Source organism: Euphorbia lathyris, chromosome 7 (assembly GCF_963576675.1).
Source record: "Euphorbia lathyris chromosome 7, ddEupLath1.1, whole genome shotgun sequence".
NCBI classification, from domain to species: Eukaryota; Viridiplantae; Streptophyta; class Magnoliopsida; order Malpighiales; family Euphorbiaceae; genus Euphorbia; species Euphorbia lathyris.
In genome coordinates this window covers 16,892,267-16,964,355 of record NC_088916.1, presented here as the reverse complement: position 1 = coordinate 16,964,355, position 72,089 = coordinate 16,892,267, and the positions used below count along the sequence as shown (strand labels likewise).

Below are 72,089 nucleotides of genomic sequence, written 5' to 3'. Positions count from 1 at the left end.
ATCACGCCCGACCTATGGTTCCGGCGTAAGAACATCACGCCCGACTAGTGGTGCGGGCGTGATAGCCTCATGCCTGCACCATAGGTCGGACGTGATGTTCAAACGCCCGAACCATAGGTCGGACGTGATGTTCATACGCCCGACCTGTGGTTCGGGCATGATGTTCATACGCCCGAGGGTTTTTTTTTAAATTATAGTTACATTTAAATTAATTTAGTGTAATTTTTTTGTAGACGGAGCGCCCTACTATCGGGGGAAAATCCATCTCGTCATCTGCTTGTCGTCTAGATATGGACGACGAGGATGATACACCACGACATACGAGATTGCGTGGTATTGATATATCTGGTCATAGGCGGAGAGGGGCTGCGACGGAGCAGGTGCGGAGGGATCCGATTGTGGATTAGCCCGATATTCGTGGATCAGAGGGGGCGACGGATTTTGATGACAGAGAACCTGATAGCGATTCTGTGGAGGACTACTTGGAGGTGGTAGCCCAGGTATTGCGACAGTCTGCAGCTGGATGTGATCGCGAGGGTGAGGATGTCGATGAGGATGTCGATGAGCAGCCGACCCAGCGCAGAGGAGGTCGCTTTCGAGTACAGGTATTTTTATGTATAATTTTATAACTTTAATATAATTTTATAGTTTAGTATAAATAGTTTAGTATAATTTTAGTATAATTTTATAACTTTAGTATAACTTAAGTATAATTTATAACTTTAGTATAATTTTATAACTTTAGTATAATAATATAATTTTAGCATAATTTTATAAATTTAATATAATTTTATAACTTTAATATAATAATATAATTTTATAAATTTAGTATAACTTTAGTACAATTTTAGTATAATTTTATAACTTTAGTATAACTTAAGTATAATTAATTTATAACTTTAGCATAATTTTATAATTTTAGTATAATAATATAGTTTTAGTATAATTTTATAAATTTAGTATAATATTATTATTTTAGTATAATTTGTAAGTTTATTATTATTTAATATTAGTTTATATGTGTTTATTTTTTAATATTTTTTTTTTGCAAGTGGGTTAGCTGGTTGTGGCGTGTCACCCAACTAGCGGCTACCCACCGATCTGATGAGGATGCTCCACTCATTAAGAGGGAGATGGATGAGTTTATGGACGCGTAACGTCGGGCGAACTAAATTATTTTAGTAGAACTTTATACATTTTAACACTTTTGATATTATATGTACTCTTTTATGTTTATTAATTTATTTTAATGTTTACGTTGTTATATTTTATTTGTTAAAGGGTAATCCGAGTTAAAATGCCATAATTCAACATCGGACTAATTGTTTTTTTACGTAACAGGTATTTACGGGTTTAATTCAATAGCGGACTAATTTTTTTTGCCCTCCCGACAGCGGGCGTGTAGCTATCACGCCCCAACGTGAGGTCGGACGTGTGGCTATCACGCCTCACCGTGTGGTCGGGTGTGATAGCCCCACGTCTTACCGTGTGGTCGGGCGTGATAGCTACACGCCCGACCACAAGGTGAGGCGTGGGGCTATCACGCCCGACCACACGGTGAGGCGTAATAGCCACACGCTCGCGTATCGGGAGAGCAAAAAAAAATAGCATTTTCCTACCCTTAACCCATGAAAAGGCATTTTCGTCCTTTCACGAGACTAGGGGTGGAAATTTGAGACTAGGTATAACAACACCCATAATTATTATATCGTAATTAAAATAAATTATGAAATAGAAGCTCTCTTCTTAAATAGGAGTAGTAAGCGGATGCCTAAACCGGCTCCGCCTAGAGACGCATATGGATCTAAAAACCTATTACTTTTCAATTTATAGAATCGCTTATTAATCTTTTAAATTTATTTAAATTTATATAATTATTTCTCTCTGTCCAAAAATGTTAAGCAAGTTGAAATGTATATTTTTTTATAATATTTTAAATAAGTTTACAACGTGAATAAGTGATGTCACAAAAATGATTTAAGAAAATTTACTAAGCCATTGGATTTTTAGACAAGTTCAGCCGTCCTAATTTATTAACAACCGATCGGTCTAAATACAATCGTTAAAATAACACAGAAAAGAGATTCCGGCAAAAGTAGTTTCGTGGCCTTTACGAGTTGCGACAACACTCTTCCCCACTAGAACTAGAACCTTCCTTTCCCAAAATTTAGTGTGAACTCTCACTCTTATTCAGCTGAATTTTTGTTTTCTCTCCTTCTAATCTAAAATCAAGAACGAATGTTTAAGAAGGCAGTAGAAGCCAAATCGCACCAGAGGCTATCTGGTGCAGACAGGAAGAAGCTCAAACGAACTATCAGAGACAGGTTTCCCCGTGCTTCTGATGCCGATGTTGATAGTTTACTCCCTCCTAAGGTAGATTTCTCTATGCTATATCTATTGAGGTTTTTCGCATGTCATTTCGGATACGCAGTATTGATAGAGGATTCATTTTATGTTCAGTTATATTCAGGGCCTTGTTTCTTTTTCTGTTATTGCCAGAATCTTAATAACATTTTCAATTTTTGCTTTTATCAATTTCTGTAATTGTATGCTTGCACGTTTTGGCTGTTTTCCAAGGAAGTGGGATGGAGTGAGGCTCCAATCCAAGATGATATAAGATTTTTATGGTTAAATAGCCATCACGAGTCCCTTTTTTCCTTATAATCTGTTTTTGGATCTTTGGGGATAGGAGCATGTAAATTTTTGATTTTGCAAGTCGGCTGATTGCTTGCATTTTATGTGATGTTTGTGGCTTAGGCGGAGATTAGTGTTGCCAAGTATCAAAATCGCGTCCATGTATTTTCTGTGGAAGGGGGCTTTCCTATGTTCTTTGATGTTGATGGACGAGGAACCGAAATCTATCCCACAGGTTGAATTCTTTCATATGTGCTTCTCTACCTTTTTCTTTCCTTGTGTTCAATTATATGAAACGAAAATAGCTCGGGGCTGTTACTCTTTTGGCATTTCCATACCGTAATTATCTAGTACCTGAACCTGAATATGGTGTCATAATTCTCATTAGTTCTCCATTTTAGATGTTCTTAGATTGTGGCCATAATAAGAGATGAGCTCAAGCAGTTAACAAAGACTTTCTACCTAGACCTTAGTTGGGTTAATAATATGATATGCTGCTGGTTGGCTTCTCAATTAAATCATAGGCCTAATGAAATAATACGCAATTGATCTATTGCATGAATTTGTAAGCCATGATGCTTCACAAAAGCCCTCTATTTGCTTAAAAACAGTTAAGCTTCTTGCAATTGTGCAGGCAAAAAATCAGTTTCTCTATTAGTTACAGCCAGATTTCTTAAAGAAGCCAGTTATATTGCTTTTGACCAATTGACCCTAATCATTTTAGCTTACCGGTCTTCTTCTTCATTCTTGTAACATGGATGCAGTTCATTTTCTGACTTAGAATATCTGTCTATGATTATTGCCCTCCCTGCATTCTTTATTTCTTGGTAAATTAGGATCAAGATGCAATTTCTTTTCAGCTTCTTAACCTCTTAAGCAATGCTACTTCACACCCTCTCCCAGCATTAATAAAATCTAATTCATATATTCCAATATACTTTGGGTCTACTTTACTTGACATTGCCAGATAGAAGGTAGTCATTAATGTGGATTGTGCAACACCTTATCAAGCTTTATCTGTTTATATCATCAGCAGAATTATGATGTATGAGACTACTCATTAAAAAACAGTTATGGACTAATTTTAATGCAAAAATTCTATAACAAGGCCATGTGCATATAATTATTGATTAGTTTACTCTTTTTTTTTTTGCCATTGATAACTAACTGGCTGCAATCCTTTTATTTATTCATTTTGGCTCTTTTCCCCCTGCTATTTTAGTAGACCATGTTGCACAGGAACTCCTCTTCAGTAGGGTTTCCGCATTCCGTGTCTATTGCTAATTGAAACTTTCTCTTTAGCTAGTAGTACTTCTTAATTGATGAATTTCTATTCCACTATTTCTCATTATTCCAATTTTCTGCTCCCTGTTGTAATCATCTGTACAGTATAGATACCCATTTTTTGATATTATATGAAATATGTCCCTATATTTTTAATATTTACACGTTTCACCCACGGACCCTCGCTTAGCGGGGACGCGTAGTGCACCGGGCCGCCCTTTAATGTTTCCCGGTGTCTGTTTCCGTTTCTATGTAACATAGCTAGTAGATAACCCAGTCAAATGCATTCACAATCTTTATCATTAAATTTTTTCCTTTTCTAATGGAGAAGGCATGTTGCATGTAAGAAGTGGTGCATAAGGAACTGCAGTTCTGAGGTTGGTATTGGATTTGTTATTAGAATGTAATTTAATTACATTTCTGGGTTGATTGAACACAAATGTACTGTTTCTGCAACTAGGTACTTGTCTTGTTACATGTGAACATCATAAAAGTGATATTTGATGTTCTTTGCATCAGGATGGTTTTGTGTTACTTGGTTTTTTGAATTTAGAGCATTGAACTATCTAGAATTGAAGGTCTTTGTTGCTTATGATCTGGAGGTTAGAATATGGAACTCTCTTGGACTGTAGTTAACATCTGATGTAGGTTGGAGGGCAGTGTTCTTTTCTAAAAAGGCTTAAATAATGTATAGAAAAATGAATCATGGCAAAGGGACTTCCATACTTGTCTATGTGATATCTTGATGCTGTGTAGCCTTTTAGCTGGATCTATGAGATTGTTTTTGATGTATCTGTAACCTAACCTTTGATTTGATTGCATTTATTGCCAGATTTAGCAGCTTTTTTGCTGTAATATTCATGGAGTTTGCCTCTATCTATCTTTCTCATAGTTAAACTGATTGAAATTTGTGTTAGAACCTTGTGTTGTGAAATTATTCCTGCATGCTTCGATGTGGACATGGTGATACTTAAATTGCAGTTCAGTCTCTATATGTCTTTATATTGAGATATAGCTTCTATAGAAGAATTTGAGAAACCGTACCTAATTAATTTGTTAATGACAGTTTTGTTGCTGTATCTTAGCCTCATATGGGAGAAGTGTTTTATTTTGAGTTGAGTCAATATTAGTTTGTTGTACAATAGTTAACTAGAATATTTTGGAAAGCAGCTCTTGTGATGTGAATGATATCAACAAACAATATTGGTCGGATGTCATGGTGATGTTTAAGTGGCAGGTCTTGGTACAATAGCAAAAGAAATGATATCACGAAGCATATGAAATCTCAAGATCACAACTGTTGGTCATGCTGAAATGAATAGTGTAGAAACTTGCCATTTTGCTTGTTCACAAGTGGATTCTCTAATATTGAAGGGAAGAAGTTTGGAGTTTTCAGAAAATTAAATATCTGTCTTGGAGTTGGATCCGGCAGAGTTTTCAATTTATTTAAAATGGAGCTATTTTAAAAACTATTGCCCCTGGAACTTTTAAGATCGTTCAATTGAGAAGAAGTTTAAGAAAGTGCAATTAAATACCAACAAGTTATTTCTTATGCTATTTAAGAAGTGTAGAAGTTACTTTAATCCCCTCTGCTGGCAAAACCATATGCTTAACTTGTATCAGCTCTGCTTGAAAATTTTCATTATACTTTTAAACTTGTCTGTCCGTATTGGTAGAATCTCAACGGCTTGGTTTTACATTTTGTAAATTTGGAGACTCAAAGTTAATGCAATAAATTTGCCTTTTTTGCTGGGTATTGATTTATTTTATTCCATCACATTGTGCAGTTTTTGCTCTCTGGAAAGTCCCTGAAATGTTGCCTTCTTTTATGCTGAAGGGTGGTGAGGTATCTCGATATGTCATTGGAGGAGCAGATTTGATGTTTCCTGGTATTAGTGTACCCGCTGAAGGTCTAGCATCCTTTTCAGCAGGAGAACCATGGGCAGTAAAAGTTCCTGGCAATGCAGCGCCTATTGCTGTAAGCTTTTTAGGATACCTTTCTCTGTCTCTCAGTTCATTTATTCTGTCTGCCTTTCATTGTTGTACCCCTTGAATTGATGTTGGATTTATATTAGTTAGCATGTTCTTAATGTTTGCTTTATGCAGGTAGGGTCTACTACTATGAGCAGCAGCGAAGCAATAAAAGCTGGATTGCGTGGAAAGGCCTTAAGGATAACTCACTATTACCGGGACTTACTTTGGTATATGTAGCTGTAAACCATTTGATGGAAGTATTTCTTACAAGTTCCATTTTTGACATAATCTTCGAATCATTTGTAGGGAGTCCGTTGAGGGCCATTTTGTGCCAAATGCAGGTTTCTATGAAGATGCGGTCTTTGAGGATCCTGTTTTTGCATCATCTGTTCATGTTTCTGATTCAAGTGAAGTTGCAAGTGGTACTTCAAGTGATCAGCAGAACGAGGATAAGAACAACGAAGTTGGAGAATCTTCTGATGCAAATGTTGTATCAGTACCTCAACAATCATCAGTTACCGAGCTTGATTTTCAAAATATTGAACAAGTCACTGCTGATGTTGGTGATATGAAAATGGCAGATAATGTTGCTGCAGATGAATCAATTGACGAGCAGCATACATTGTCAGCTGAGGATGTTGACGCTTATTTGGATAGGTGCTTGTTGCAAGCCCTGCATACAACTGTGAAGGATAAAGATCTTCCAATGCCGGGCAGCACATTGTGGTAAGTTGCTTTCAAGGGCTTTCCACGTTTCTCAGTCTGTTATGCTCATGTACCTAAGCTGGTCATCTATATTCTTAACTACTGAATGATACTTCGTAAAATAATTGTTTCATATGGTTGGAATAGCATGCCTATTTGTATGCATATTATGCAGCATGTTTTTCACCATCTCTATTAATATTTGTTTAAGGTGAAGTGTGATACACTACTTTTAAAACTGTAATTTTTTCCCCTCACTTTTATGAGAATTATCATATTGCATTCCATGTGGAAATTATTGTTGAAATAAATTTTTCTGATTGTGCAGTCATCTGAATTTTTGATAATCATGAAGAGTCTATTCACATTCTCTTTGTAAAGAGAACTTTGGTTGGTCCATTGTCAATTGAAGGGTCATGAGAATGACATGGAACTTGGGTTTGTTATTGAGCATTATGAGCATATTATTAATGGGAACACATGTCATTTGAGATTAAATTAACAATAGTAAATCTTTGTGCTGAATCTGATTAGTTGATTGATAATTCTTTTTAGTTGTCAAGAATTTCTTAGTCCTTTTGCTTCTCACTCTGAAATGAGTTTGGTTTGCTTTGTGAAATCAGTGTTTGTGTAGCTGATCCTGGCTATATCTTCGTATGGGTTAAAACACAAAGTTGAAATTTGAATATGGTACACGATGAAAAGGAAAGATTTCAGAAGTCAGGATGTGCATGAAATATTTTTACTGGTTACTTGCAGACACACCCATGCTCGTATTATTGATGTCATACGAGCTAAAGCCTGCATTTGAATTAATTTATGTTTCAGCTTATTACTTGGGTCATTGTTTATCATATTTGTGACTTTGCTAGAAATAAACTGTTGCTTGTCTGTGGTGGTGCAGGTCAAATCATGTTTTACCTTGTAGGCCGTCAGGTATCACTCTAGATGTAAAAAAATCATCGCACAAGAAGCTCTCAAAGTGGCTGCAAGCTAAATCATCTTCAGGATTGGTGCGTTTTCACCTCTTACAGTACTACAACCTCTTAATTATGAGCTAGGAAATTTCCAACGGGATTCATAATTATAAAACAAAGGAACAGCATCTATTGGCGTCTTAGAATTTAAGTTAGCTTAAGGTCATTTAATCTCTTTCCTTGATAATTATACTGTCACAGAGAAGTACATTTCTAGTGTCTTTTTATATTTTTGGCAATTAATTTAGTATTAGAGAAGTAGATTTCTAGGACTTCTGAGAAAAAAAAAGCCCAAGGTTTGAAGTGGTGATAAACTTATAAACTTGCCAAAAGTATCGTCATGTTACTATAAAGGGATAAGGTGCAAAAATACCCTTAACATTTATAGCCAGGAGCAATTTTGCCTCTATCGTCTAAAATGGTGCAATTTTACCCCTAAAGTTGACAAATTGAGTCAATTTCAGAAATAATTCATCAAAATGTCTTCTCGGTCATGAATCTTGTCATCTACACTTCACATTTGTGTCATTATGATTAGACATTAAAAAAAAAACTAAAACAATAAACTGTCTTTTGTATGAGCTGTACAAAAAAATCAAATATTTCGCCGTATTTATAAATATTAACCTCCAATTCTATTATTAAATCACAAAAAATATGAAATCTCTTTTTAGAACCAATTGATATGCAATTGGTGCAGAATAAGTAACAAAATGTATGTGCTTTATAATAATGTTTGAAATTGACGGAACTTGCCAATGTTAGGGGTAAAATTGCTCTTAGCTGCCAACATTAGGGATAAAATCGCACCATTTTAGACCTTAAGGTAAAATTGCTCCAAACGGTAAAGGTTAAGGGTATTTTTTGCACCGTATCCCTATTATAAAAGGTTGTACATGTACAGCATGTGTGGGCTTTAGTTCTTCTTGTTGCTCTTATTTCGTATCTCTCATAAATTAAGGCTTGTTTTATCAGGTTTTTATTCTGTTTTTTAAGTCCTCAAACTTTTATCTTTATCCTTTTTCTTTGTCAAGCACATAAACAGAATTTGATCTGTCCAAAACTTTTACTTCTGCATTTACCACGTTTAAAAAGCAAGATTTCAACTTGGTCCTTTTGAGGACAAAAAGATAAATTGAGGATATATTTTACTACTCTCTTAAGCCCAAACGTATGAGACATTAACACAGAGTTCCAAGATATGCCGAAGAAAAGGAAAACAAAAACAAGAAATGGAAAATTTAAAAACCTAATTTAAAAATAGGTTAATCAAAACCGGTGGACTATAACATTCTGTTATAAAAGTTTTCATTTGATTATTAATTTTTTTTGTTCCAAATTCCATCATATTAGGGTAAGATGTAATTGTTTGGCTAAGTTTTGATTTAGTTTTATGATTTTCTGTTTTATTCAGCAACTCAGTACAATTAAGCTTAGACTTATCAAAATTATTAACATAATTCTACTTTACTTTACGTATTCAAAAGGATCAAATTGAAATTGTCTTCTTTTTCCAACTTTTTGAGTGACAAATCTGAAAGTAAAATGTTTTTAGGTATCCGAGGGTTAAATGAAACAAACAGATAAAATCCAAAAACGTAGTGAAAGAAAATTAGAAGTACTGAGGACTTGATAAACAGATACATCAATTGATAAGTAATTTACTATGATTCCTTTTCTTTTTCTTGTTTGAATTCTTTCCTCAAAAGTAATTGCTTCATCTGGACAGATTTCTGTGAAGGAAGACAAATATAAGAAGGAAACTGTAATATTTTCCGTTAACCGCAGCCACCCAGATTACTCATCCTTCAAGCCAGAAAAGAGGCAGGAACCAAAACTTCCTCCGTCTGCTAGTGAAGCTACTGGCGGAAGTCATTCAAAAAAAATGCTTGAAGTGGCAGAGATCTATAAACCGAGTGTACATGTGAATCCCATTTTTTCTTCTGTAGGTGCTGATAAAGGGGAACTTTATAGTGCTTCAGAAGCATCTGATATTGTCTTCAAATATATTGAGAAAGAGAATCTGGTCAAGCCAACAAACAAATCCTTAGTAGTTCTAGATGCAACATTATGTGATGCTTTGTTCAAAGGAACAGTTAAGAAAGGATCAACATATCCGACTGAAATTCACAAGAAGGATCTAGGATCAACATTTGTAAGCCGAATGCAAGCCCATTGCATTGTCACAAGGGGAAGTGAGTCAGTTGTCCGTAAAGGATCATTAAAAACGATTCAAATTTTAACAGAAAGGCGTCAAGGTAACAAGAAGGTTACAAAAGTCTCAGGCGTGGAACAATTTTTAATTGATGCTGAAGCTCTGGCGTCCGAGCTGCAGAAAAAGTTTGCTTGCAGTACATCAGTGCAGGAGTTGCCTGGTATTTTTATATGTTCTAATCTTAACATTTCATTTACTGATGCTTGTCCTTGGTGAGAATTATTTTTTGCTTTTACTTCTGTACTTTTGGTCTTGATGTCATGGAGTGCAGCATCATTTTTGATGTACTACAGGCAAGTATTCTGAGAAAGAAGTAAACTAAGTAGCTTTCAGAAGGAAAAGTTGTTTGTCAATGTGCTTATTTGATACTGAATGGGATGGCGCTTTGCATTTTACTTGGTTTCGTGTACCATTAGGCGACTGAAATTTATATTTAGTTTTCTTGGTTGAAATAAATGAAGCAATGTGCACAGATACCTATGCACATACTATTGGTTTCCTACGTGAACATTTCTTTGAGTCCCTTAGCTGCTGGCATCAGATCTACCTCTGATTTGTAGTTGTAGTTGTTTTCCTTTTTCCAACATTGGAGCCTTTCCTCCACTTTCATTTTTCTTAATGCAGTATGGAGTAATTCCGTGTCTTTTTGTATGTAAAAGAGATGTTGCTATTTCCTTCTCATCTTGAGGAGCCACCAGCTGTTAAGTTTGGTAGAACATGGTATATTTGTGCATTCATAGTGGCAGTTGGAGAAAGATACCTATGAATTGTTAGTTTCACCTATACATGGAAAGTTTTACATTTTGGGATATATGTCATGGATTCTTCCAGGGAAAGGAAATGTGTGTTTTGGGTGAAAGTAGAATTTTTAGTTTTTCAAGAATCTTGATTCTTTTGTTCAAATTATTACACGATATATTATTGATATTGGTTATTTGGCTCCATCCTAGCGTTTTGCTAATGGTCTTCACAAATGAACTGTTTCAGCTAATTCACAAAGGGGCTCAAGAGCCTTTTCCAGTTTTCATAAGTGCTATGATGAGAACTTAAATTGTCCATGGTACCAGGAGCTAACCTAGGCGCTTGCCTGAGTGAAGTGAGGCGATCCTTAAGAAAATAAGTTACAAACATATAGAAACGTAGCTTTGATGTTTCATAATGAAACATAGGATCTTATAAATTATAATTATCAAGTATGATTCTTCTTAAGTTAATATTCTTCCTATGTTGATCATTTTTTTTTTCTAATAAAGCTAGTTGCTTTTTTTTTTTTTTTTTTCCTTGTGTTTTCTTATTCTCTATGACAAAGAGGCAGTATTAAAGCTTGCAAGGTATCTGCCTTGCAGCTTTTTTATGTTATTTTTCAAAGAGCAAAATGAGTATTTCACGGTTTCATATGACGGTTCATGTTAGCTGATCCCGAATCATTTCGGGACTAATGCTTTGTTGTTGAAGGACAAACACGTTTGAGTCCCCCAATAGCTTTCCTGTGCTCAAAATAATCTTCTGCGATCTGCATCCTGCCGTCCTTTTAAATAGCTGTTTTTTTTTCTCCTCTTGGTAGTTGATGAAAATAAAATCTGGAGTCATATTCTGATATCCTTTAGGTGCCAATATGCGCAATTCTTACTTTAGAGAGATGTACAAATTTAAGAAGAGAAGGCTTTTATGATTTTCCATGTGTTATAAAACTCTTTAAGGGACTCTATGTGGGATGCTGATTATGGGGTCTGGCTCCTCAATCATCCATATTACATCAAAGTATGAGGCGTGGATTCTCACCTGGTTTAATATGGAAGATTGTGGCCCACTTTTAGTTTCTCGATTCTTGTGTTAATAATAGGTATTCTAGTTCTCTCTGCTATGCTTTTAACTGTTTAGTTGGTGCTTTCCCCTGAAATTTTATTCTAATAATGAGTTTTTTGTTTATGGAAAAGGATCAAATGTCTTTGATGTTTAAGTTTGCATACTTGTCTATTTGAACTAATGAAGATGCAACACAGTGTTTGCTTACACAATATTTGATTATATACTGTCTTGAGATGATATATCATGTTTCTCTCCTCATGTGCTAAAAGTGCAGCATTACCTGCATATACTCATCCCCTGATATGTCTTCTCATATTGCATTTTCTCAGGCAAGAAAGGAAATGAAGTTCTTATTCAAGGTGGTGTGATTGATGATGTGGCACGCCATCTGGTTGAACAGTATGGGGTTCCAAAAAGATATATTGAAATTCTTGATAAAACCAAGAGATGAGGAGTGTTCTTAATGGTCAGTTTCCTCTTAGTAGGTTATCTGTTTGATGTTTAATTTGTGTTTTTGTAATATATTAATTTTTTCTTTCCCGAGTATGGTTTGCTAATCTTTATTATTTTTCTTTGGGAAAATGTTATGTCTTTCTTTGTTTTCCTAACATCATTAATTGGGTGCAGTACAACAACAACAACAACAACAACAAAGCCTTAGTCCCGAAATGATTCGGGGTCGGCTAACATGAACCATCATATAAAACCGTGAAAGTCAAGTCGTGTCAGCGACACAGATTCGCTCCCTCCAATCCGTCCTATCCACTACCATATTTTCCTCAATTCCCAGTAAACTCATATCACTCTCGATCACCCTCCTCCAAGTTTGCTTAGGTCTTCCCCTACCCCTCACCACTACATCCCTTTGCCACTCTTCGGTTCTCCTAACCGGCGCATCAAGCGCTCTACGTCTCACATGGCCAAACCACCTTAGTCGGTTTTCTCTCATTTTATTCTCAATAGATGTGACCCCTACTTTTGTCCTAATTATTTCATTACGCACCCGGTCCTTTCTCGTATGACCACACATCCATCTCAACATACGCATCTCCGCCACCGACATCTTATGGATGTGGCAGTGTTTCACTGCCCAACACTCCGTACCATATAACAATGCTGGTCTAATTGCCGTCCGGTAGAATTTTCCCTTCAATCTATTAGGCATGCCGGGATCACAAAGGAAACCCGTAGCACTCTTCCACTTCGACCAACCAGCTTTAATCCTATGAGCAACATCTCCATCTACTTCTCCATCCGTTTGGATAATAGACCCTAAATACCGGAAGCAATCCGAGGCCTGAACAACTCTCCCATCTAGGGTGATTGTCCCTGCCTCCCTACTCCTACGGCCGCTAAACTTACACTCCAAATATTCTGTCTTACTTCGACTCAACTTAAAGCCTCTAGATTCTAGAGTTTGTCTCCATAGTTCCAACTTCCTCTCCACTCCTTCTTTCGTCTCATCAACCAACACGATATCATCTGCAAACAGCATGCACCATGGTATACCATCTTGAAGTGAACTTGTTAGTTCATCCATAACGATGGCAAAAAGAAATGGGCTTAGTGCGGAACCTTGATGCACTCCAATCGTAATAGGAAACTCTTCAGTCTTCCCAACACTAGTACGTACACTCGTGCATACTCCCTCATACATGTCCTTTATGATGTCAATATATTTCCGCGAAATGCCTTTCCTTATCAAGGCCCACCAAAGTACTTCCCTTGGTACCTTATCATATGCTTTCTCCAAGTCAATGAAAACCATATGCAAGTCTTTCTTCTTATTTCGATAGTGCTCCATTAATTGTCTCATTAGATGGATGGCTTCCATAGTTGATCTTCCCGGCATAAAGCCAAACTGGTTTTCCGAGATCTTCACCGTCCTCCTTAGCCTTTGTTCGATCACTCGCTCCCAAAGTTTCATAGTGTGACTCATTAATTTGATTCCCCGATAGTTGGCACAATCTTGGACATCGCCTTTGTTCTTATACAAAGGGATTAAGGTACTTTTCCTCCATTCTGATGGCATCTTATTGTTTCTCCAAATTTTGTTGAAGAACGTCGTCAACCATTCGATTCCTCTTTCTCCCAAACATCTCCAAATCTCAATAGGGATGCCATCAGGTCCTACTGCTTTCTTCAACTTCATCTTACTTAATGCCATTTTGACTTCACCCTTTTGAATTCTCCGCAGGCATTCGTCATTTATCATATCGTGATGGATACTTATATCTCCAACATCTTGTTGGCGATCTCCATTAAATAAGTCATCAAAATAGGACCTCCATCGTTCCTTGATATCCTTATCTCCAACTAGGACTTTCTGGTCCACATCCTTCACACATTTAACTTTTCCGAGATCTCGTGTCTTCCTATCTCTCATCCGAGCAATTCTATATATGTCTCTTTCCCCTTCTTTCGTATCCAATCTTGTATACAGATCCCGATTCACCTTTGCTCTAGCATCTCGTATGACCTTCTTTACTTCCCTTTTAGCCTCTTTGTATTTTTCGTAGTTCTCGTCACTCCTACATTGCCCCAATAGTTTATAGGATTCTCTCTTACTCTTTACTGCTTGTCGTACTTCCTCTGTCCACCAAGATGTGTCCTTACCCAGTGGCATGCTACCTTTAGATTCCCCTAGAACTTCCTTCGCTACTTCCCTTATACTCTGCTCCATCTTATTCCATATCGAATCTATATCTGAATCCATATTGCAAGTCCAAATATCTTTTTTGGTCATCTCATCCACAAATTTTTGTTGATTCTCCCCTTGCAATTTCCACCACTTAATCTTAGTCTCTACTTGAGGTGTTTGTTTTCTTATACATTTCCTACTTCGAAAATCTATCACCACTACTCTATGTTGGGTTGTCGTACTCTCACCAGGGATCACCTTACAATCAATATAACTCTTTCTCCAAGCACTCCTTACTAAGAAGAAGTCAATTTGGCTCGCATTACCGCCACTCCGATAAGTCACTAAGTGGGATGTTCTCTTCATAAACCATGTGTTCATGATACTCAAGTCATAGGCTGATGCGAATTCCAAAATATCATTTCCTGCTTCATTCTTATCTCCAAAACCATACCCTCCATGAACACTCTCAAACCCATCTCGCCTAGAACCCACGTGTCCATTGAGATCACCCCCTAGTACCATTTTTTCATCCCTAGGAACCTGTTGCACCACTTCCTCTAAGTCATCCCAAAAAGCTTGTCTTATAGACACATCTAATCCTATTTGTGGCGCATATGCACTAATGACATTCACAACCTCATCCCCTATCACTAGCTTAACACTCATAATTCTATCGCTCTTCCTAGACACCGCTACTACATCATCAATATACTCCCTATCAATAAGAATACCTACTCCATTTCTAACCTTATCCTTTCCTGAGTACCAAAGCTTATAACCCCAAGGAGCTATCTCTCTAGCCTTGGCTCCAACCCACTTGGTTTCTTGTAGGCATAATATATTTATTCTCCTCCTCTTCATAACATCTACAATTTCAGCTAATCTTCCTGTCAAAGAACCTATGTTCCATGTCCCAAAGCGTAACCTACTACCCTTACCCCTACCCCTACCATTACCGTGGACTAGCTTATTTACCCGCAACCCTTGCATATTTGACACCACCCCCGGGTCCTGGGGTGGCGCGCCGCTTCGAGGCGACGACCTAGCAACCCTTGCACATTTATCACTACACCCGGGTCTAGGAAGTGCAGCGCGTCGCTGAGTAGGGAACGCCCCAACGATATTTATATTATGGTTCATGTCATAAGATGTGGCTAAGTTTTACGCTGGCCGCCACAAACCTACCGCAACCCTCCTCCTTTGTCCGGGCTTGGGACCGGCTGTAAAGGCCACCAAGTGACCCTCACAGGCGGAGTTTAATTGGGTGCAGTACAAATTTATCAATTTTTTTTTTCTTTTTTTGGGTATGCTGTTTTTTTGTTATTTGTGGAAGGAAACCAGAGCTGATAGTTGATTTCCTGATTCATTCCTCAAATCTCGAAAATAATTTCCAATTTTCTGGGCAAGCAGATTATTGGAATCCAGCCAGTGTTTCCTTCCATATGTACACAGTACATTTGTTGGCAAATAGCTATTTCCCAAGAACCTATGGTAGTTTCCAATCTGTGTCATGTGCTTATCTATGCTAGAGAACTAAAGAATTGAATTCCTTGAGGCATGCAAGTTTTTTCTTGTTATATCATGTGCTTACACATTACAAAGTCTTGAAGTTGGATTTTAATAATGTCTTGCCTGTTATTGTTCGAATACGGTGTGCTAGTTCTGGTGTTCATAGTTTTAGGAGACAGATGGGGGCTGTTTAGCAATATGATATGCTTCAGAGAATTGATAATAGTAGCACATAGATAAGGTGTTCCTTTTCTGTGCATTCTGCCGAACTTCAGGGTATGCGCCTTAGTGACAAGATATTTTGCTAGTGTGGTAGGGTGAAGCATTGGCATTCGCATTGGAGTTACCAATACATAGTTAAGAAATACAAATGTTTCACAAAATCCATGGACTGGTTCCAGTTTTAGAGCCTACTTATTTTGTGCATTTTCCTGTTTGAAGATTGAGTAATTGAATTTCATTGTTATTGTTATTAGAGTTGTGATGATATGTGATTGGTAAAAGCATGGTTAGGTTATAATTGGGATCTTTAGCAGATCTTGGTAATGAGCTGGTGGTTGTGCTTTGAGTTAGCAGTTACTGATGGAGTATATAATTGTCTCTGTGAATAGGTGTGGAATCATGGACGGACTGAATTTAGAAAGCATGTTGAACTCTACGAAGGTATAACCTCCTCAGCTAAATTATTGAATTAATACTTCACATGTACCAGGAAATAGTGTAATGCTTTTATTGTTAAACCAAAGACAAAACCATATATATGTTTAGGTGCAAGGGAGAACCAATTATCCTTGAGCCGTCTTTTAAACTTGTAGTTTTAGATTTAATTTTTTTTTTTTTTAAATTTTGTTTGGAACTGTTAGTTTTCCAAGGTTTCTTTCTTTAGTTCTGGGCTTTGCCACCAATATTAGACCATTGCATACAGGACAATGCCACATTGTGAAGACGTGGCATGTTGGGCTGTAAATGAGCCGAGCCATTCATGAGCGGTTCGGTGTTCGGCTCGATAACGACAATGTTCCGCTTGATTTGTAAATGAGCCGAGCTTGAGCATGACGAAACTCGGTTTGAAAGCTCGCGAGCATACTCGATTATAGGTTCATGAATAAGTTTGATTACAATGTTCGTGAACGCATGTGTAAGCAAGCTTGTTTCGATTATTATCTCTACTATATATAATTTTTTTTGATAGAAGTTAGGACAATACAGTAGCAATGATCCTGGAATCCCAATTAGGTTGACACTCCAAGAGCACGCACTGAAAATCCGATATTATTTATAAGATAATGTGACACAGGGGGAAATCTATACTATATATAATAACAGAAGCAGAGAGAAATGAATAAGAAGAGTGTTAAATATATTTTTGATGTGTTGTCAAAATAGCAGCAACAACAACAACAACAAAGCCTTAGTCCCGAAATGATTCGGGGTCGGCTAACATGAACCATCATATAAAACCGTGAAATCAAGTCGTGTCAGCAACACAAATTCGCTCCCTCCACTCCGTCCTATCCACTACCATATTTTCCTCAATTCCAGTAAACTCATATTACTCTCGATCACCCTCCTCCAAGTTTGCTTAGGTCTTCCCCTACCTCTCACCACTACATCCCTTTGCCACTCTTCGGTTCTCCTAACAGGCGCATCAAGCGCTCTACGTCTCACATGGTCAAACCACCTTAGTCGGTTTTCTCTCATTTTATTCTCAATAGATGTGACCCTTACTTTTGTTCTAATTATTTCATTACTCACCCGATCATTTCTTGTATGATCACACATCCATCTCAACATACGCATCTCCGCCACCGACATCTTATGGATGTGGCAGTGTTTTACTGCCCAACACTCCGTACCATATAACAATGCTGGTCTAATTGCCGTCCGGTAGAATTTCCCCTTCAATCTATTAGGCATGCCAGGGTCACAAAGGAAACCCGTAGCACTCTTCCACTTCGACCAACCAGCTTTAATCCTATGAGCAACATCTCCATCTACTTCTCCATCCGTTTGGATAATAGATCCTAAATTGAAAAGCTGCATATATATATATATATATATATATATATATATATATATATATATATAATTTAATAAATTGAATTTATTCCTTGTATATTAGTGTTGGGTCAAAATTGAAAAGTCGTTTATTCATTCTATATATCTATATTATTTATAACAAGAGAAGTAGAGAGAAATGAACAAAAAAGAGTTTTAAAGGTATTTTTAATGAGTTGTCAAAATAGTAATAAAGTAAAAGTAAAATTGAAAAGTTATTTATATATATATATTTATAATTTATTATAAATTGAATTCATGTTTTTTTTTTTTTTTTGTATATCAGTGTGAGATTAAAGTTGAAAAGTCTTATATTTATATTTTATATATAATAACTGAAGCAATGAGAAATAACAAAGAAGAGTTATAAAGATATTTCTAATGATGTGTCAAAATAGTAATAAAAGAAAATTGAAAAGCTATATATATATATATTATATATATTTATTTATTTATAATAAATTTATTTCATTTATTGTATTAGTATTGGATTAAAATTGAAAATATTATCAATGATAAATTCAAATGGTACTATTTAGCATGCGAAAATTTGAAAGAAAGTAAAGCCGAAGGATGCTACATTTTGGTGTGAGCAATGTGAATAAAAATCAAGAACTATAATTTTAAGGTATAAATTAATAATAAAATAATAATGATTTGTCTTTCAATATTAAATAAAATTATAAGGATATAATTTCTTTTTTCACAACTGCAGATTTAAGCTCGAAATAGTAGTTTAAAACTTGAGTGATTCTATCACGTTTGTACTGTTCGACAAAAAAAGTTATATAAAAATGTTAACTATTTTTTTCTAAACTTAACTTAAAATTATTTTAAAACAAAATATTAATATTATTATATGATATATTAAAAAAAATTTATAATATTAAATTTTTTTAAATTTTTTTATCGACTTGCTCAACGCGCGGGCACAATACTAGTGTTTTTTTTTTGAAATAATACTAGTGTTAATAATAATATTCTAGAAAAGGAGAAATGTAAAAAGAATTGTGTTAAAGAAATTTCAATATAATTAATGAGTTGTTCGCGAATGAAGTTCATAAACTGAATTAACGACATGAAGAAGCTCGTTAGAAAGTTCATGAATAGCTCCTGAGCAGCTTACGACAGAATGCTGGGTTTGAGCTTGTCAATTTTCTGCCGAGCTTGAGCAGGTCAAAGCTCGGCTCGATTACAAATTAAGCTTCTGATCTTTTTTTAATTGCATTTAAGATCATGCTTGTCAAATTAGTTAGTTATGAACATTTAATTCAGTGAATAGAGCTTTACTCATTTTATTTGTCTGAAATGTTTTTTTTTACAGTTTATAGTTTCTCCATAACCACATCATACATACAAAAATGCTTTTGAATACTTAAAAATGCGAATTTCGAACGAAGATGAAATGAATAACGTTGTGTTATCCGAGCTTGATATTAAAAGCTGATTTTTTTGGGACTTAATAGATTGAAATAAAAGATCAGGGGCTTATAAACATGAGTTTGGTGGGGTATGATGGAGTAATTGCCCAACTCATGTAAGGCTTATCTTATGATGGATGAATTGAGTTATGATGAGATGATTTAGTTTTTTAGATGGATTAGATGAGTTATCTTTCGTAGTTCTAGAGAGCATGTTGATCTTTTCCAATTAATGAGGTAATTCCTAACTTAGTAACTTCTTTGGAAAATGAGGAATTAATTTCTAAACGCTCCTTTGAAGCTATTAAAGACACAGTCTTTTCCATGGATCCTGACAGTACCCTTGGTCTTGATGGTTTTGGGGGAACTTTTTATCGTTCCTTTTGGGATATTGTGGGGAAGGATGTTTGCAATATGGTTCAAGCTTTCTTTGATCATGGTTGCATTCTTCCTGGTTTAAACTCTAGCATTATGGCTCTAATTCCTAAAGTTGCTGAAGCTGACAGAATTGAGAATTTTCGTCCAATTGTGATGAGTAATTTTGGTTTCAAAATTATCTCTAAAATTCTTGCTGATCGCCTTGCAGTTATTGCTGCAAGGATTGTCTCTCTCAACCAATATGGTTTTCTTAAAGGTAGAAGCATTCATCAATGCATTGCCTTAGCTTCTGAGGGAGTTAATATGCTTGACATGAATCGTTTTGGTGGTCACATGGCTTTAAAAATCGATATTCGTAAAGCTTTTGATACTTTAGATTGGAACTTCCTCTTGGCAGTGCTGGACTCCTTTGGGTTTTCTCTCACTTTCAGAGATTGAATCCTTAACATTCTAGCATCTGCTCGTATTTCTGTGATGATTAATGGTTCTCCTAAGGGTTATTTCTCTTGTTCTAGAGGGGTTAGACAAGGGGACCCCCTCTCTCCTCTTCTATTTGATATTGCTGAGGATTTTTTCTCTCGTTGGCTTGCTAAAATGGTGAGGGAGGGTAGTTATTCTCCTATGTATTATTCTGGTGGAAATCTTTTTCCCTCTCATCTTCTTTTTGCTGATGACATTCTCATTTTTGGAATGGCTTCCTTGAGCAACTTGCATGCTCTTAAGGATTTCTTCCTTCTCTATGGACAGATCTCCGGTCAGTAGGTTAGTTGGGACAAATCTGTTGTCTTTTTTAGTTCTCAAGTGTTCTCCGAGGAGGGTTCGTCTCGCTCACTGCCTTGGCATCCGTTTAGACTCTCTCCCTTTCAACTATTTAGGAGTCCCTCTATTTATTGGAGCTCCAAGGGCTCATCATCTCAGCAGCCTTGCAGACAAATTTCTCTCTTAATTTAGCAAGTGGAAAGGTAGCTCCCTTTCCTTTGCTAGGCGCTTATCTCTAATTAAGTCTGCTATTACTGGTTCTCTAGTGCACTCTTTCTTGATCTATAAGTGGCCAGTGGGATTGTTTGAATAAACTCAATCGAAGTGTTAGAAACTTCCTTTGGACGGGTTGTATTGATCAGAGGAAGCTAATCACGGTTCCATGGCAAACTTGTTGCAAACGTTTGGAGGGTGGAGGTTTGGGCATAAAGGACTTTAGGATCTTCAACCAGGCTCTATTGGGTAAGATGTGTTGGGATTTAATTCAAGCAATTGTCTAGCTATTACTCTGTTGAAATCTAGATTTCTGGCTGTCTCTAGTTTACCTAAAGCTACCATTTCTCCTTCCTCGATTTGGTCTTCCTGTAAATTTGTTTATTCTTCCATTTGGGACCAGCCCTTTTGGTGGATTGGCCAGTCTTCTAAGCTCAATTTCTGGACTGATCGATGGATCATTCCTTCAGTGGCGGACAAATTGGGACTCGATCCTCAGGAAAACGTTTGCGCTATAATTCCATTGATGACATTTTGGTAAATTCGGAGTGGCTTGACTTAGGTACTCTACCTCCTGTTGTTCAAAACAGTATTCGATCTATTCACAAGGGTAGAGATGATTTTGATTTCTATGATTGGTAGCCCTCTACGAAAGGTATTTTCTCTGTCAAAGAGTTCTACTCGATTCTCAGTCCTAGTTCCTCCTCGGTGGACTGGTATAAATTTTTTTGGAATGGACGGATTCCGACTCATGACCTCCTGCAGCGTATTGGATTCTCCATTCCCTCTCATTGTGCTCTATGTGGTAGGGATGCTGAGTCCATTAACCATCTATTCATTAGCTGCTCTTTTGACGATTCTCTTTGGAGGGTCCTTGAGATTCATTTTGATTGCACTTTGCCTCGGCATTCCCAATTCATCCACTTCTTTAGCAATTTTCGTAGCATTCATTTTGGCTCACAGGTGTCGATGATCTGGCGTGTTGCTGCTGTCACTTGCATCTGGTTAATCTGGCATTGCAGGAATGAAGCAATCTTTAAGGACGTTTCCCCTTCTATTCAGCATTCAAAGATCACCCTTTTTCAAATGATTCGTGAGTCCTTGGCCACTTCTAAAGGTTTTTGCTCTTCTCGGAGAGATGCTGCTATCTTATCCCGTCTTTTGGCTTCTCCTAGGCCTCCTCCTGCTCCCAACATTATCCGGTCCATTGGCTTAAACCTCCGCCGGGCTGGGTTAAAGTCAATGTGGATGGCTCTGCTTTTGGCACTCCTGGCGAGGCTGGAGCGGGAGGAATTTTTCGCAACCATCGAGGATTTCCCAAAGGTTGTTTTGCTTTTTCTACCACGCCCTCTTTTGCTTATATGGCTGAATTGAGAGCCGTTATTTTTGCAATTGAACTTGCTTGGGAGAAAAATTGGCATCAGCTTTGGGTTGAGTCAGATTCAATGTACGTAGTAAATCTGCTTAGACACCGCGCCATGGATGTTACTTGGAGTATTCGACAAGAGTGGTTACATTGTCTCAGCATTTGCTCTAGAATGAACACTATCTTTTCACACATCTTTCGTGAAGGAAATAGAGTTGCTGATGCATTGACAAAGTTTGAAGTTTCTTCCTCCTTGATCAATTGATGGTCTTCAGCTCATGCTTTTTGCCACAAGTTTATCAATGATGACATTTGTAGTATTTCACAATTGCGTTTTTCTTAACTTTTCCTATCTTTTCTCCTTTCCCCTTCTTTTGTTTGTTCTCCTTCCTCTTCTCTTGTTCAAACACTCAATTTTTTCTTTTATTTATATATTGAGGGTTTGTCAGTTTTTGAGTCATGGGTGCTCATCTCGCCCAAGTTCTGTCTCGTCCCAATTTCTATTAAAAAAATATATTAACTAATTTATTTATGATGCATTGTAATACATAACAATATGTAGTTCTAGTTTTTTTTTTTTTAACTGGCTGAATTTTTATATAATTTATATTTTAATGGTTACATGCCTTATTTAGATTTGTTTTAATTGGACTAATTAATTAATTTTTTTTCTTTTTTTACACTAAATTAACTGAATGAATTTACATGTTTCTTTTATGCAATTTATTTAGTTGAGGTGATTTTTTTTGTTTTGGTTTTTTACGCTAAATTAAATTGCTGGCTGACATACCTATTGGATATCATTCGTTTACTTTTTCAAAAAGTAAAATAAATTTAAAGGCGTTTTGGTTGCTATTTTTCATGATTTTGTTTGTTTTTTTACTTGAAAATAAAGAATTTTAAGTGTTTAGTTAGTAACTATCTGTTTGCTTTTTATAGCTTAAAAATAAGTTTTTATAAAAGCAGATAAATATCTCTACTTTTTGGAAAAGCAGCATTTTCCAACAGAAAACAACAACAAACAATAGGTAAAACAAATGACTCTTAATCTCCATCCATTCCATTATACAAGGTATTTTAGGGTGTTTTATACAAATTAAAAAATACAATTAATATAGGGAACAAATTATTGAATTTATATTGGTTAACTGACACTATGACCTTATAAATTATTACTTTGTATATAATTTATTTTAATTATAAATGTTGTCATACAAATGAATCAATAACTGGTAATTACTTTTTTTATATATTAAAACAAGTTAAACAATATTGACAAAAGGTTGCAAAAAGTGATAATTTATTTGAAAATTTTAAACACTCACAATCACTCCGACACCCTTTAAGAGTTGCTATCATTATTACATCACCAAATACTCTTCCAACACTCTCTATTGAAGATGCTCTAAAGTGAAATGGAGGTAATAGTAAACCTTAACTATAAGTTCGGGCTAAATTTCATCAATTATGTACAATATTTGTCCAATTTCACACTTTGATGTATAACCTTCAAATTGTCTCACTAATATGTACGAATTTATAGGTGATCTCTCACTTTGATATATGGCCGGTTAAAATGACCGATCAACCCAAAGTCAACGAATCAGCTTATCATTTTTTATGTTACCCATCTATAAAAAGGGATCCACACATAGTGTAATTACAAAAATCCCTTGTTCCTAAATAAAAAACATTATCTCTCTATCATTCCCTTTCTCTCTCTTTCCATTTTTCTGCAAATTCCTTCTCTCTCTAACTTACACTCTTTCTCCAAATAAATAAATGTGTTCATTCTCCAATTAATAAATAATACTTTCCGAAAGGAAGTTTGACTTTGAAAGAAGCAACCTTCACTTTGAAAGCCATTAGACTTCTACCCCGAACCCGGGACTTCACCTCCATCATCATGGTGTTATGCATATATAAATAAAAACTCTTATGATCCAAGTCTAAATATTGTATCACTACATCATAGATTATCCATTGCAACACCTGATAAGTCATATAAATGTTGCCATTGACCTTTAGGCAACACCTTTGTCCCAAAATATATTTCTTTTGCTATGGTCTAAACACAAACACTGGATTTTTGTGGCAAATGTTGGAATCAAATCCTCCATAAAAGAGCATTGAAAGGGTTCGTATTATTCTTATGCTAGGCTTAGAACCTTGTGTCGAATAAGAAGAAGAAGACGAGGACAAAAAGAAAAAGGGAACTCGAGGAGGAGTATGAAGAGGCGTTTAATGTGCCAAAATTGTGCAAGTAAGTGAGAAAATTGACAATTAAATTAGTTAATGGTGACAGTGCTAGAACAAATAACTCATTAATATGCATCTTGTTATTTTCCTAATGTTTCTTTTGATTTTGATGTTATAAATTGAAATTTTGATTTCCTATCAACCAATTTCTAACCATGAATTCCTATGGTTTGTCATTTTTTTTGTCAGGTTTTATCTTTAAAAGATTTTACATTTGAAAATCCATGTATCTGTTTTTATATTTTTGATATGTTAAACATATAAGGTGTCTGATTTCGGGTTTTTATTACTTCCTAAATCCTGTATAATTTGACGCAAAATTTAATTTGTCTCATGAAATGGACATTTAATTTGTTAAGTTTGATTAATGAGACAAAATAATATATGAAATGGACAATGTCTAACATATCAAAAATATGAAAACAGATACATGAATTCAAATGGAAAATCTTTTAAATGTAAAATCTGACAATAAAAAATGACCAACCATCTTGTAGGAATTCATGATTAGAAATGGGTTGATAGAAGATCAAAATTTCAATTTATAACATTGAAATCAAAAGAAACATTAGAAAAATAAGAAGATGCATATTAATAACTTATTTGTTCTAGCATGTCACAATTAACTAATTTAATAGCCAATTTTCTCACAACCTTGCACAATTTTGGGACATTAAACACCTCTTCATACTCCTCATCGAGTTTCATTTTTCTTTTTGTTCTCGTCTTCTTCTTCTTATTCGATACAAGGTTCTAGGCCTAGCATAAGAATAATATGAACCCTTTCAATGCTCTTTTATGGAAGATTTGATTCCAACATTTGCCACAAAAATCTAGTGTTTGTGTTTAGACCATAACAAAAGAAATATGTTTGAGAAAAGTACATGTTCCTGTTCATTTTCATCCGATTGTATTCAGATGATATTATCACAACAAGGATGGATTTGTTCTGCTACTCTCTTACAATTCAGTGGGGAGAAATATGAGCTAGTAATTTAAGCAACTTTAAATAGAATTAAAAAAGCTCTTAATGTAAAAAGTTTCTAGTGGTTACACTAAATCTCATTAGAAGAAATAAATAGAATTAATTTCATTATTAATTTTAAAAAACTTTTTAGTGATTGCAGTTTTAATTGTCATACGGTTAGAATTTGACTCACGCTTCTATTGTATGCTAGAAGACGATTATCGATTCCAAACAAAGACATTAAAATCTGATTCTTCCGTACTTTTAGTTTATGTGAAAGTTTATTATATTCAGTTTATCGTCATTTTATTATTTACGTTCTTCAATTTAATAAAATTGTTATTCTATTTTTCAATTCCGTTCTTCAATTAACGGTAAATTTAAAAGTAATTTTTTCTATATTATAAAAATTGTCATAAAAAAATTTACTCATATTATCAAAATATTAAAATTTTATAATTTTGATAATTATATTTTATAAAAAAAAGACTATACAATAATGCATGATTAAATATATTATCCATTTGTGCTAAATATAAAATTAAAAACAAAACTTAATTTGCACAATTAAAAAATTAAAAGTTTTATTAATTAAAACTAAATAAATGTGAACTATATATATATATATATATATATATATATATATATATATAAAAGCACAACTCTAAAGGAAATTCAATAAGATGCCACATTAAGTTTAGATATAACAGTAATGGATCAAATTGACCAAATGAAAACCATTGGGCATATTAGATTTTGCTGATATATCATTCCATTAAAATTCCTAATTTTAAAGAGGTATAATAAGATGTCACAATAGATTTTGTTGACACGTCATTCCATTAAAATTTATTAATTTGTAACTGACTATAATTTAATTCACAGCTCTAAAAGAGGTTCAATAAAATGCTATATCAAGTTTTACTGACATGTCACTAAATTAAAATTCCTACAAATTTTATTTATAAGTTTTCCACAGGACTATTCAATTGTATCGAATTTTCAATATCAAAAGTTTATTGATTTGTAACTCGCTATAATTTAATTCAAATTATAGTAGAATTAATTATCATATTAAAACACAATTCCATTTATAAGTATTCTTAAAAAAAATATTCAATTGTATTGAATTTTGAGTTTCAAAAATTTATAAATTTGTGATTAACTATAATTTAATTCAAACTCGATTAACAAAATATTATTCATTTCCCATACGTAACTTTTTATTTTTAATGGTTCGAAACAGTTCTGAATGTGTATTTAATGTAATGTGTAATGTATCTATAGGAAAACTGCAAAAACTTTATTTCGAGCTGTAAAAAATATAGTTTCAAACATATATGAAATTAATAACATTTTTTAACTGCATTAGATAATTAGATATCCACAACTGACCAGTTTGACAAGTAATGGCTTAATATGACAGAAAATAGAAGATCATGAGCTCAATCTGTTAAAATTAAAAAACTAAGGGTTTAATGCACCAAAAAAATAATACACCGGAGACTTCAGAATGCTTTTTTACAAAATAATTAGTAACACTTGCAATCAAGAGCTTTCTCTCTATATAAGTTTTTTTTTTTTTTTTTTTTTTACCAAATGTGCTTTTTTTTTTTATTTTGATTTTCTAAGCTAATGTCACTGCGGTGGTTTTCACTTGGTCAGTGTCTGACCAAATAAATTTGATCAGTCACCATTAGATCTACAAAGCGTAAATCTAAGTTTTAGGATGCTTTTAATCTTCACCATATTATTTTAATGAGTTTTGATCTAATGATGACTGACCAAATTCACTTGGTCAATCACTTACCAGGTGAAAATTACTGAATGTCACTGGTACCACTACAAGAAAAACGCGTTTTACCAGCGGAATATTCCATCGGTGATCTGCCAAATTCCGTCGGAAATCAACGTTACGACGGATCAGCAGCGGATTGTATTCTGCTAGTAAAAGGCTCGCTGGTACCGCATACCGACCACAAATCTCTTTCCGTCGGAGATCTATACCGACCAAAATAGGGTCGGAAGATTCCGCTGGTAAATTTCAAACACCGACCAACTATTACCGACCCGAATTTGGTCGGTGAATGTTTCCGGCGGATATTTCCGACCATTTTCCGTCGGTGATTAATATTAAAAATTGAAAAAAAAATAATTTTTTTGAATTAGTCAATTTATTTGGATTGAAGGAAACTCGTATATGATATATGTACAAATTTGAGTCTTATGATTCACACAATTACAACTCATAAATTGACCAGCCTAATCTACTCTAGACTTACACCTAATCTACTCAGCACTTATAAATAGATATGATTGCCATAAATTGAGAGAAGCTAAACAATTCATATCACAAAAGTTTTCAACAAATAAGTACATATTATAAGAAAAATAAGTTGGGAATTAATAATCCCAACATGATAATGTCTACCTCAATCCATGAATTAAAACAACTACATGTGTTGGGTATGGATACCTCAATCTACGCGTGATAATATATACCCATCTTAGCTTGGACTGAATCCGCATTCATGCTTTCTTCCCTCTCCTTGCACCCTTTGATTGCTGACTGTTGACTAACCTTTCAAAAACCTTCGGTGACTATCAAACATAAAGTCAAATTAGTTTTAACCAATGGTTCATCTCAATTTTGTTGTTTATATGATTGTCTAAACGAACAATTTTATACCCTAAAATTACATGAATCTAAATAAGATTCAGAATACAAGCCTATATAATGAAAAGTTGAAGACTTTATCAAATGTTGATAAACTACATCTATTGAGACTCAGTCACAAGAATATAAGCAGCAAAATAAAAAAAACAGTAACACATTAGGGGTTTACCTTGTTGCAACAAGGTATCATTTTCTTGACACCAAGGGTGAATGCAAGGAGAGCATGCTCACAAGTCTGTCCATCCTTAGAAATACCAGCTTCAAAACCACCAGTTGTGGAATCAATGATAAGAACTGTGCAGTTAGCTTGAGATGTTCCAGTAATCATGCTATTGATAAAGTCAAGATGTCCCCTGATCACAAATTAAGTCATCAAAGTCTAAAGATGCATTTCTGCACCTCAATTTCCACATCTTCAATAACTCTATATATATTCCTTTTGTCCTTATTGTTTTATAGCATTATATATTAGATAAAGATGCAAGTAAAAGTAGTTTTAAAAAGTTGTTTTTGTGTTTCTTATCCTATTCTTCTAGATTTAATTTATATTTATTTTTGGGCTGTGTATTAATTAGTTATATGTCAAGCTTCAATTAATTATATATAAAAAAAGTGCTGCTATAACAAAGGCCCTGCTAAATTCTAAATTAAAAGCTAAGCTTGAAAGGATGGACACCAAAATACAACAACTAAATCAAAAGAAACAGGAGATTCTCAAACTCCTTCAAGAAGTTGGATCAAATCCTCCTAAAACCTTTGAACCTAAAATTCTTGCAATGCCAAGCACTGCATGATCTGCATCAGCAATACCTAATCCTCCAAAAAGTTTGAACAAAAAATTATACAGGCCGTAATGTCCATTACCTTAAAGAAACTTCCATAGAATAGGAGGCCGACCAGGGTATTGGAAAGCAGCTTCAACCTACAACAAATGCGTACAATTAAAAGCTTTTCAGATTGTGAATTCACCGAAACAGAAGGAAATAAAAGGAGAAAGGTGCATCTGCATTCCATATCCAATTAAGCCTGCAATATTGCAAGACAAAGTCACCCCAGGATCCCATTTAACACAATTAACCTCTCCCTGAAATGTAATTTACTCAAATTCTACCTGAAACAGGGTTATGACATTTGCACTGGGGAAGTTAAAAGAAGAAAGAGCTGGTTTGTTGAATATAACCAAAAGCACTGCAAAATAGATTGAAAACCTGTATTTGAACCAAATCCATAAACAAAAAAAGCAAAAAGTAAAGCCAATTCAACTAAATGAGCCATGACTACACAAACATATAAACAGACAACTATCATTAGAAAGTACTGAAATAGATAGAGGACTATAAATTTCTGATTAGCTCAGTTGAGACATCTTAAACAAATCCCATCATCTTTTAAGAGCTTACTACCTAATATGGGAAAAAGAATCACAAACAGCACACCATTAAGAGTGTAAACAAACACTGTGATATTTAAATTATCATTCACTAAGATCCTTAGCAAACAAAACTTCACAACATAAAATTGGAACCTCTGTGTGGATCCATTACCCATAATCTAGCCTTTCAACTTGTCTTCTATTTATGAAGGAGTATCAATATCAAATCAGATAGTAAAATAGGGAAACTGAACATAAAAATGCAAATGAAAACACAAGTAGTGAATGAACAAGTTCTACTGTATCATACATGTACAAGGTATACAAAAACTACCAATCAGACACCGATATGGAACAAGAACATTGAGAATGCCAAAAAAGTAGAGTGACTTGAGCTTCACGATTCATTGCCCTACTTCATATGAGCGTCAAATCATGAAATCAATCACTTACATCTGTAAAAAAAAAGAAACAGCCTGTGTGCCATCCATGATAACCACACAAGCTAGTTAATAACAACTTTTTAGTTTTACATCAAAAGAATGACAGTCATTATAACAATCTTGTGTGTCTTGCCTCCTTCCAAACATTACATTGCCGAGTATATGTTGGCAACCATAGGAATAGTTTCACTCCAAGGATGCTGCATCATAAAAATCCAACCACAGAATCCTTCCAAATGAAATTAACAGCTCCCTAAAAATCCAACCACAAATCAATATCAAATAATCATTGATCTCTTGCATCAAACATTTAATTTTGCTTCTCAATTACTGTAAATTAAAATAAAATTATGAAAGATTTGCTTACATATGCTTTAATATCAGCTCTTGAACCTTCCTCATGTATTTTGTTCAATTTCCCATATAAGATGTATTTATAATTCTCTGCAATTAGGCTTTGCTCACCCTATACATAAATAAAAGATCATATTATAATACCTTAATACACGGGAAACATCTACTAGCAGTTAACAAAATATCAAAATATAACTTTGAAGACACGTGATCAAAAAATGCCACATGTTTTGGCTAATTAGTTGCATTTCCTCAATATGATAATGAAGAGTACAAGAAAGATCGAGCTGGGGGAGTCAAAATTGTCCATGTATATATTCTCAGTATAAATATGTTTTAAAAGTTTAAATGCTAGAAGCAACATTGAGAATCAAGTGTCTTTACTCTTTATACCATGGACCAAATACAAGGAGAATATATCAGATGCAATTCCTCAAATACAGTACATTAGCCTAAGTTGAAGGCCAGTAAACTAACTAAAATACAAACTTTACCAAAATCAAATTGAATATTCATTCAAATGGAGTAATCATTAAAGGGAATAATATAATGCTCTTATAAAAGAAAACAAAATTCCAATTCAAAATCTCAATACGCAGCAAGTATTAAAAATTAAAACTATGGAGAAATGTTTCAAAAATCCAAGGAAAATGCAGCACTATCTCTCAAGCCTTAAGGAGGCAAAAAAGCACTTAAGCTGCCACTGCGAATGTGTTGAGCAATAAGCTTCAAATATATTATCATCAACACAAACACCAAATATTACAAATAATTATTAAAATGGAGACAGTTTTCAAATGATTTCGATTCACTTTTTAGATTTACTAACAATAAAATACCAAATCCATATATGACTCAAAAATGCCTAATTGTCAATTAATGTTTGGGATGCTCTAGCAAAGGTAGGAGGAACCTCTAAGGAGGATGTCGTACGTGCTTGTTTAGGTTATATTCAATATCCCTTTTACTAGGAGAACAAGCTCATCCATTGTGGATATAGGCCAAGTAACTTCCTTTATGAACTCCCTAAGGTAAAATAGACAAACATTGTTAAGATTGGGGCTTCAATAGCACCTACTCTATTCGGGGTTTGGAAAGAGACGTTTGGGGTGACACCATATATAATAGTTGGCGTATGTTTGGTGTTCTGGTAACAGTTTGAGGAGCGCTAGATGTTTCTGTACGAGCTTATGACGACTTCTCAAGCACACACACAGCGCATCAATGATAAAGTTGGTCAAAATTCTCATGAGATAAATCTAGTCTTCTTCAACAAAGATTCCATTATGTGTTCCTTCAAAAACAGAGATGAGCCGAGATCCAACCGGAAACTCTTAGGAAATTGAAACCATGTAGGATGTCAAAAGAGTCGTTTCACCATTGAACCTCAAAGGGAGATAATATGATTATCTATTACACCTAACTCAAATTTTAATTATTATATAATTAACAAGCAATCATGTTTGCATACAGTAATACTAATTAACTAAAAAGAGGGAAGCAAATAACGAGGTTATAACGTAAGCCATAACCACTCCACTCTTTACAATTTGATTGATTAATGCCCCTCATCTGTATCTTCTCCTTCAAAGTTCAAACACTCTCATTTCCAATTTATATTAATTTCTATCATCTAATTAATTTGAGTTTCAGTTCCAAGGATGGATAAAAGAAGCAATAAAATATAATACATAAACTAATTTCGATTCAACCAACAAAAATTAAAACCCTAAAACTTTAAAAGGAATACTTGCCCCAATTTGCTGCCCCATAACTAAGGGGTTGAGATATTATCGCATCACCAAGGGATCGGAATGGTACCGCTTGATCAGGCTAAGGAGCTACTATCGCCGCTTGCACGCATCCATCCACTATCGATCGACTAGAGATCCCAACTTAGGCGAGACGAGAGAACAATGAGTGACCTAGTTATTGGAAGAAGGAGATGGGAGACCATGTTTCAAAAGTATGATCGCTTCATAGAAAGTTTAGAATGAAAAATCGAGGTAACAGATTCCAGAATAAAATCGTTGGCTCGAGACTAGGTTTTGGGAGAGAAAGCGGCATATGTTGAGGGAGAAAGGGGGATTAGGTCGGCGCATAGAAAAATTAGGATATATGGGGGAAATAAAAATGAGGGAAACTTTTTTCTTTTCCCGCTAATCCAAAATTACTTTTTTTATTATAATTTTTTATTTTTTAATAATTACCAGCGGAATTCCGTCGGTGCCGGCTAAATTCCGTCGGTGACCTCTCCAACGGAAATAAATACCAACGCTTCGGCTGGAAAAGTAAATTTTTTAAGGCGGATTTATTATTCCGCTGCTGTTCCGCCGGTGATCAGTAGCGGCTACGATTCCGCTGCTAATCCGCCGGTGAATTGTAGCGGATTTAGTTCCGCCGGAAAATTCCGCCGGTAATTCGCGATTATCTTGTAGTGTACTAGCTTTTTTTTAGGGTTTGTTTATCTGATAACAACTAATTGATGATGCAACAAATTAAACGTTCTAAATTTTCTTCATTCTATTTTATTTCCATTTTTTCTTTAGATCTAATTGGCTATTTGGTTGCCATAAAGGAAATAACAGAAAATATAATTAAAAAAAACCAACTGATAATTAGAATGAAAATGAGAAATTAAGATTACAGTTGAATAATTCTAACACTGAAAATATAATTGATTGGTTGCATTCAATCCATTTAAAATCGAATTGATTGATTGATTTGTGATTTAAATTTCTTGGTTCAAGTCACATTTTTTTAAATAAAAGATTGGGACGGGATTAATATGTTAGACATCCCAATTAGATTGACACCCTTAACACATTTAACCAATCCTGAATATTATTAATGAAAAAATAGAAAATTACAAAGGAGGGAGAAAATTAAAGGAAACGAATATGAGCAACATTACAAAAGTCATCGAAAACATGAGATTGTAAAAAATAAGGCACAGAGTGCCACCAGTGGAGCGCAGACGCAGATTTGCTAAAACAGGCAAGACGATCCACAGCTTGATTACCTTCCCTGTAGATATGAGTGATTCTGCAGTTCATAGACGAGCAACATGATAAGCAACCTAACCATTCTTGCTTAATCCTCCATGGAACCGCAGTAGATTTTTCACTTAGCAGCTTAACCGCATATGCCGAGTCAGATTCAATCCACAAGTTGTACTAGCCTCTTTCCAAGGCAGCTTCAATGGCAAAAACGATCGCCATCAGCTCAGTCGTATGAGCATAAGATTCGGCAATGTGAAAGGAGAAACAGCCCGTTATAAAGCCTCTTCTGTTTCTGAAAATCCCGTCAGCGTCAGCGATGCCAGGAGCACCCTCCGCTGCCCCGTCGGTGTTTATCTTAATCCAGCCCGTCGGAGGCAGACCCCAACGCACTGTAATGTAGCCAAGTTCCAGAGGTGGCCTTACCCGAGACGTTGAAGAGGAGGTCCATTTAGACTCGTGGAAGAGGAGAAAAAGACGGTTCAAAAGAATTTGGATTGATGGGAGTTGGTTCAAGGTACATTGTTCATACTATAGATAAACAAACTTCAAGGCTTGAAATAAAACAATTATAATTGATTATTATTTGATTATATGTTTAATTGTCTATATCATCTAATGATATAATGTATAAAAAATATTCGATTTAATAGTCCAAATAGGCTTAATTAATGAATTAGGCTACCAAACAATAGTTGGACTAAAAATTGATACCTCGGTAGAAATTGTGACATGTCAAAATAAAAAAATATATTTTATTATTATTAAAAAAAATATTATACATCTTTGGTTTCATCATTTATTTTCTCTCCGTACTACTTTCATCTTTCTCAAATTGAAATCATTCTCCTACATTAATTATATCATGTTGTCGGCAGAAAGAGGAAGAAGACAGGTAAGGTAGCGATGGCATGGAACTGGACTATTAAGTTGAGAAAATTACATGATAATTCAAGTTGAATATTATATATAAATTGTTTTTGGGTTTTTATCAATAAAACATAAGAAATTCATCTATTACCATATAAACAGTTTTTTTTATTTTGCTTTTGTCATAAAAAACAGTTAGGATTAAAATACAGAAAATATATATTTTATAAAGATCTGACAAATTAAAAATTAATTTTATAAGTTGTAGAAATTTGTATTTATTTATTAAAAAGTGAATATTTGTATAACTATCCCTATTAGGTTAGGGATTAGTTTGGGTTGGGCTTCATATACATTTAGCCCAAAACAATTATCACATTAAAATAGAGTATATTGTAACTACATTTAACTAAAGAGTTCGGAAAAAAAATATTTTTTTTATAGTGATCTTTAAACTAATATTAAATATTATTATAAATTTTTTTATGGTTTTTTAAAAATCATATATTTTTTCTTCATTCGTAAAATTTATTAGAGTTGTAAAAATTACTTTTTACAATTATAGTCTTACTCCTATTTTAATAATTTTGAAACATTTCCTATTCATTTTTTAGTCAAAAAATTTTACATTGCAAAATTAAAGTTCTACAATTATATAAAAATTAATAAATCAAGTACTTTATATTGGAGAGATTGTGATTATGTAGGAAAAAAGAGAAAAATATATAAAATAGAAAAAATAGATGTTTTATTATTAAAACATAAAGTAAAGAGTAATTTTGATATTTTAAAATTTATTTAGTATTATTTGACCATTGACTCAAGTATAAGGACTAAGGAGTTAACAAAAACAAAAATGCTATAATTATTTCTAAAAATAGAGAAATTACGTAGTGTATTAGATAAAAATATAGTCGCCTTATAATTATTTACCTTAAAATATTTACTATATGGTTTCTTACAATTACATTTAAACATGTTTAAAGCAATAAATGACAAAAATAGACACTATATGAGCAATTTGATATAAATTAGGAGAAAGGACTGAAATTGGCCAAAACAAAACAGAAAATAAATAAACAAAAGAAAAATAAGCAATAAATGAGCAGTTTGATGTAAACCGACTGAAATGGGTCGAAAAAAATAAAATGAAAAAAAGCAATCGCTACAAGCCCTGTTTGATAAAGAGCGTTTTGGGATAAAAAGAGCGGTTTTGATCAATTTTAGAGGTTTGACCACTGAAACCGCTGATTGGAGTGTTTGGTGGAGAGAGGTTTGAGAGAGAGTTTTGGGATGAAAACGCTAATTTAGAAAAAGCTCTTAGCTTTTTCAATTAGCGTTTTGGAATATTAAAATTAAAGGATAAGGTACCAAAATAGGTCTAAGATTTTTGGGGAAGTATCAATTTAGGCCCAACGTTCAAAATAGCACAAATATAAGCTTAATGTTTACAACATAATATCAATTTAGGCTTAACGTTTACAATATAGCATCAATTTAGGCCTCACGTACAAAATAGCACCAATATAGGCTTAACGTTTACAAAATAATACGAATTTAAGCTTAACGTTTACAAAATAATACGAATTTAAGCTTAACGTTTTACAAAATATATACAATTTAAGCTAAACTTCACAATTAAATTAACCATATCATATTCAAAATATCCATGACTCCTAAATTCCATGGCTCGTGTAATATATGCAAACTAAAAGTAATTTAAAATTATGTCGTTTAGTTTAAATTGTATATATTTTGTAAAACGTTAAGCTTAAATTCGTATTATTTTGTAAACGTTAAGCCTATATTGGTGTTATTTTGTACGTGATGCCTAAATTGATGCTATATTGTAAATATTAAGCCTAAATTGATATTATGTTGTAAACCTTAAGCCTATATTGGTGCTATTTTAAACGTTGGGTCCAAATTAGTACTTCCCCAAAAACCTTAGGCCTATTTTGGTACCTTATCCCTAAAATTAATGAACTTTTTTAACCCTAATAGGTAGACTCCCTCTTCTCCTGCGCCAAAATTAATGCCCTTATTCGTCTTTTTGCACAAACCGCTATTATCAATCAGCTAATTTTTACCAAATAGGTCTACACAAACAACTAGTCAAATCAACTAATGTAATCAGCTAACAGCTAACAGCTAATTCCCAAACATGTAACAAAGGTCGAGAAAATAGCTAAATTATTCTAAATTTTATTAAGAATAAGGTTTCATGAAATTATATTTAAATATGTTTATTGCGGTTCCACACCAATTTAACTTCATATGAAATTGACTAAAATTGGCCGAAAGTAGTTGAAATTAGGGCTGTCAATTAGTTGGAGATTCCCATTTCCATTGGAGACCCAGCCCGTTGGGACTGGGAATCCCCGTTTGGGATCCTCATGGGGTGAGAATGATTTTTATTTTGTACCCAACAGTTGGAGACGGGGCAAGTATGGTTATAAGTGTCCCATCCCCGAATGTCCCCAACGGATCCCCGACTAAATACCCGAATATAAAAAAATAAACTCTCTCTCTCTCTCTCTCTCTCTCTCTATATATATATATATATATATATATATATATATATAAACAAAAAAAAAACTAAAAAGATTAAATTGTAACCTGGTTGGTTTAAAACGGAATATATTCTAAAAATCAATTAAGATAGATTAAGTAAGAGTTGTAACTAGGTTTAAAATTAAAACGGATGATATGCACTTAGGAGTAGAACTTATAAAATAAAAAAATTTTGAAAGCTGATAAGCAATGCATGCACTAGGGATAGGATTCTCTGCAAGGATAGAGATTTTGGAAAATAAAACCTTGGAGACTTTGGAAAAAAAGTAAAGAAATTAAAAACTTAAACAGATACAGAAATTCCCCGCGGGGATGGGATTCCTTGCAAGACGGGGATGATAGCCAAAATTTCCCCATATGTTATTCGGGATGGGGGATGGAGAATCTTTGATAGACCAGTGGAAATCCCCACCCCGCCCCACCCCGTTTACATCCCTATTTGAAATTAAGTGAAAATGCGTCGAAATCATGTAAACTGCCTTTAAACTTTTTTGAACTTTTAGTGTTATTTTATGAAACAATTTTATTTAATTTTTAAGTTACTTACATACACTTTTCGGATGGATAGATATCACCAAACAAATAGTTTAGAAGTTTCACTATATACCATATATAACAATCATTCAATGTGCAAAAATTGAACTAAATACAAGAATAGTTTCTCTACTACCTCCTTACTCCATGAATCACCCTCATTGCACAAATCAAACATGGCGAAAATTGAAACAAATTAAACAGATATTATTACATGAGTTGTACACTATATATACGGGGCTCCAATATCTTTCAAAATGTCAGCAACTTGTTCCATAGATGGTCTCCGGGAGGGATATGGTTCAACACATCTAGCAGCAAGCTCAGCTATTTTTTTAGCCTCCTTCGGAGAGTATTTCCCCTCCAATCTCCCATCCATTATGTTTCTCAACCTTCTTCTGTTACATAGACATGGCTTTACCCATTCCAACAAGTTCCGTTGATGAGTTGGACGGTTTATATCGATTGCTCGCATGCCTGTTAGCATCTCGATCAACACCACGCCGAAGCTGTATACATCACTCTTCACATACAAATTTCCTGATTACATCATGATCAATAGATTCAATTCTAAGAAGTTAACATCAAATGATCATATCCTATATTGCACGGGAACTGTTCTTCACTAGCATTTCTGCGTCGCGTGTTTAGTTTCCGTGCAACATAGATCATACAATACCAACCAATTTAGTTGAGATTAAACAAAAACAGACATCAAACAATATAGTCATCCCGGGTTAAGATGGTTGGAGAATTGCCTGTTTTGATATATTCAGGAGCGGTATAGCCCATTGTGCCCATAACATGTCCTGTTACGTATGAATTGCCATCTGCAGGTCCCCATTTTGCCAAACCAAAATCTGAAATTTTTGCATTATAAGACTAAATGAAGAAAAGTAAAGTCAGAATGAGTTCAAACAATAAACAGAACAAAAACTTGATCATGTTTTGTTCAAAGTTATCTGTCTTATTTGTTACTGTTCTTCATGATTTTCACTTTCTTTTACCAACCGTGACAATGTAAGCGGCTTTTAGGAGGGTAAATGGCCGAGAAATTCAAAATAAAATTTCCTTATGTTGCAGAGAAATATCATGGTTTTTGCATAGTGTGGATATGCAAATCATCAGCAACAAAATTATTTTGGCTTACAAGGATGCTATATAGAGTGACAAATTTGTTTCAAACCCAATCATGAAAACAGATTACACATTCAATTGAATTCTCGAGCCGGAAAGGACACTCGAAGAAGGCGAAAGCTCTACTAAGAACTAATTTTTGCCATACACAAGACTCGGACCCAAGACATTGCTTAAGATGGAGCTCCTAACCAGTGTATATTTCTGAATGGAATTTAGATGTTATACAACGGATTACCTCATCGAGCAGCACATTTGATGTCTTGAAATCTCTGTAAATTATAGGCTTTTCCATCATATGCAAGTAAGACAGACCTTCAGCCATTCCAATCATAATCTTAACCCTTACATTCCATGGAAGAAATCGATCTGATTTTCCTGTGCAGGAGAAATGATACCAAAACGACGTTAAATCACAGAAAAAACTAACTGATCCAGCAAATGACTGTCTGTCCATTGATGAAATGAAATCTATGGTTCTTACTTCCAAACAAATGGTAATTCAAGCTTCCTTTTTGCATGAATTCATAGACAATTACGAAATTTTCATTTTCCTTGCAATATCCCAACAGCTTTACAATGTTTGGATGAGAAAGTCTTGCTAAGAAACCAACTTCTGTCTATAGAAACAAATAGCAATCAGATAATTAAAACTGCAATACTGGTCATGATGAGTTAGGCCATTGTTAACCATTAAAGCAATGAATAAAGCATCTTGAGGAACTTGATCTTTGTTGTTTTTCACATTGAGCTCTTGATCATCTATATACTTCTACATTGTGCTCAATCTTTAGATTTATAAATGATCAATAAATCCATATGTAAAAATGAAGATCAAGGGTTCAATGCACACATAAACATGTTAATAAATGATCAAAGGGCTCAATTAATGTGTGAGAATCAAAAATTTAACTTACTCGCCATTGTCTAAACCCTTGCTTGCTATTAGCGTCCAATCTCTTGACAGCAATTGGGGATTTCCTAGTACCTTGAGAAGGCATCTTCTCCTTGATCCAGCCCTTATAGACACCACCAAAACCTCCCCTACCTAGCTCCATATCACTTCTAAAATTAGATGTCGCAGCTTTCAATTGTGCAAAAGTGAAGGCTCTGAACTTTGAGTCTGATGCAGTTCCTCCATCAGGGAGATTTTCATCACCCATTGCAACTGAAAATTCATTGTCCTCAGGTGGATTATTCCCCCAAAAAGCTGCAATGGCGCCACTTGCTTGAGATAGTAATGTTGTAACATTGGTTGCCATAGAGAACCAGCTGTTTCCAGAGACATTGCTACCAAGAAAAGATGTATCTCCTGATTACACAACAGATCACATCATGCCACAAAAATTAATTGCATTCATTTCCCAAAACCATCAAAATCTCCAATTTTCCATGAACACAAGCATTTCCCCCAATATAAATTGGGAGTGAAAAAACAGATGAAGAGGTGAGATTCAAATTGCTCATTCTCAAATTAAAATAAAGGAGAAAGGAGTGATTGTAAAATTACCATCGATGAGATTGACGACGCTACTCGGAACAAGGTCAGGGTCTGGGATGGGCTCGGCCGGTGGCGGCGGCGGTGGTTCAGGAGATTGAGGTTTGGATTCAGTAGCAAAGCAACTACACCAATTACCCATTCCAAACCGATACTAATCTTGGGATTTGCGTATATGAAGTAGACAGAAACATCCGATTTGTTCTTGCATTGACTTCATTGATATCCAACTTTGATATTTCAGTCAACCCTCTTAGTTGATACATCTTTAACACTCAAAATTATTGAGATGCTATTTTGCTTCTTCGCCGCCTCCATCCTCTCTTCTCTTCCTTGTCTTTTTCTTGCTCCTCACACGGAGTTTAGTTTTCCACTAATAAAGTTTTTGTGCATCTATTTTTTATTATTCTTTCATTCTTTCATTTATACATATTTTTCAGATTTAACAACAATCGAAACCGATCCATAGGAAGATTCAGAAATGCTTATATTGCACTTGTTTTTATACTGATTTGGATTTGCAAATTTTTTTATGATTTATGGTTCATTTCTGTTTTTTTTACATTTTATGACATTTTGGTCTTATTTTATGTGTGGATTTTGTAATGACTTGAATCTATACTTAGGATGAGGTTTTTTCTTTTCTAACTCCTTTTGAGAAACTCACCAAAACTAACACATTTCATTAACTAAATTCCAACCTTGCCCTCATCTCTAACACTCCGCGTCCGCTCTTCAACATTCGAACTTCCATCACTCTAACCTAACACCCCTCTATTCCTCTCTCTAACTTTCCGGCGATTCATCCGGCGAATCTCTGTTACTTCGAGTGGACATGGCGAGAACACTAAGCTCAGACAACGAATCAAATTCAGAAGGAAGAACGAAAAAGAGGGTAAATAACTTGACTTTACATTTGAGTTTCTCTCTTGTATTGCATGTACATTTGTTGTGTTTGAGAAGGAATATTTCGTTTCGTTTTGTTTCGTTTACTGCTTCTGGTGTTAGGGTTTTTTCTGGGTTCGTCTGGTGTTAGGAAGTCATTCGGTTTGGTTGAAATTCGTCGATGTGTATGTTCATCGGCAACCTAATTGTAGATAGTACATAGTCATAGACAGCCTAATGGCCGATAGAACATCCATATCGATGATATATTGCCGATATAACATTCATATCGTCGATCTAATTGCCGATAGAACATTCATATCGACGTTATATTGCCGATAGAACATTCATATCGACGAACTATTACTGATAACTCTCTTATTTTAGCATACGCTAGCTCATTCTAGCTCAACGTTATAATTAGCTTAATTGTATGTTCCCTGATGATATGTCTACAATATTTTTCAGCATGATCGTGTAGACAAGAGGAAGAGAGATAAGCATGGCTCTCCTTCGAAGAAGAAAGCCAAGAAGAAATCTGGATATAAATACAAAAAAGCATTTGGAACGGAAAGCGTCATCACAGTTAGGTGTAACCTAGAAGCATCAAAACATATAAAGGATTGTTTAACACTAGACCAAGCAAATCTATTTAGGAAGAGTTGCTTCGGCCAGTATTTGGATATGACCAATACAGTATTTGCAGGAGTCCTTTGTCATACCCTTTTAACAAGGGAGATCATACGTGAAGACCTCAAACCCAGGGAGCTTTGCTTCAAAGTTAGAGGTGTTGAGTTAAGATTTGGGGATTGGGAGTTTGGACTCCTAAGTGGGTTACGGTTTGGAGACATGGAAGCATTTCTGGAAAGGTTCAGTGCGATAAATAAGCCATATAGATTTAGGAATAAGTTTTTTCCAGGCATCCCTACACCAACCTTTAAAGAGGTGGAAACAATTATGCTGCAAACTCTTTGGAAGGATGAATCTGATTAGGATGCAGTTTCATTTGCCATGTTGTATTTTGCCATTGGTTGTGTGTTGGATAACACTGCCGCAAAAAAGCTCTTCCTTGGGTGTTGGAACTTGCTGAATTTCCAAGATTGTTTAACGAGTTCCCGTGGGGTGTTTGTGGCTGGGATGTGACCTACAAGTCTCTTGTTAATGGGATAGATGGTGGAAAAGACCGAATTGATCAATTGATCGCTTATAGGGAGAATTTTAGGACTAACCGTGTCTCATACAACCTATATGGTTTTGCACACGTATTTCAAGTATGATGTGTGTATATTCTGTATACTAGAAATGTTGGTAATAGGCATAAATAATGAATTGGAACTTTGTTGCAGGCTTGGTTGTTCGAAGTGTGGGATGCCACCAACACATGGTATGAGAAGAAAGGCACTCGCATCCCACGATGGCTACGATGGAAAAAGACCGGTATCGCTAAATTGCCCAAAAGCCATTTTTAAAGTAAGTTGACCACTCATTGTGCCTATATGTGTCACTATTGTGCTATACATTTGACTGACTTGTTTATTTGTACATTTGTATTTTTAGTCGGGTGTAAAACCAAATGCCACGAAACTTACAGCTGAAGACATCGAGAAAGAAAGCTCATGGTATGATCATCTAGTAAACCATGTGGATGGTCTGCAGTGTAATTATGACCAAGTGTTTACCGATTTGGAAAAGGGGCTGTTGGTCCCTTATAACGTAACAAGTTAGTTCCAATGGGGGGGATAGGAACTATTTAAAATTTTAGTACGTTAAGGCTGACTTCTTTTTCTTTGAAAAAGGATTACACAGCGCGCTGAGTAAATTAAGACACTAGCTTAGTCAACTGGTGACTAAGTCAGCTTCTTTCTTTAAGTCAGGAGATAACACTTGAGTCTATTCCTGAACTCAGATACTCAATACACACAACTCAGCGTGACCTCTTTACTTGGTCAGTTTTGTTTAAGCAAGCAATATATATATTAAGGAGTTTAAGGTTAGAAAGATGTTACTCAGCAGATTTATCCAGGTTCGGCCTCTAAGCCTACGTCCTGTCCCCGGAACACGTTCCGAGCTTTCGAATTCTCTACTGAGTTCTTTAACGGTAGAGCATCAAACCTTTTACAACTTAGAAGCTGAGTATAACAAGAGTACCTTCCTCTATATCTCTACTCACTCCTAATCTCTCGCTGAGTACTATAACCGAGTACTCAGCCTCTCATTTCTAATCTCTAGAAATGATAAAGATTTGTACTAAACAACAATTGCTAAGACACCTTAGATGATTGAATAATCACTCTAGACTTTTACACAAAAGATATAGAATTTGGTGTAAGTATTTGCTTTGCTTTTTCTCACAGAACTTTGAGTAGAATTTTGGTCAGCGTAATGGCTTGATAAAGTTCTGTGTTGAATGAAGCAACTGAAAGGCCCTATTTATAGAGATGTCTGAGGCATCAGTCATTTCGAATTTCGAAATAATCGTTGGAGGGAAACGGCTTCCTATCGTTGTCACTCAGTCCTGCTCAGTGCTCTTTGTTGAAACACCTTTCCACATAATTTTGATTTGACAAAATTGTTTAAGTATAATTGAAAAACATATTCTAAACACACTAAGTTTAAATGCTTTGATTTATTCTACTAATGTGTTTGTTCAATGTTGAGTTAAATTGTTTATAAGACACAAGAATTAAAAGGCCCAAGCCCAGGACGAAAGTCAAAGCCCAAGTCAAACAACTCAAGACAACTCGGCCCGCGTTTATCAAAACGATGTCGCTGTGTACAAAACGCAACTCAGCAAGAGAAGGATCTAGAAGACCTTCAGGGAACAACTTCGGAACGAAGCTGCTGAATCGATTCGACAAAGCGTACAAGACAGTAGCTGGCTAAGGAAAACTTCCAGACAAAGTATTTCCACTTTGGGTAAAGTTCAGACGACACAGTATGCTGTCCAGTTGACTTTACCATAAATAGTGAGACACTCTGCCGAGCTGACCAAAAGCTGACCGAGGACAGAAGATACACAAATCTGATTGGCCGAGAGCTCTGAGCAAGTCAGGATGACAACGATAGGAAGTCGTTTCCCTCCAACGGTTATTTTAAAATTCGAAATGACCGATGCCTCAAGACGTCTCTATAAATAGTGCCATCAGAAGCTTCATTCAACACAGAACTTGATCAAGCCATTACGCTGACCAAATTTCTGCACAAGTTCTGCAAGCAAGAAGCAAAGCAATCTTACACTACATTTCATATATTTGTGTAAAAGTCTAAAGTGATTATTTAATCATCTAAGGTGTCTTAGCATTCATTGTTTAGGACAAACACTTATCATTTCTAGAGATTAGAAAGGAGAGGCTGAGTACTCGGTCATAGTACTCAGCAAGAGATTAGGATTGAGTAGAGGTATAGAGGAAGGTACTCTTGTTATACTCAGTTGCTAAGATTGTAAAAGGTTTGAGGCTCTACCTTTAAAAAGCTCAGTAGAGGATTCGAAATCTCGGAATGTGTTCTGGGGACAGGACATAGGCTTAGAAGAAGCCGAACCTGGATAAATCTGCTGAGTAACGTATTTCTTACCTTAAACTCCTTATATATATTGCTTGCTTAAATAACCAAAAACTGACCAAGTAAAGAGGTCAAGCTGAGTTGTGAGCATCGAACATCTGAGCTCAGGAATAGACTTTAAGTACTATCTCCTGACTCAAGTCAAGAAACTGACCTAGTCACCAGTTGACTAAGCCAGTATCTTACTGATCACTCAGCGCCGCTGTTAAAACCTTTTCTCTTAAGAAAAGAAGTTTGCCCAAAATTAATTAAAAAGTTTAAATAGTTCCTAACCCCCCATTGGAACTATACTTGCAACGTTATAAGGGACCAACAAGTGGTATCAGAGCCTAAAAGCTCACTGTAAAAGGTCTAACAAGCTTGAGCTGATCCCTACTATGGGCGAAAACAGTACTCGGTTTCTCCCAGGAAACCAAACAACTCAGATATTGCCTGAGGGGCTGTCCATCACTCGGCCTCCCCTATTCTTCGGGTCTAACTATACCTTCTGGAAGAATAGGATGAAAAATTTCATTCAGGCTACAAATATGAGTGCCTGGCTATCTATAGTGCAAGGCCCATTTGTACCTGTCGAAGTTGTGGCTGGCCAAACAGTTGTAAAAGCTGAGGCCAAATGGACAGAGGATGATCTTAAGAAGCTTCAAAATCACGTTTCGGCTATCAATATGCTTCACTGTGCGCTCGATGCTGCAGAATATAATAAAATCTCAGGTTGTGAGTCGGTGCAAGAGATCTGGAAAAAGCTGGAAGTCACCTACGAGGGAACCAATAAAGTAAAGGAGTCCAAGGTGAATCAGCAGATGAGACTGTACGAGCTGTTCGAGATGAACAATGATGAGGGCATTTCAGACATGAATGCAAGGTTTACCAACATCATAAATGAGCTCAAGAGACTTGGGAAAATATTCACTAAGGAAGAACAAGTCAAAAAGATACTCAGGAGTCTTCCTAAAGACTGGCAAGCAAAGAAGACCGCTGTTGAGGAAGCTCAGGATTTAACCACCTACAAATATGACGAACTCATCGGCTCGTTGCTGACCCATGAGATATCTATGAAAAACTTCGAGGTGAAGGAAAAATCTGAAGACAAGAAGCAGAAGTCTCTTGTCATGAAAGCTGACTCCACTGACGGGAGCTCAACTGATGACGAGGAGATGGCTATGTTTACAAGGAAGATGAAAAGGCTATTCAGGAAGAATGACAAATATTCTAAGAAGCCTTACAGAAAGTTTGATAAGTATAAAGCTGACTCAAGCGACAGCAAATACAAAAAGGACATCTCAAAGCCCATTACATGCTTTGAGTGCCATCAAACTGGCCATATTAAGTCAATGCTTCATGGCTGACGAACTTGCTGAGCCGTGCGTCTCTGAGCATGCTGACCCATCCGTCGCATCAGATGATGAGGAGCAATCAAATGAGGTAATTACTCTTCCCCAGCTCAGAAATGATATGGTTAATGCCCTGAGTGATCTCTACACACTTGTCAAGAAGTGTAATAAGAAAGTTAGAGCACTCAGCAGGCGCTGTGACGAAGTGGAAGAGGTCAAGCTGAGTGACCTCAGATTCCTTCTTCAGGACAATTCAACTCTGCATGATAACATGAAGATCATACACGAGTCTGTCTCTGAAGTCCAATCAGTTTCAAAGAAACTGAGAAAGGACGTCACAACTATCCAGAACCAATTAAAGGTTCCAAATAAAAGAAACATTCCTCTGAGAACTCAGTACCAAGGTACTCGACAGAGATGGAATCCCCAGTGAAAAGTCCAGTGTGACTTTTGTGGGAAGAAAGGACACACCACTAAGGTGTGCTGGAACGCTCAGCACTGGGGTGCTGATAAGTCAGTGAAACATCCTAAACAGAAGGTCAGCTATGACTTCTGTGGAAAGAATGGCCATACTGTCCAAGTATGTCGCCATAAAATAAAATATGATGCTTTACCTGTTGCACCTAACAAGCAAGGACCCAAAAAGAATTGGGTACCTAAAAGTAACTAGTTACAATGCAGGTAAGCTTGAGATGTGTCGAGAAGTCAAAGATGTGGTATATTAACAGCGCATGCTCGAGGCATATGACTGGTGATGAAACTCAGTTCATCACGTTTGAGCATAAACGAGGAGGAAGTGTAAGTTTTGGAGACAACAAGAAGGGTAAGATAGTAGGGTCAGGAACCATTGGAGGTAATCCTACTATTGAATCTGTCTCCCTAGTCAGCGGACTCAAATATAACTTACTCAGCGTAGCTCAGCTATGTGACAATGGGAGAAAAGTTATATTTGATGCTACTAGATGTAAAATATACGAGGGTGAATCAAATGAGTTAATCTTAACTGCGCCTCGCATAGATAATGTCTTCATGCTAGACTTAAAGAAAAAGTTTTCAAAAACTGTATGCTTAGTATCAAAGGAAGAAAATTCCTGGCTATGGCACATGAGACTTGGTCATGTAAGCATGGACCTCCTGGCCAAATTAGCAAGAAAGCAATTGGTTGAGGGAATGCCTGAACTTAAATTTGAAAAAGATCAATTATGCCACGCTTGCCAAGCTGGAAAACAAACCAAACAATCTTTTCACAGCAAAAATATTGTCTCAACTAAGCGTCCGTTAGAATTACTACACTTGGATCTCTTCGGTCCAGTCCAGCCGCTGAGTCTGGGTGGAAGAAGATTTTCCTTGGTCATTGTAGATGACTTCTCTCGGTACACTTGGGTCATCTTGCTGAGTAGCAAGGATGAAACCTTTGAGACATTTTCAAATTTGGTTAGAAAAATTGAAAATGATAAAGACCTAAAATTAGCTCACATCCGTAGCGATAATGGTGGAGAATTCAAAAACCAAAAGTTTGTTGAATTCTGTGAAGCCAGCGGCTTTGACCACAATTTTTTCTGCTCCTAGAACACCTCAACAAAATGGGGTTGTTGAAAGGAAGAACAGAACTCTGGTTGAAATAGCCAGGACAATGCTGGATGAGCATAGGCTTCCAAAGTATTTTTGGGGAGAGGCTGTTAACACAGCGTGCTATATTCTTAATAGGGCTCTAGTTAGACCTATATTAAAAAAAAAACCCCTATGAACTTTGGAAAGGACGAAAGCCCAACATTGGATACTTTCGTGCCTTTGGCTGTAAATGTTTTATTTTAAATACCAAAGATAGCTTATCAAAGTTTGACTCAAAAGCTGATGAGGCTATCTTTTTGGGCTACTCAACAAATAGCAAAGCATACAGAGTTTTTAATAAGCGAACTCAAGTTCTAGAAGAGTCAGTACATGTGGAGTTCGATGAAACTAACGCTGCAGGTAGATACCAGCCGCTGACCGAGGATGATCCACACTCAGTAACCGCTGACCAAGAACCAGCTAGTGAGTCATTTACTAAAAGGCTGAGCAAGAGTAAGAGTGAACCTAAGATTACTTTCACTGACCCATCTACTTCTGCAGAGATTGTTGAAACACAGACAGCACAAGACATAAATCTACCTAAAGAGATAAGGATTCCAAGAGGGCACTCAGAGAGTGAAATCCTTGATTCTGCTGGGAATACCCTGATGACGAGGAATCAACTCAGGAAGTACCTCAGCAATGTAGCATTCGTCTCAGTTCAAGAACCGAAGAATTTCACTGAAGCTGAGTACGATGAATTCTGGATGATCGCAATGCAAGAGGAGCTCGATCAATTCAGAAGAAACGATGTATGGGAGCTAGTGCCTCATCTAAAGAGTCAGAAGACCATTGGAACAAGATGGGTCTTCAGAAACAAGATGGATGAACAAGGGAATGTAGTCAGAAACAAAGCAAGACTTGTAGCTCAGGGCTACGGCCAGCAAGAAGGTATTGACTACGGTGAGACCTTTGCCCCAGTGGCAAGGCTAGAGGCAATTAGAATTCTATGTGCATATGCATCTTACATGAACTTTAAATTATTCCAAATGGATGTCAAAAGTGCATTTCTTAATGGAGTTATAAACGAGGAGGTTTATGTTAATAAACCTCCAGGTTTTGAGGATCCTAAATTCCCAAACCACGTTTATAAACTCAAAATGGCTCTGTACGGCCTCAAACAAGCACCACGTGCTTGGTATGAGAGGCTGACCAGTTTCCTGCTGACTAGAAATTACGTCAGGGGCAAAGCTGATACAACCTTATTCATTAAGAGAAAGGGTAAAGATACCCTGCTGGCCCAAATTTATGTTGATGATATAATATTTGGTGCAACTAACGAATCAATGTGCAAGGAGTTTAGGAAACAAATGCAGACTGAGTTTGAAATGTCCATGATGGGAGAACTCAACTTCTTCCTCGGTCTTCAAATTAAACAAGGAAAGAATGGCATCTTCATCAGTGAAGCCAAATATGCCAAGGAGATATTAAAGAAATATGACTTGGAAAATTGCAAGCCAATATCCACTCCTATGGGCACTAACACTGTCCTATGCGCTGACGAGAATGGTAAGTCGGTAGACAGCAAATTATATCGAGGTATGATAGGCTCTCTACTTTACTTAACAGCAAGCAGACCGGATATTCAGTTTTCAGTATGCTACTGTGCTAGATATCAATCTAACCCTAAGGAATCTCATTACATTGCTGTAAAAAGAATCCTTAGATATTTGCAAAGCTCAGTGAACGCAGGTTTATGGTATCCCAATACTCATGATTTCACACTCATCGGATACACTGGCGCTGACTATGGACGGGATAAGCTGGAACGTAAAAGCACCTCTGGAGGATGTCACTTCTTAGGAAGCTGTCTTGTATCCTGGTTCAGCAAAAAGCAGGCGTCAGTAGCCTTGTCTACCACTGAAGCTGAGTACATTGCTGCTGGTCATTGTGTTGCTCAAGTCCTATGGATTAAGCAACAGCTTGAAGACTATGGTGTTCAAACAAAGACAATTGAAGTCAAATGTGACAACAAAAGTGCAATTGATCTTTCAAAGAACCCAATTCAACACAGCAGAATGAAGCATGTCAGCATCAGACATCACTTCATTAGAGATCATGTACTCAAGGGAGAGATCAAGCTGACCTTTGTCCCAACGGACGAGCAGCTTGCGGATATCTTCATGAAGCCACTGGCCCGTGAGCAGTTCAGCATACTGAGAGAAGCTATTGGTATGTTTAATCCTCTTCAGTAAATTCCTGAACTAAATGAATATGCATGCTGAGTGAATTACTATGCTGAATGATTGTTTTTGCTGAGTACTCATTGAAATTAATTGAACAGCAAATACTGAGTAAATTTGCACACTGAGTAAGTTAGTTTAAACTTAGAAATAATCCCTTTATGCAATACTGACCACTCAGAATATGAAACACTTAGTATTCTAAACGCTGAGTGTTAGATCCGTTAGAATAAATGCAAAAGCACGCGTATAGCCACCTAGGATAACGTACGCGCCGAATGTGTCATAAATGCCAGGATCATTGTCGGTTCACAATCCCGAGGCAAAACTGACACATGGATTCGTTAAGATCCACACTTCACCGCTATAAATAATGGGTAAATCCCCATTGTTATCTTCTTTACGTCTACCGAATTTTAAGGCAAAGAGCTTTATCTCTAAAAAAAATTCTCAAAGCTTCCCAAACGCATCCTTCAACTATGACTAAAATTTCCTTCAACATTTCCGATGCCGGCCACCCTAAGCCCAGCTCCGATGAAACTTCCAGGCAAACCTCTGTGCCAGAATCTACCAAGGTCACCTCACCGAGCAAAGGAAAAACTGGCCAAACCTCCTCTGGTAAGGGAAAGCCTGAAAAAGTCAGGACCTATTCAAAGGTCTTCGAAAACGTCCGAGAATAGAAGGTTGAGCCCTCAAGATGGGTATCTGAAGCCTTCGTACAATCTGAACAACCCTTCTGTGAGTGGATTTCACAGAATGGATGGACTGAGCTGTTTTCGATTAGGGATCCCACCTATCCTGACCTTGTAAAGGAGTTTTACCACAACCTTCGCGTTGCCAATGATAACCAGGACTACTTGGTAACCGTGGTGAAAGAGAAAACCATCTTCATCAACCCTCTCTACCTAGGGAATCTGCTCAAGTTAAAAACTGAGGGAGCAAGGCTAAGGAGATCTGGAGATCAGGATGGTACTGGGTACGAGGTCAACTTCTGTAAACCTACATGCCACTCAGGAGAAGTATCCAGTTCCTCCATGGGTCAGCACCAGAAGATGGCTCATTATCTACTGAGTTATTTTATCTATCCCAAGATTAACTGCACCACCTCAGCAACAAACTTCGAGCAATGCTTCATCTGGCATATGCTGACGTACAAGCCGATCAACATGCCAATATTCCTCGTTGCTGGCTTCCTAAGGAGTACCGAAACTCTAAGGCTAGGATCACTCATCACCAGGATCCTCATTGATCATCAGGTAGACCTAACTGATGAAGTAGAAGCTAAAGGATCTGAGATCACAGCAGCTTCACTGAGAGCGTTGAAGTTCGGTCAGCCTCTAAAGAAAGGAAAAGCTGCTGCTGCTGCTGGACAAGCTGAGGAAACAGTTGTTCCACAGAAAGGGAAAAGAACTAATGCCCCAGCTTCTCGTAAGCGGAAAGCTGTTGAGACTCCTTCACATGATACTGAGTCTCCAGCTAAGAGGCAAAAGTCAGCTGGTACTAAGGGTCAGGAGAGACCTAAGTCAGCTGATAAACGAAGCAGGCAAGATGAGCCTGAAACTGAGGACAGAACTGACACTGATGTGCAACCTCAGAAGAAGCACAAGTCTTCTACACTGACTCCCCTCGATGCTATCCCTACTGACATTGTTGTGCCTGGTGACTCTCACTACACATAGTGCTTAGGAACTGTGTCTGAGGAACAAGAAGAAGAGGTGCATCTGGACGACCAGTTCATTGCACAAGTTGAGGAAGAATTGGATTGGGATTCTGATGACGATGATGAGAACAACGATGATGCTGACTCCGAGGAGACAGCTAGTGAAATCGAAGCTGAGCAAGCCAATACTGGGTTGGCTGCTGGAGAAGAGCAAGAACTTGACCAACGCAATGTTGATCAAGTCCAAGAGCAAGCTGACCTCCCTCATCATGATCAGGAAGAAACTTCTCCTTCTCACTCCGGCAATTCTATTCAAGCTGACAATCCTCCTCCTCCTCGAAGAAGAAAACTCATCAAGGCAAGTCAGAAAGAAGTCAGTGAGACTCCTGTTGAACTATCAACTCTTCCTAACTTTGCCATTCAACAACCAACCAAAGACCCTTCTGCCCTAAAACTCAGATTTGTTGGTAGAAAACATGCGGCATCCATCGAAAAACAAGCCTCTGTTTCTTCCCAATAGGAACATGCCGACCAAAATGCTTCTGCCACCTCAACAAGTCAGGTTGAGATGAGTGATGTCAATGTTGTCCATCCAAGCATTGTGCTGACTCCAAACACATCTGCCCCCGTCAGCACAGACAGTATTCGAGTTTCTACTTCTCCAATTAACATCTCTGCCGATCAATCAACCCTGCCAGAACCTCAAGTGCAGATTGGAACAACACTTCCAGTCACTGACCATGTCATTCCTTTGACTCCTCCTCCCACCGGTCATACTGATGCATCTGGACAATTGAATGAAGGTTCTTTAAGCTACGTGAATGTCACTGAGTCTGGAAAATGCATCATCGACTCAGTACAAACCTTGATCAAAGACCTTCAACAATCGTCTACTCCTGCTGCTGGGTCTTCTAATGTGGAGACTACTCAGCTTTCCCAAGTAAATCAGCTTTTGAACGAAGTTAAGGGATTTAAGGACTTGCTGAGTATCATCATCTCCTATCAAACACAGCAAGCTAAGCAGGATTCCATCGCCAAGCTGGCCGAGATCCAGCTGACAACTGTGCAACACTTAAACGCTCTACAACAGCAAGTACAAAACTTGTCAGCTGTGAACCCTGGATATGCAACTTCTGATGAAGTAAAGATGCTCTTTGCTCAGATTCACACCGAGCAACTCAAGACCAATGAGCAAATGGTTTCTTACTCTCAGTGCTCAGTGGAGCAAATTGGTGAAGCTGTTCGATTGCTGAACCTGAACAAGCAAGAGATGGACACTGACGCAATGAAACAAAATGAGATGCTGTCTATCACAAGACAAACCTTCAATCACATTCGTCACAGCAATGTTCAGCGTCAGTACTTTGACACCTACTTACTCAAAACCTTTCATCAAGTCATTGCTGGACTGACTGACGCGCTTATATGGATTGGTAAGTCTAAAGCTTTCATCGTCAGTATGATCAGCGCTGCCGCACTCAATATACCTGATGAAGTCTCAAATCAGGGAGTTTCCATTTTTGATGGTGTCAATGAAAGTGCTGACCGACTTAAAGCGATGTCCAATGAACTAACCAGGGTTGTCTTAACCGACAGCTTTAGGATTCCTCCTCCCGATGCTGACAAAACGGGGGAGAAAGAACAAGCGAGAACACAACCAAGAACACAGCATGGATCTAGTCAATCCCAACAAAAGAAAAAGAAATAGATATAGGCTAGCTCAGTACAGACTAAGTATGATGTAATCTATATGCCTTGTCTTTAAGTTTTGTTTGTAAACACTGACTACCGATATCAATATATCATACTGCATCTTTCATTCTATTCCTGAGTTATGATATATGTTGCTGTGTACTGAGCGATTATGTATCTTCAAATTGAATCAGCTATGTCTAACACTTGTAAAACTTATTGATTGAACCCAATACTGATAACATGTTTGACATTGACTTATATGCTTATATAACATTGTCTTATAAAACTCATTGAACAACAATTTACTCAGCGCCCTCTGAATGATAAAACCTTCCGCTTAAACACTGAGTAAAATAGAATATGTTTAACATGAGCTGACCTATCTGAAAAACTGACCTTAGACTTACTCGATTAAACCTTTAAATGTTTAGAGTAAAACTAAGTCAGCAGCTCACCCTTACGGGGGAGTTTGCTAAGTTAGGTCAACTATCATGGGGGAGCTCAATACTGAGTTCCTCGCTGAATGGTTTTGCCAACATCAAAATGGGGGAGTTTGTTGAAACACCTTTCCATATAATTTTGATTTGACAAAATTGTTTAAGTATAATTGAAAAACATATTCTAAACACACTAAGTTTAAATGCTTTGATTTATTCTACTAATGTGTTTGTTCAATGTTGAGTTAAATTGTTTATAAGACACAAGAATTAAAAGGCCCAAGCCCAGGACGAAAGTCAAAGCCCAAGTCAAACAACTCAAGACAACTCGGCCCGCGTTTATCAAAACAATGTCGTTGTGTACAAAACGCAACTCAGCAAGAGAAGGATCTAGAAGACCTTCAGGGAACAACTTCGGAACGAAGCTGCTGAGTCGATTCGACAAAGCGTACAAGACAGCAGCTGGCTAAGGAAAACTTCCAGACAAAGTATTTCCACTTTGGGTAAAGTTCAGACGACACAGTATGCTGTCCAGTTGACTTTACCATAAATAGTGAGACACTCTGCCGAGCTGACCAAAAGCTGACCGAGGACAGAAGATACACAAATCTGATTAGCCGAGAGCTCTGAGCAAGTCAGGATGACAACGACAGGAAGTCGTTTCCCTCCAACGGTTATTTTGAAATTTGAAATGACCGATGCCTCAAGACGTCTCTATAAATAGTGCCATCAGAAGCTTCATTCAACACAGAACTTGATCAAGCCATTACGCTGACCAAATTTCTACACAAGTTCTGCAAGCAAGAAGCAAAGCAATCTTACACTACATTTCATATATTTGTGTAAAATTCTAGAGTGATTATTTAATCATCTAAGGTGTCTTAGCATTCATTGTTTAGGACAAACACTTATCATTTCTAGAGATTAGAAAGGAGAGGCTGAGTACTCGGTCATAGTACTCAGCAAGAGATTAGGATTGAGTAGAGGTATAGAGGAAGGTACTCTTGTTATACTCAGTTGCTAAGATTGTAAAAGGTTTGAGGCTCTACCTTTAAAGAGCTCAGTAGAGGATTCGAAATCTCGGAACGTGTTCCGGGGACAGGACGTAGGCTTAGAAGAAGCCGAACCTGGATAAATCTGCTGAGTAACGTATTTCTTACCTTAAACTCCTTATATATTGCTTGCTTAAATAACCAAAAACTGACCAAGTAAAGAGGTCAAGCTGAGTTGTGCGCATCGAACATCTGAGCTCAGGAATAGACTTTAAGTGCTATCTCCTGACTCAAGTCAAGAAACTGACCTAGTCACCAGTTGACTAAGCCAGTATCTTACTGATCACTCAGCGCCGCTGTTAAAACCTTTTCTCTTAAGAAAAGAAGTTTGCCCAAAATTAATTAAAAAGTTTAAATAGTTCCTAACCCCCCCTTGGAACTATACTTGCAACGTTATAAGGGACCAACACTCTTGGCCAATCAGATTCAAGTATCTTCTGTCTTTGGTCAGTGCTGAGTAGCTTTTAGTCAGTCTGGCAGAATGTTTCTCCATTTGTGGTAAGGTCAACTAGACAGCTTTCTGTGTCTTCTGAACTTTACCCAAAGTAGAAATACTTTGTCTGGAAGTTGTTCTTGCTCAGCTGCTGTCTTGTACTCTTTGTCGATACAACTCAGCAGCTTCGTTCCGAAGTTTTTCAACGAAGGTCTTCTCGATCCTTCTTCCGCTGAGCTGCGTTTTGTACACAACGACAGCGTTTTGCACACGCGGGCCAAGTGGTCTTGATCTGTTTGACTTGGGCTTTGACTTCTGTATTGGGCTTTAAGCCTTTTAGTCTTTATGTCTTATAAACAATCTTACTCAACATTGAACAAACACATTAGTGTAATAAATCAAAGCATTTAAACTTAGTGTGTTTAGAATATATTTAATTTTACTTAAATAATTTTGTCAAATCAAAATCATGTGGAAAGGTGTTTCAACAGGGGCAAGAGGAGGAAAAAGGGCAAGAGGTTGCAAAGGGGAAGGAGGTGGAAGAAGAGGGGAAAGAGGAGCAAGAGGATGAAGGCATGGAAAAGGAGGAACATGAGGGATTGGGTACATATGAAGGGGGAGATGTTGATGTAGAGGATGACAGTGAATCTGAGACTGATAATGATGAAAATGCCTTCATTGTCTCACCTAGAGTACCTATCCAGAAGAAGAAACAATCTGGTCTGGAACGACTACTGAGGAGGATGTTTGATGAGCACGAGAAGAAAATGAATGACAAGTTTGCTGAGCAAGAGAAGATGATAACTGAACAGTTTGGTCAGCAAGAGAGGAAAATGAATGCCTTTGTAAATAGATTGTCCGTTGTAGAACGTGATGTGCAGGAACTGAAGTCACAACGGGATGTTGATATGTATGAGATGGAGATTGGAGGACAAGGTCTGGAGGATAATGAGAAGACGGAGTAGGAGGAGATGGAGAAGAAAGAGCAGGAGGAGAGGGAGAAGAAAGAGCTGGAGGAGAGGGAAAAGAGAGAGCATGAGGAGAGGGAGAAGAAACAGCAGGAGGAGAGGGAAAAGAGAGAGTATGAGGAGAGGGAGAAGAAACAGTAGGAGGAGAGGGAGAAGAAAGAGCAGGAGGAGAGGGAAAAGAAAGAGCATGAGGAAAGGGAGAAGAAACAGCATGAGGAGATGGAGAAGAAAGAGCAGGAGGCGAGGGAGAAGAGAGAACATGAGGAAAGGGAGAAGAAACAACAGGAGGAGATGGAGAAGAAAGAGCAGGAGGCGAGAGAGAAGAGAGAACATGAGGAGAGGGAAAAGAAAGAGCAGGAGGAGAAGGAGAATAAACAGCAGGAGAGGGAAATTGTTATAATGATTGATGTAAGTTTGTTTTTAACGTTTAATCTGGTGCTTTTAACATAGAATAATGATATAATCTGTGTTTCTAATTGGTGTTTTAACAGGATGAGAGCCATGACGGCCATGATACTGAGATAGATCATGGACAGCTTACTCTTCTGGTTAACCAAGTTGTCCAATCATCTTTACCTAGACGTGAAGACAAAGGAGAAATAGAAGATTTGACTATCGAGGTTAAACATGAGGAGGAAGGGAAGGGCAAAAGAGGAGGTAGAGGAGGAGGAAGAGGAGGTGGAAGAGGAGGAGGAAGAGGGAGAGGAGGGGGGTAAGGGATGCAGGAGGAAGGGATGGAAGGGGAGGAAGAGGGACAAGAGGAGGAAGAAGAGGGAGAGGAAGGGATGGAAACATCAAGGAGGAAGAAGAAGTGAAAGGGAGACCCCAGCGAGAAAAGAAACCTGGGAAAGACGTTAAGTCACCATTCGATGATCCTCGGATGGAATATCATTTTGATGATGATGATGCTTAGTACCCCGTGGAACAACACGATGGTCGCGATCGTATAAAAGGACACCTTCTACAGGCATATGACGACTGGAAGAAGAGTACCCCCCATGATCCGCTAAGGAAGTTAGGTGGAACCAATTGGGGACAGACTGTATCGTGGTTTGAAGAGGCAGAGATAACTGGAAAGTACATAGACAGCTGATAGGGGTCAAAAACCCCTATCTTTGGGCACGGTTTTAGAACGGTTTTTAGTGCTATTTCATGAATAAGCGAGCAATTCTCGCATTTATATGCCTTTGTGCGAGTTAGTTAGGAATTGGAAATGTTTTATTAACTTTTTGTTGTTTAGGCTCGTTTTCTGATCATTTTAGGCAAATAAGGCCAAAATGGCATGCATGTTATAATTTCGTTATCTTTTATAGCTAATTGATCCGTCAAAAGTCGCACCAAACGGAGCGTTTGCGCAAAATAAGCGATTGGCGGGTCAATTTAGCGTCGAGACTAATGTTACTTGGAGTTTTTGTGCATGCGCAGGGGAAATTCGGGCGAAAATTACATCGTGGAACATCGAGCAACCGTGCGGAAGCGTGCAGGGCAAAATGGCTTATCGAACTGGCCATTATAGGCCAGCTCGGGCGAGCTGGGCTCGCCGAGCAGCGCGCCCTGCTCGGCGAGCTGACCTGCGGGAATTGGTCAAAAATCCCAATTTTGACCCCACAACTCCACGACCGGTCCCACGACTTCCCACCTATATAAGGACACGAAATAGGTCAAAAAGAGGGCCCGAGCTACAACTATAAATAGAACTTTTCCATTGTAAATTAGATATCTTTCATTATTGTAATTTACTTTAGCTTTCCCCTTGAAATTCCTCTCCATCTCCTCCATCTTCTTCAACCTCCATTGAAGCTCCTTCAAAGCTGTTCTCCGAGGAATATTCAAGGTCCGTCCTTAAGACCTAGGAAGCCGGCTGCAGAGTAGACAGGTTCCCTGAAAGGGATTTTCGTATCTCCTTTTATCTTTCCTTGTTTGTACTCTTTGATACAGTCTATGAATCCTAGGCTAATTGTATCCTGTGACATTGTTCTTCGCCTTTAATAATATTTTAGCTCTTGTTTTGTTCTATGATTATTTGTTTAATCTTTGTCTTACGCTTTATTCAATTGGTTTAACTCATTCAAAAGCCCCAAAATCGAGTAGGCACATATTGTGAGCTGAATCTGACCTAGTCAGAGCCTAGGAGATTGACGACCTCTTAGTTGATTAAGCCCAAATTGCTGAGCCTTAGACCTAGTTTCGGCCTTACAAGGGAATCACGGACTAGAAACTTCAGGAGGGTAAGTAGGGTTAATCGCCTTGAATACAAGTGACTTAGATTAGGTTTTTAATCAATAGACCTAATAACCTAACTTCATTATTATCGTTCATACCATGTTCCTTCGGGTAATTGCATTAGTGAAAGATCACCTAGGAGTAGTATAACTTAATGAGGAGTAATTTAACTTAATTAGGCATAGAATAACTTAGCTAGAATTAGTATAATTTATCTAGGAGTAGCATAATTCAACCTAGGAGTAGATTAACTTAAACAAACAAACTCAAAACCCACAAAGCCTAGATAACACCTGAGACCAAGTAGTTCGATACTTGTGGTAAATAAATCCTGTGGATTCGATACCTGGACTTTCTAGAAATTTATTACTTGATAACGACGGGGTACACTTATCCCTTAGCGAGTCTCCTTTACGGGAGGCGCATCAAGTTTTTAGCGCCGTTGCCGGGGATTTATTTCTTCTGCAATATCGAACCAAAGGTCGATTTGTTAGTTTAGGCATTCGTTTGTGAATATCCTTTGTCTATATCATTTATACTTGTTTATATATAATTCTTTATAGACTTCTATACTTGTTCATATCTTTTGTATTTGTTCATAACTGTATACTTTTACTTATCAACTTTTGTGCTAGAACTTCACTTTTTCTCAGCATTCTCTGATCAATGAATTGGCAAGAAAGAGTCGAGTGGCAAGCTTAAAAGTTTACAATCCCATCAAGACAATACATTCATGTCCTGGAGAATGAGGCTCCCAATCCCCCCATGGCCGACTTAAATAAGAAAATGGATATCTTGATGGCGAAACTGAGCCTCAACACCAATGAAAGTGTAAGTTTTGTGGGTAATCACCAAAGGTATAATTCTAACCCCAATTCTTACAGCTTTTATGATAGTGATTGGAGGAGACCTCAACACTCAAATCTGTCCTACAGGAACCCTAACATGTTGAGGCCTCCAAATAGGTTTGTTAATGAGCACAGGGAAAACGAATTGGGGATGTTTCCTTATGAACAAGCAAGTCAAGTTCCTCCACAACCCTCTAACTCACAAGATGAGGTGCTATCCCTTTTGAAAGAAATATCAGCCCGACTTACAATCAATGAGGAGGTTTGCAAGGACTTGAGTAATCAATTGGCTCAAATAAACCATGAGATGCAAGAGCAATCCCGAGATGCTCCCCCAAGCATAAAGGAAAACATAGAAATCCCACAAAGGGAATCAGCTCGAGCCATCTCTTTTGAGGAACGATAAAAAGGTAGAACCAAGTCCACTGTCACATGCACCGCTCAAGGTAAGTGAGGAACCGGAAGCGGTAAGCAACCATGGTTCAAAATCTGAAATTCTAAATCATGTGATAGAGATAAAAGATCAAATCAAAACTTGTGTATCTCAACTATCTTTTCCTCAAAAGTTAGAAAAGTTTGGATTTACTACTTGTTCAGAAGTTTTCATTCTCTTCGACCTACCAAGAGAATCCAAAAGTGAGCAAACCAAACGTTTTCATAATCTGTTTAAATTGGGCCTCTTGTTTTTATTTAACCCATTTGAGGCTCTTAATCCGTTTTGTAGGTACGGATTATTTGTTAAGGAATTCGAGTTCCTAACGCGGATAGAAGCTTATACTTAGGAAGGAACTCTACGTCGAGCTCACCGACTATAACGTAGCGCTTCTTGAGAGGCAACCCAAGTTTTAATAAAAAATTTCAGGTTTATTTTTTGATCTTTTAGTTTAGTTGTTTAGTTTTCTTTTACGTTTTTTTAAGTGTTCGGGTTTAGAATAAAAAAAAAAATTTCGGACCTTCTGCCTGCCAGCTCGCGACGAGCTGAAAAAAAAATCGTAATTTTGCCCCGGGCACCCCAGCTCGGGCGAGTTGGGCACTGCCGCCCAGCTCGACGAGTTGGGCACTGCCGCCCAGCTCACTGAGCACTGCCGCCCAGCAGCTCGCTGGGCACTACCGCGCAGCCCGCCGGGCACCCCTGCTCGGCCGAGATAAGCAACATTTCGGGATTTTTTTCCGAACGGAGCTAAATAAATAAATAAAAAAAAATTTTGGCACCGCAAATCATAAAGTTTTTTTTGCGATTGCGATAAAATCAGTAAGTTGTCTTCTCCACCCTAACTTTTTGCACATGCGCTTGATGGTTTTGTATGCAATGTTGGAACTTATTGCATGATTTAAGTGTGAGGAGGAGGGGTAGACAAACTTACAAAAATTTGTATAATTTTTAAATTTTTGTTGCGTCGTGTCTAGTTTAGTTTAGCGTTTTCGGGTTTTATTTATGTTTTTGCATGCTTAGGACCTAAAACCGTGAACCTCCTTCGAATCTAAACTTCGTTACTTTTCCTTGAGGGTTGAGAACCGAATCTAAGATTGCATGACAACTAGTTTAGGTGTAGGACACAACCCTTGTATCTGTAAAAGCATGAGCTAAAGTTTGCATTTAGACCCTACTTTTGAAGAAATGCTAAAATCATTACTTAGGTAGATAACTTAAGAATTGAAGGCATGTGATATTAAACTCGAGTTTGGGGAGAACTAGTAAGCACAAAATTGAAACCCAAGAACTGTGAGTTGGATTTGAGCCCAAGAGCGAACATCAAAAAGCTCTTTTTCTTGACATTTTTTGTGTGAATGCTTTGACTTGTGGAAAGATTACAGATTTTGCACCTAATACTGAGTTGAACCTACATGCAATGATTTGAGATGTTAAACGATGAATCAGCCTCATTAGAATTAACCTTTTTATTTGCCTTATTTTCTCTTTTTCATCTACTCTAGGAAGCCCCTTTGAGCCTGTATTTTTGTAGTTTGTAGATTTTTCTTTCGTTCTAACCCAATTTTTGCAAACCATCACTTGGTTTGTTACTTAACCCAGTTTTTGCAAAGCTCGCATTGAGCCTTTGTTTTCTTCTAGCGCTTTATCTTTGTTTATGGCATCATAGTAGCAAGCCAAAAGGCTAAGAAGTGAATGAGCATCACTATCCAAAAAAAAACAAGAGAAAAGAGAAAAAGAAAAAGAAAAAAAGAAAAAGAAAAGAAAAGAGACGAATAAAAAGGGAAAACTTCATCCCCCAGTTCCTAAAATCAAAACGTCTCAAGGAAAAAATAATAAATAGAAAGCTCAGTCACTTCATATTTGCTAAAGCCATTTTAACTTTGTTTTTCTAGCACTAGAACTATTAACCCTTGTTGTACCTTTAACCCTCTAACCACATTATAACCCCAATTCGAGGCTGTTTTTGATATCATCGGAGTCATATAGCATAGTAGAGGAACTCGGATGAACGTGCAAAGTCAACGTAATCCTAAGCAAGAACATAAGCCGAGAATAAACACTTTAGCCACCAAAATTATGTGAAATGAGTGAACTACCTATGGTGAGGTGTTTTACTTAGCGATCCCCTTAAGCTCGTCTAATTGAACATGTGTCCTTTCTCTTAAAACATATGACCTATGATAATTGAAATGCGGCTTTTGGATATCGTGTCTCTACTTTGTATTTCCGAATGCATGTAATTACAGATGCTCGAAATTGTGTCAAGCACCTAGTCAAACCGGGAGGTTTTCTAGCTTGCTTGTGATTACGGGTTTAGTTTTTTAGTTTACTTGGGGACAAGTAAAGTTTTAAGTGCGAGGAGATTTGATAGGGGTCAAAAACCCCTATCTTTGGGTACGGTTTTAGGACGGTTTTTAGTGCTATTTCATGAATAAGCGAGCAATTCTCGCATTTATATGCCTTTGTGTGAGTTAGTTAGGAATTAGAAATGTTTTATTAACTTTTTGTTGTTTAGGCTCGTTTTCTGATCATTTTAGGTAAATAAGGCCAAAATGGCATGCATGTTATAATTCCGTTATCTTTTATAGCTAATTGATCCGCCAAAAGTCGCACCAAACGGAGCGTTTGCGCAAAATAAGCGATTGGCGGGTCAATTTAGCCTCGAGACTAATGTTACTTGGAGTTTTCGTGCATGCGCAGGGGAAATTCGGGCGAAAATTACATCGTGGAACATCGAACAACCGTGCGGAAGCGTACAGGGCAAAACGGCTCATCGAACTGGCCTTTTTAGGCCAGCTCGCCGAGCAGGCCTCTAGGGGCCTGCTCGGGCGAGCTGGCCCGAGCTGGCCAGGCCAGCTCGCCGATGAGGCCTCCAGAGGCCTGCTCGGGCGAGCTGGGGGCCAGCTGGTCGCGAGCTGGCCGCGCAGGGCCAGCTCGCCGAGCTGACCTGCGGGAATTGGTCAAAAATCCCAATTTTGACCCCACGACCGATCCCACGACTTCCCACCTGCATAAGGACACGAAATAGGTCAAAAAGAGGGCCCGAGCTACAACTATAAATAGAACTTTTCCATTGTAAATTAGATATCTTTCATTATTGTAATTTACTTTAGCTTTCCCCTTGAAATTCCTCTCCATCTCCTCCATCTTCTTCAACCTCCATTGAAGCTCCTTTAAAGCTGTTCTCTGAGGAATATTCAAGGCCCGTCCTTAAGACCTAGGAAGCCAGCTGTAGAGTAGACAGGTTCCCTGAAAGGGATTTTCGTATCTCCTTTTATCTTTCCTCGTTTGTACTCTTTGATACAGTCTATGAATCCTAGGCTAATTGTATCCTGTGACATTGTTCTTCGCCTTTAATAATATTTTAGCTCTTGTTTTGTTCTATGATTATTTGTTTAATCTTTGTCTTACGCTTTATTCAATTGGTTTAACTCATTCAAAAGCCCCAAAATCGAGTAGGCACATATTATGAGCTGAATCTGACCTAGTCAGAGCCTAGGAGATTGATGACCTCTTAGTTGATTAAGCCCAAATTGCTGAGCTTTAGACCTAGTTTCGGCCTTACAAGGGAATCACGCACTAGGAACTTCAGGAGGGTAAGTAGGGTTAATCGCCTTGAATACAAGTGACTTAGATTAGGTTTTTAATCAATAGACCTAATAACCTAACTTCATTATTATCGCTCATACCATGTTCCTTCGGGTAATTGCATTAGTGAAAGATCACCTAGGAGTAGTATAACTTAATGAGGAGTAGTTTAACTTAATTAGGCTTAGAATAACTTATCTAGAATTAGTATAATTTAGCTAGGAGTAGCATAATTCAACCTAGGAGTAGATTAACTTAAACAAACAAACTCAAAACCCACAAAGCCTAGATAACACCTGAGACCAAGTAGTTCGATACTTGTGGTAAATAAATCCTGTGGATTCGATACCTGGACTTTCTAGAAATTTATTACTTGATAACGACGGGGTACATTTATCCCTTAGTGAGTCTCCTTTACGGGAGGCGCATCAAGTTTTTGGCGCCGTTGTCGGGGATTTATTTCTTCTGCAATATCGAACCAATGGTCGATTTATTAGTTTAGGCATTCGTTTGTGAATATCCTTTGTCTATATCATTTATACTTGTTTATATATAATTATTTATACCCTTTTATACTTGTTAAAATTTTGTATTCATAGCTGTAAAAACTGGCTTATCAACTTTTGTGCTAGAACTTTACTTTTTCTCAGCATTCTTTGATCAATGAATTGGCAAGAAAGAGTCGAGTGGCAAGCTCAAAAGTTTACTATACCATCAAGACAATACATTCGTACCCTGGAGAATGAGGCTCCCAATCCCTCCATGGCCGACTTAAATAAGAAAATGGATATCTTGATGGCGAAACTGAGCCTCAACACAAATGAAAGTGTAAGTTTTGTGGGTAATCACCAAAGGTACACTTATCCCTTAGTGAGTCTCCTTTACGGGAGGTGCATCAACAGCCAAGTAAGATATTGCTCACTTTCCATGTTTTGGTTTATATTGTTCACTTTGTATGTGTTTGTACTTATTTTTGCATGTGTTGCAGCTTGTAAATGCATTTTTGTGGTTATTGAACGGAAAATACGTCCATCAGAGTCAGGATTGGACTGCCATCGACTCAAATTTCTTTGGATTTATGGAGTTTGCAAATATGACCAAGAATTATGACAAACCCGGAAAATGGGGACAATCCAAGTTGTTTATGCAACGAATCAATGGGATGAAAGAGTTTCACACTCGGCCTTGGTATGAGGTTAAAGATGTGCTAATACCCATCAACTATAAAGGAGAACACTGGTTACTCGGTGTGTTCTACGTGGAAGAAATGAGGATGGAGTTCTATGATAGTCTGGAGTCAAATGCATCCAACGAATCAATAGACAAATGGCTAGAACCCCGGTTTCGTATTATGACAAGAGCAATGGAAGAGGCCGATTATTGGAATAAAAGTGGGAGGCCTGATAACGGTAATCGATTGATAAAGTGGGAGAGGGCTCGCGGGTGCCCACAACAGCTGCGCAAATCCAATGATTGTGGTGTCTTCCTATGCTTGTTTGCTCAGCATTATGTTGAAAAAGGGCCATTATGTACGGATTATGGATTCTCCGGGTTTGATGGACGTTTCTATAGGCTGCGGATGTGCTTGGAACTCTTCAACCAACGATTGTTCAACCAGAATGATCTAATTACAAGGCCTAATTTGCTTGGATTGTAATCTTTTGTAAAATGTAAACGTTTGTTGGTAACTTATTAATGTAAATTGTTGGTAACTTATTAATGTAAATTATTGGTGATAGACGTTTATTGGTAATAGGACAGATGGGAACATATCGGCGTCTATATAGCCGATATGGGACCATATCGGCGTTAACGTAGGACAGATGGGAACATATCGGCGTCTATAGACGCCGATATGGGACCATATCGGCGTGTACGTAGGACAGATGGGATCATATCGGCGTGTACGTAGGACAAATGGGATCATGGAAGGCGTGTATATAGTCGATATGGGACCATATTGGCGTCTATATAGTCGATATGGGATCATATCGGCGTTAACATAGGATAGATGGGAACATATCGGCGTCTATATATGACATATTGTTGCGTAAACTCCTGATTCAAAAGACACAAACTCTCAATCGTGTAATTATCATGGAAAAAATACACAAATTATCAATACAGAAATTATCAATACAGAAGATAGAGTACACTATTTGCCAGCTGAGTTTTTAGAGCAGCTTGCTTCACTCGATATTATTGGTGGAAGCCGAGATGGAACTCGTAACATACTAGTACAATTCGCTCGATTATGACCAGTATGCTCGCATCTGGTGCATCTTATTGGAGTTACCTCCTCGCCCCTTGACGGTATTCGGCTTTGATTTCTCGGACGTCCCACTCTAGGCGCAACCTTTTTAGGAGGAAGCACCCGCTTAGGAGTCTCACAAACTTTCCATTCAGACTGGTGGCCTAGTGGATGTATGGGTTCATGGTACGACAATCGTACAGTCTCATTTTTGTAGTAGCGATGCACCTACGCATATGCATTCTCTAATCGATGCATTGATGCAATCTTACATACATGTTTGCATGGAAATTGTGACAATTGCCATTTCCTACACGTGCATGTTCCCGCGCGCAGATTCACTATTCCACCCTTACCTCGATCGCCGATTTCAAAATTGTGAGCATCAATGGGCTTATATGAACATCGAACTGACTTATTGACATGTTTATGCATCTTCTTGTTATAAAATGCGGACAAATATGTCTCCCGTTCCCCTGCAAAAACATTTTCAATATATGAGCATATAAGAACTATTAGTACATTATACTAGGGACAAGGTCCTAATATCAAACCTGCTTTTGTGCGACTCTCATGAAACCATGCTTGGAGGATTGTCCTTATATACTCAACCAACAATGTGATCGGTAGACGTCTACCATCTCCCATTCTCGCATTGAATGATTATGATATGTTTGTCGTCATAATGTTATACCGACGTGTGCAAAAGTACGCACGTGTCCATTTCTCTCTTCGAGCTTCCTCTAGGTAGTCCGCTGCCCCCGGACATATACTACGAAGTCTGGCGAATCTTTCCTGGAAATCAGAGGTCCGACAGGCTTTTGCAACTTGCCAATACGCTATGTCTAACTTTTTCCCACCCCCAAACTTAGCCTTCACATTCTGTTTCAAATGCTGAGCACAACTTCCATGTACCGCATTTGGATACACCATATTGACTGCATAATCAATGCTCTTATTCCTATCTGATATTATGATGAGGTCTTCAACATCACCAATACATTCTTTCAACCCGGTGAAGAAATAAGCCCATGATTCATTACATTCATTCGACCCAATTTCGAATGCAATTGGGTAAATTTGATTATTACCATCCTTTCCAACTGCAACATAAAGTACCCCGCCATATTTAACCTTTAAGTGTGTTCCATCTACACATATAACGGGGCGAATATGTGCGTTAAAACCCCAGATTGAAGCACCCATGGCCATGAAGAAGAATTTGAAATTATCTTCATCGCCAGTTTCAATATGTGTCACCGTACCTGGATTAACAAATTTCAGTGTCTCACAATAATCAGGTAACAACATGTACGATTCTTCAGGTGTACCACTCGTGCTATCTACCGCCCAACATCTTGCTCTCCAAGCTTGCATGTAAGATAAGTTGATTGAAAATAATTTTTCAATCTCCCAAATGATGTGACTTGGACGGTACACCCGATTCTCCATATCTAACTTCTCACTAAGTATAATACCTGCTACTCGTTTCCCCGCTTGCCTATGATGTGGCAATAATTGTCCACCCCTATCACAAGTGTTACTGTCCATACTGTCAATTCTCCGAAGCATGAACATATCTGAACCGAGTATGACTCCACCTCTAGCCTGCCACTTGCATGTGTCAACATGCTTGCATCGGACCTCAAACAAAGACTTAGTTGATCTGTGCACCTTCCATTCGAACATATTATCAATTGAATATCTCCCAAGTGCATCTTGCAGTTCTCGTTTGCTTTTGAACATTGATAGGGGTATTTTACCCCTATCTTTTAGCGTGATTTACGGGATGATTTTGGATAAAATGAATAAGTTTAATTACAAAAATAGAGTGTTTTAATAAAATAATAAAATAAAAATAAAATCCGAGCTATCGGTTAATTTCCTTTATTTTTAGTTGAATTTAGAGAATAAAATGTCAAGCTAACTCGGCTCGTAAGAAGTGTATTTCGCAGGTACAATAAGGAGCAAAAATCCACTCATACGCGGGGCGTATCAACCCTTACGCGGGGCGTGAAACATGGTGCCAGAAATAATTGCCTTATCCGCAGGCACCATGTGGAACTAACTCAGCATACGCGGGGCGTATGCCATTTTACGCGGGGCGTATGACACATGTCGGCAATAATTGGCCTAATCCTGAAAGTCAGACTGCATTGTCTCCCGGAGTCAACTCTCCATACGCGGGGCGTAAAAGGCAGTTCTTCAACGTAAAAAGATCAGAGACTCATTTACGCGGGGCGTACTTCAGCTACGCACGACGTAAATGCTCCAATTCTAGCAATAAAACTTCAGAGACTCATACACGCGGGGCGTATTTCAGCTACGCAGGGCGTGTATGAGACAATTGGACAAGGAATTGGTCCACATGCAGGAGATTTCTGACGGAATGGGCACTTACGCGGGGCGTAAGCCACTTTACGCGGGGCGTAAGCCACTTTACGCGGGGCGTATCATGGGATTTCTGCACCAAATAATGTTGCTCCATGCTTGTGCTTTGTGAAATTACCAACTTGCCCTTGCTTGATGTCTATAAATAGATAGCTCTTGAACTTCATTTGACACCAATTGCATACTAGAGAGCTATAATATACTCTTTTCTTTCCTTGTAATTTAGATTCAGATTTTGTAGTTAAACTCTCCCCCTCGAGAGCTTGTTCGGTTGTTCCGGCGTTCCATCGAAGTTCCGCTTCATCATTCGTCACCAAGCTCGAGAGTTCCACCTCCACAGCCTAGGAGACGGCTTTGAGTCCGGTTAGCTAGTTCCAAGGGCGGATTCTCCCTTTTTACTCGCTAATTAGCTTGTACTCTTCCTATGTACTAGGCTTGGTTGTATTTCATCTAAACACTTTCCATATTTATAATTCATGGTTTACAATCTCTATTTCCCTTTACGTGTTAATGTTTATTGCTTGCTTTGATATTGATAATTGATTATTATGTAGGAGCACGCGATTACCGCCGCCATCCGGGCTATCTTTAGGGAATTATATAGGTGTTGCCCCACCGGAAGTGACAAAACCGGAAACCGTAGGAATTGACAAGCCACGGAACTTACGGGCCCTAATTTCTAGTTCCCCCGCATTAGACACGCCTTGACTAGGAATCACGTAGTCTAAGTACCTCACGGGTCGGTCTTGCTACACTTGGTCGTCTTTGCAAGAGTAAACCATTATCCGTATACATTTAGAGGCATTATTTATCGTGGTTATAACTTATCGTAAACACCCCGCTTCGTAGAGTTTTAGCTACACGAATCTGTGTCGCCAATAGTTAGGAATAGTGTGTAGTTGTGTCTTACTTTACCCCCAAAGTAATCACCGCTTAAATAACATACGAAACCGAGTCGTCTAATACTTGTAATTATAAATCCCGTGGATTCGATACCTGGTCTTAACCGGATTATTACTTGATACGACGGGGTACACTTGCCCCTAAGTAGTGACGTCTAGCGAATTTAGAGCAATTAGAAAGACCACATCCATAGTCCCATAGCACACTCATATCACACTACATCCGTAAACACACCTAGACGAAACTTCCATCAAGTTTTTGGCGCCGTTGCTGGGGATTTATAATTTCCTACAATATTAGACAAAAACGTTTCATTGTTAGTTTAAGCATTCTTTTTGTATAAATTGTTTATATATACGTTTGCTAACATTATTCTTTTTTGTTGATAATTCTTGTATATTTGTTTTTACTTTATGCACACCCGATCTAAAAGTGATTCTCTCGTACCTATTGATCTCGAAATTGAACGTACTCTTTGTAGGTTACGTAGAGAGAAAATGGCAAATCTCAACGATGAAGCTAACCAGCCCGAGCTCAACCAACGGGGGTCGGAACAACCCGTGAATAATGACCGTGATGGTGAAGGCAACGACACGCGTTCGATGTTGGAGATTCTTGCTCCACATCGCCCTCAAATCCGCTATGGAATCGTTGCCCCCACCATTCCGGCCGACACATTTGAAATAAAGCCTAGCATGATCCAATTAATCCAACAATTCGGTCAATTCGGAGGGGAACCCCATGAAAACCCTAACGAACACCTTGATAAATTTCTTATGTGTGCCGAAACTTCGCGGCAAAGTAATGTTCCGGTAGAGGCCGTCCAACTAAAACTTTTTCCTTTTTCCTTGACAGGACAAGCGTTGGAATGGTTGCACTCATTAGAGGCGGGATCGATCACATCATGGAAGGAACTCGAGAAGGAATTCCTATCTTACTACTTTCCGCCCTCTAAAACGGTTAAATTGAGAAAAGATATCACTTCCTTTCGGCAACTTAGATACGAGGCCCTCCACTCAGCTTGGGCTAGGTTCCGAAAGCTGCTCCGAAACTGTCCCCATCACGACATCCCTAAGCATGATTTAGTAAGTACTTTTTTATCATGGTCTAACACCGACTAATCGTGCAACTGTTGATTCCGCCGCAGGTGGGGATTTGTTTCGCAAATCGGCAAGCGAGGCATATGAGCTCATTCATGAATTAGCTAGGAAAAGCGTCCAATGGCAAGAAGATCGGCTTGCCGGATCCTCGCAACACCAAACCTTTGCCGTACAAGACGAGGCTCCCACCACCTTCATGATCAAAATGAACAAAAAACTGGACGCCTTAATGGCGCAAATGAGCCTCCAAAACTCAGCACAAGTCCTAAGGTGCTCTCACTGTGGTGGTGGCCACCAAGGTAAGGATTGTCAAGCCGGTAGCCCTTTTGCCGGTGACTTCGAAAGCATAAGTTATATAGGGGGACAACAAAGGTATAACTCTCATCATAACTCTTATCCTAACACACACGCTAGTAATAACGGAAGGAGGCTTCAACACATTTCATCTTACGATAACGGGCGGAACGTGTTGAAGCCCCCGTCCGAACCCCATGGTAAATTTATGGGACAAGGGTCGGGCTAATTCCCTCGCGACCAAGAAGAAAAAAATTCACAACCTCCCTGCAATGCGCAAGACACAATGGTAATTGATCTTCTTAAAGAAATATCTTCCCGTCTTGCTAACAACGAAGCATTTTGCAGGGACTTGGGACAGCAAGTGGCCAAATTAAGTCGCCAACAACAAGGGGGACAACATGGGTCTTCCCCGACTGTCACCGAACAAAACCCGAGACCAAAAGATTGGGAGACCGTACAAGCAATAACTCTCCGTAGTGGTAAGGGTTTGGAACCACCGGTTCCAAAGGCGACCCCACAAGCTCCATAGGTAAGTAAGGAACCGGAAGTGGTAAGCAACCCCGGTTCGGATCCAAAACACTCAACTTCCTCGGATAAAAGTGAAAACGTGTGTGACCCAATTAGAGCTTACGTACCAAAGCTCCCTTTTCCACAACGACTTAAAAAGGAAAAATTGGACCACCAATACGGCAAGTTTTTGGAAATCTTTAAGAAACTTCACATTAACATTCCTCTTACGGAAGCATTAGAGCAAATGCCCACATATGCAAAGTTTCTTAAAGAAATCCTCGCCAAAAAGAGGAAGTTGGATTATAATGAAACGGTAGCGCTCACGGAGGAATGCTCCGCAATTATAACAAACAAACTCCCACCTAAACTCAAGGATTTAGGTAGTTTTTCTATCCCTTGCACGATTGGAAATGTCGAGTTTAGAAGAGCTTTATGTGATTTAGGTGCTAGCATCAATCTAATGCCTTTATCTGTATTCAGGAAGCTCGGTTTGGGAGAACCAAAGCCTACCAATATGACGCTCCAGTTGGCCGATAGATCCATTGTCGGCCAAAAGGAGTAGTGGAGGATGTTTTAGTGAAAGTGGACAAGTTCATTTTCCCCACCGATTTCGTAGTGCTCGATATGGCGGAAGACGACTCGGTACCAATCCTCCTAGGACGACCATTTCTTGCAACCGGTAGGACTCTCATTGATGTCCATGAAGGTAAGCTCATCCTACGGTTGCAGGATGAAGATGTAGAATTTAATGTATACAATTCCATGAAATTTCCATCCAATACCTTGGCGGATTGTAATTTTTTAAATTCCGTAGACTCTATTGATCTTTTTGTTGGAGAATTTTGTGGTAGGTCTTTTGCGGAAACCTCTCCGGGAATAGGTGATAATGAGCATTTGGATGAGGAGCCATTAAACAAGCCATTTGAATACTCCTCCGAAATAGAACGATGTCTGTTGGCAAGGAGCCGGTTCGAGGGTTTGGACCGAGATAGCAAAGAAAAACCAAAGTCCTCTCTCGAGGAGCCTCCGACTTTGGAACTTAAACCCTTGCCACCTAATTTAAAATACGTATTTTTGCAACCTCCTAATTTCTTACCAGTTGTTATTTCTTCGCTTTTGACAGTGGAAATGGAGGAAGCACTAATCGCGGTGTTACAAAAACATAAAGGCGCATTTGGGTGGACCATTCACGATATAAAAGGGATCAGCCCCACCATTTGCACACACCGCATCTTTATGGAGGATGAAGTCAAGCCCTCCGTGCAGCCGCAACGACGGCTTAACCCCAATATGAAGGAGGTAGTGAAAGTCGAGGTAATCAAACTCCTCGATGCAGGTATAATCTTCCCTATCTCTGATAGTCCATGGGTTAGCCCGGTCCAATGTGTCCCCAAAAAGGGAGGCACAACGGTGATGAAAAATGATCAAGGGAGTTAATCCCCACATGAAAAGTAACCGGGTGGCGAGTATGCATTGATTACAGAAAACTTAACGAAGCCACCCGAAAAGATCATTTCCCCTTGCCGTTCATCGACCAAATGTTGGAAAGAATGGCGGGTCATAAATTATTTTGCACCCTCGATGGCTTATCCGGCTATATGCAAATTCCCGTTGATCCTTCGGATCAAGAGAAAACGACATTCACTTGTCCATATGGGACATTTGCATATAGGCAGATGCCGTTCGGGCTTTGTAACGCCCCCGCCACTTTTCAGCGGTGCATGACGGCTATATTCTCCGAAATGATTGAGGACTTCATGGAAGTCTTCATGGACGATTTTTCTGTTTTTGGGTCGTCCTTTGACATTTGTTTGAGCAATCTTGATAAAGTCCTCCAACGTTGTGAAGACACTAACCTCGCTCTTAGTTGGGAAAAGTGTCAATTTATGGTTCAAGATTGTATTGTTTTAGGACACAAGGTGTCCGGGGAGGGGATCGAGGTCGACCCGGCCAAGATCGAGGTAATTGAAAAACTACCTCCACCAATCAACGTAAAGGGAATTCGGAGTTTTTTAGGTCATGCGGGGTTCTATAGACGATTCATCAAAGACTTCTCTATGATAGCAACCCCCTTGACCCAGCTCCTCATAAAGGATGCA

At 37.6% G+C, this 72,089-nt stretch overlaps 3 protein-coding genes across 14 annotated transcripts; 1 reads left to right on the top strand and 2 right to left on the bottom strand.

Moving 5' to 3' along the window:
* The first annotated feature begins 2,035 nt into the window (after window positions 1–2,035).
* LOC136235480 (uncharacterized) lies at window positions 2,036–16,640 on the top strand. 2 transcript variants are annotated; one of them, XM_066025176.1, is made up of 9 exons: window positions 2,036–2,373; window positions 2,758–2,869; window positions 5,706–5,896; window positions 6,025–6,119; window positions 6,199–6,618; window positions 7,502–7,610; window positions 9,304–9,949; window positions 11,928–12,064; window positions 16,363–16,640. In XM_066025176.1, exons 1-8 carry the CDS (start codon window positions 2,239–2,241, stop codon window positions 12,047–12,049), a joined length of 1,830 nt encoding a protein of 609 aa, XP_065881248.1. In that variant the 5' UTR covers window positions 2,036–2,238; the 3' UTR covers window positions 12,050–12,064; window positions 16,363–16,640. The 2 variants fall into 2 exon arrangements, with proteins under 2 accessions (XP_065881248.1, XP_065881249.1); XM_066025177.1 differs by lacking the exon at window positions 2,758–2,869 and having other exon boundaries at window positions 2,241–2,373.
* Window positions 16,641–27,345: 10,705 nt separating this feature from the next.
* Window positions 27,346–32,122, bottom strand: LOC136201306 (elongation factor 1-alpha-like). Of its 11 annotated transcripts, none has more exons than XM_065991940.1 (7): window positions 31,773–32,122; window positions 30,032–30,130; window positions 29,532–29,917; window positions 28,961–29,037; window positions 28,714–28,875; window positions 28,019–28,202; window positions 27,346–27,773 (listed from the first exon to the last, which is right to left on the bottom strand). In XM_065991940.1, exons 5-7 carry the CDS (start codon window positions 28,728–28,730, stop codon window positions 27,702–27,704), a joined length of 273 nt encoding a protein of 90 aa, XP_065848012.1. In that variant the 5' UTR covers window positions 28,731–28,875; window positions 28,961–29,037; window positions 29,532–29,917; window positions 30,032–30,130; window positions 31,773–32,122; the 3' UTR covers window positions 27,346–27,701. The 11 variants fall into 11 exon arrangements, with proteins under 11 accessions (XP_065848012.1, XP_065848014.1, XP_065848013.1 ...); XM_065991942.1 differs by having other exon boundaries at window positions 28,714–28,771; XM_065991941.1 differs by having other exon boundaries at window positions 29,556–29,917.
* Window positions 32,123–37,042: 4,920 nt separating this feature from the next.
* On the bottom strand, window positions 37,043–40,029 carry LOC136200931 (probable serine/threonine-protein kinase PIX13). Its single transcript, XM_065991431.1, has 6 exons — window positions 39,643–40,029; window positions 39,050–39,444; window positions 38,617–38,752; window positions 38,371–38,510; window positions 37,754–37,877; window positions 37,043–37,535 (listed from the first exon to the last, which is right to left on the bottom strand). Exons 1-6 carry the CDS (start codon window positions 39,770–39,772, stop codon window positions 37,222–37,224), a joined length of 1,239 nt encoding a protein of 412 aa, XP_065847503.1. The 5' UTR covers window positions 39,773–40,029; the 3' UTR covers window positions 37,043–37,221.
* Window positions 40,030–72,089: the final 32,060 nt, after the last annotated feature.

Excerpts from the sequence above, each read along its gene's own strand:
- LOC136201306 (XM_065991938.1), bottom strand. Across the intron at positions 27,774-28,018 it reads TGATACCTTGTTGCAACAAG|TCACCGAAGGTTTTTGAAAG; the intron begins GTAAACCCCTAA and ends TATGTTTGATAG.
- LOC136235480 (XM_066025176.1), top strand. The coding sequence starts at position 2,239 with ATGTTTAAGAAGGCAGTAGAAGCCAAATCGCACCAGAGGCTATCTGGT. Across the intron at positions 2,870-5,705 it reads AACCGAAATCTATCCCACAG|TTTTTGCTCTCTGGAAAGTC; the intron begins GTTGAATTCTTT and ends CACATTGTGCAG. Across the intron at positions 6,120-6,198 it reads TATTACCGGGACTTACTTTG|GGAGTCCGTTGAGGGCCATT; the intron begins GTATATGTAGCT and ends AATCATTTGTAG.
- LOC136200931 (XM_065991431.1), bottom strand. The coding sequence starts at position 39,772 with ATGGGTAATTGGTGTAGTTGCTTTGCTACTGAATCCAAACCTCAATCT. Across the intron at positions 38,753-39,049 it reads AAGGGTTTAGACAATGGCGA|ACAGAAGTTGGTTTCTTAGC; the intron begins GTAAGTTAAATT and ends TTGTTTCTATAG. Across the intron at positions 37,536-37,753 it reads TCCTGAATATATCAAAACAG|GAAATTTGTATGTGAAGAGT; the intron begins GCAATTCTCCAA and ends TGATGTAATCAG.